The sequence below is a fragment of the Glycine soja genome, chromosome 15, assembly GCF_004193775.1.
Source record: "Glycine soja cultivar W05 chromosome 15, ASM419377v2, whole genome shotgun sequence".
In the NCBI taxonomy this organism is placed as follows: Eukaryota; Viridiplantae; Streptophyta; class Magnoliopsida; order Fabales; family Fabaceae; genus Glycine; species Glycine soja.
The window spans coordinates 14504375-14559421 of record NC_041016.1 but is presented as its reverse complement, the minus strand read 5'-3'; the positions used below and the strand labels follow the sequence as shown (position 1 = coordinate 14559421).

The 55047-nt window shown below is 35.9% G+C and overlaps 4 protein-coding genes across 7 annotated transcripts in view; 2 read left to right on the top strand and 2 right to left on the bottom strand.

The window, feature by feature from the left end:
* Positions 1-8556: 8556 nt before the first annotated feature.
* LOC114388554 (RNA-binding KH domain-containing protein PEPPER-like) lies at positions 8557-29478 on the bottom strand. The gene is made up of 6 exons (XM_028349098.1): positions 29095-29478; positions 27644-27899; positions 25648-25796; positions 11088-11342; positions 10060-10251; positions 8557-9061 (listed from the first exon to the last, which is right to left on the bottom strand). The coding sequence occupies exons 1-6, from the start codon at positions 29386-29388 to the stop codon at positions 8879-8881; spliced, it is 1329 nt and encodes a 442-aa protein (XP_028204899.1). The 5' UTR covers positions 29389-29478; the 3' UTR covers positions 8557-8878.
* LOC114388553 lies at positions 21655-25338 on the top strand. The gene is made up of 3 exons (XM_028349097.1): positions 21655-24166; positions 24259-24377; positions 24490-25338. Exons 1-3 carry the CDS (start codon positions 22381-22383, stop codon positions 25033-25035), a joined length of 2451 nt encoding a protein of 816 aa, XP_028204898.1. The 5' UTR covers positions 21655-22380; the 3' UTR covers positions 25036-25338.
* Positions 29479-45592: 16114 nt separating the features above from the next.
* Positions 45593-48333, top strand: LOC114387324 (protein CHLOROPLAST IMPORT APPARATUS 2-like). Of its 2 annotated transcripts, none has more exons than XM_028347484.1 (3): positions 45593-46680; positions 46796-47219; positions 47987-48333. In XM_028347484.1, the coding sequence occupies exons 1-3, from the start codon at positions 46058-46060 to the stop codon at positions 48041-48043; spliced, it is 1104 nt and encodes a 367-aa protein (XP_028203285.1). In that variant the 5' UTR covers positions 45593-46057; the 3' UTR covers positions 48044-48333. The 2 variants fall into 2 exon arrangements, with proteins under 2 accessions (XP_028203285.1, XP_028203284.1); XM_028347483.1 differs by having other exon boundaries at positions 45598-46680; positions 47982-48332.
* Positions 48334-53538: 5205 nt separating this feature from the next.
* LOC114388232 (pathogenesis-related homeodomain protein-like) overlaps positions 53539-55047 on the bottom strand; it is a 13866-nt gene continuing 12357 nt past the window's right edge. For all 3 annotated transcript variants that reach the window (XM_028348611.1, XM_028348610.1, XM_028348612.1), the window contains 3 exons: positions 54889-54939; positions 54106-54345; positions 53539-53922 (listed from right to left, as the gene is read on the bottom strand). In XM_028348611.1, coding sequence (XP_028204412.1) covers positions 53656-53922; positions 54106-54345; positions 54889-54939 — 558 coding nt within the window. In that variant the 3' untranslated portion in view covers positions 53539-53655. The remainder of the gene's footprint in view (positions 53923-54105; positions 54346-54888; positions 54940-55047) is intronic.

Genomic DNA, 55047 nt, shown 5'->3' with positions numbered 1-55047 from the left:
CACAGTCAGACATTGATATTCTGAGGGGGAACCAAGCTATGGATACAAAATGCATATGAATTTACATGTATAAATGTCATAGCTATGCAATCCCCTGCTGATACATAAAACTTTGTGGTAGATTACTTGACCAGTGATTGAAATGCACTGTGAAATCCTTCTCAAAACCCCTAAGCCAAGACCATAGAAGGAATATGGCTTCTTCAAACAGCTTATTAGCATCAAAATTCGCATTAGAGAAGACTATACTATTTCTAAGTTTCTAGATGGACCAGGTTAAAGCTAGCCACCAACAATGCCATCTATTATTTCTTACACCAGCAGGTTGAACACCCAAGTGATGAAGGAAGTGCTGCTTTGGGCTTAATGGAAAAGCACCCTTAACTTGCAGCCATGACATGGTTTCCCACCATATGGGTTGAACTTTGCTGCAGTGAAAGAAAAGATGGGATGCATCCTCTTGTTGGGTTCTGCAGAGAGGACAAAGTGAATCTGTGAGTTGAATCTGTCTTCTCTGCATGTTTTTTCTTGTCGGCAGCCTATCTCTTAACAATCTCCACGCAAACACCAGAAACCTAGCTGGAACCTTTATCCTCCAAAGCTTCTCAAAACATTCCTCCTGACTGCTATCTCTTGCTTCTTCTCCTATCAAATCATAGGCACTGCGAGTTGAATAGTGTCCCTCTGGATCTGCAGACCACTCCCAATTGTCTGAAACCTGTTGCTGGATTTTAATTTCTGCAATATCTCTGAGAAAGTTAGCCGCTGAGGTGATCTCATTGTCAAACAAGGCTCTTCTCCAAGCAAAGTTCCACTCCCATCCCATGTCTTGATACATTCCCATGGATCTAATGAGTTGATGTTGCTGCAATGAGATTGAATAAAATCTAGGGTACTTCTCTGCTAATGAGTCCTCCTCCCCAGTCCATTTATCCTCCCAAAATTTGATGTGGTTACCACTCCCCACCTTCCACTTGAATCCTTTTTGAATAAGCTGTCCACTATTTGTGCTAAAAAGAACCTTTTGTAAATCCCTCCACCAAATAGATTGATGACCCACCCTATCCACTTCAGCCAAGCCTCGCCAACCTCCATATTTTGAATCCAGCACCTTTACCCACAACTCTCCTTTGTGGTGCATTAAATTCCACTCCCATTTCCCAAGTAATGTCGTATTGAAACTTGTGATGTCCTTTAAACCCAAACCGCCCTTTTCTTTTGGCAAGCACACTGATTTCCAGCTGACCCATGCAATTTTATTTTGATCGGGTCCTCCCCCCCAAAGGAATCTTCGCTGTAAACACACCAACTTGTCTTCCACTAATTTAGGCACCCTGAAAAAGGAGAACAAATAAATAGGAATCGAGGTTAGCACGGATTGAATGAGTGTCACTCTCCCCCCAAAGGATATATTTCTCTGTTTCCACTTAGCTAGCTTTCTCTCGCATTTGTGGATGATAGGATCCCACATAGTACATCTCCTTGGGTTTGCTCCAATGGGTATTCCCAGATAATTGAAAGGAAGAACCAACAACTGGCAATTCAAGTAGGTGGTTGCCTGCTGCTTCCAAAGGTCAGTTTGACCAAAAGCTCCAAAGGAGCTCTTGGAAAAATTAATTTTAAGGCCAGATACAAGTTCAAAGGACCTTAGGACAGCCTTAATTGTTTTGACATTCTCCATGGCCACTTCCCCCAAAAAGATAGTATCATCTGCGAACTGTAAAAGACTGATTTCCACTTTATTGGATCCCACTTGATATGCCTTGTACATATTCTCCTCCTTAGCTTTTCTCATCAGACCATTCAGCCCTTCAGCTACCACATTGAACAAAAATGGTGCAAGTAGGTCCCCTTGGCGTAATCCCCTTTTGGGAAGGAACTCCCCCATAGGGCTGCCATTGACCAAGACTGAAATGGATGCAGAGTTGAGGCATCCCTCAATCCATTTAATCCACTTAGAGCTAAAGCCTGTTCGTTGAAGCATGTAGAGCAAAAATCCCCAGGACACCGAATCATATGCTTTCTCGTAATCAACTTTGAATATAAAGCATGATTTATTACTCCTTTTGGCCTCCTCAATCACCTCATTTACAATTAAGGCACTGTGCAATAGGTGTCTTCCTTCAATAAATCCATATTGAGTTTCATCAACAATAGAAGTCATCACCTTCTTCATTCTATTGGCTAGCACCTTAGCAACAATCTTATACATGCATCCAATTAGAGAGATAGGGCGATAATCATTCAGAATCTGAGGATCAACCACCTTGGGTATCGATGCTATGAAGGATGCATTACCACCTTTTGGGAAAACACCATGGACATAAAATTCATCAAGGAAGCGCAGGATATCAGGTTTAAGAAGCTGCCAGAAATTCTTAATAAATCTGAAATTCAGACCGTCAGGTCCTGGACATTTATCACTCCCACAGTCCTACACGACATTTTTAACTTCCTCCTCTTGGAATCGGGCAGTCAACCTATCATTCTGGTGTTGGTTTAATTTCTGAAAGCAAATGCCCTCTAATGTAGGTCTATGATAATCAGATTCTTGATATCTATTTGAGAAAAATGTTTTGACTTCCTCATTCACCAGAGCTGGCTCATGAACCCAATTGCCATCAACCATAACACCCTTCAAATAGTTATTCCTACGAGTTGCATTCATCATTAAGTGGAAATAGCGGGAGTTGCAATCTCCTTGCTTGAGCCATCTGACACACGCTTTTTGCCTCAACAATGACTCATGGACTTGTGCCGCTGTCCACAAAGCTTCCTACAGTTGTCTCAATTACATCCCTTCTTGAGTAGATAGCTGTCTATGGCTTGTTTCCTCTTCTAGTTTGCTTAACTCCTCTTCAATCCTCTTGACCCTCTTGAAAGTATCACCAAAATGTTCCTTATTCCACTTTTTCAGAGCTTGCTTCAAAGTCTTTATTTTCTCTTTTAGGACATAACCACCCCAACCTGATTGCTGAGAGGAGGTCCAGCAATTCGAAACAATGTCCTTGAAAGATTTATCTAACATCCAGCAGTCTAGGACCCTAAAAGGTTTAGGACCCCAATCCACTGATGAAGATCTAAGCAAGATAGGACAATGATCGGAAAAGTTTCTAGGAAGGGTGGATTGAATGGTTGTAGGCCATCTGTCCAGCCATTCGGGAGAGAGTAAAAATCTGTCAAGCTTTCTCTTAGACGTCCCGTTTGGTCTAAACCAAGTGAATTGCCTTCCCATCCATGGTGGCTCCACCAACTCCAAGTCCTCAATCCAGTCATTGAATTCCTTAATATCATTCATCCCTGAACCCCTTTGACATATCCCAAATCTCTCATCAAGGTCCCTGATGTTATTAAAATCACCAAGGATGCACCAAAGGTCCCCTAATAAAGACTGTTTAAGCTGTTTAACTTAGTCCCACAGCAGCCTCTTGTTTTGAATTTCGCAGTGAGAGTAAATTGTAAGAACACTGACTTGTTGAGCTTCCCTCACCCATTCACCTCTCAAAAAAATAAAACCACTTCCAACAACTTTCATCTGTAATTTAAAGGTTTGTTCACTCCAGAGGCACAATATACCTTATGTTGTATTACTAGCTGGCTGCATCTCCCAGCTAACTCCGTCATCTCCCCATAATGATTGGCACATTATTTTATCAACTGACTCTCTCTTTGTCTCCTGTATGCAGATCATATCAACATGCTCCTGCTTGACCAGCCTACGAATAGCTGCCCATTTGACACCCCTCCCTAATCCCCTGATGTTGTAGGATATGATATTCATGGATAACCGCTACTATTTCCCAACCTATCTGCTTCCTTCTTATTTCTACTCTCCATATCCTTGAGTTTGGGAATGACTGAATGCATACCTTCTTCTTCTGTAACCCCCAGCATCTTGGCTCGATTCCAGACTTCCAAAGCCTCTTGATAATGTAATAGTTCATCAGGTTCCTGGGTACCTTGATGAAGAGATGATTCTTGTTCTATAACATAATTCTTTTCCCGAGTTGCAGACTGATCATGATTCAAGGGATGTGGGTCTTGCTGGGTTTGGGGTTTAAATAAGTTCATGGTTGACTCCTTAGTGAGTGGAGGCTGACCCACTACACTTTTCTTTTGGGACCACCTCTTTCGGGTATACACCTTACAGCTGCTCCCATGTCCTCCATTATTAATTTGCCAATTTGGGTCGAAGACCTGTTTTTGTTGTGGGGGGGGGGGTGCATATAGAAGTGCCTTTAGTCTTAACTGGGCCTCCTAACTTCACGTGGTTGGGTTGGCTGTCCTCATGCATCATTCCTTCACAAACTTCCACCTGGCCTTCATTACTTTTAAAATTAGCTACCCCAGCTTCATAAGTCTCTGCCACGTTATGTAGGTTTGCCACGTCACCATCTACAACATCAAAAGCAGACAGAACAACTTCTTCCTTTCTTATTTCTCTCTCCCCTTTCTTTCCTTTATGATGATTCAAGTGACTTCCTCCTACAGCAGTTGCATCCCCGACGCTCATCACCCATCCCTGTGCAGTACCCATATATTTCGGGTAAGTATCCGTTATTGGTGGCCCCACAAGTTCTGGTGTGGTGTCACTAGTGCTGGTTTTTGAACAGCTGCTAATACCATTACCCAATGGGTAAAAGCAACCCTGGGATCCGCTGGGTAAACGGGTTATCTGTTGGGCTTCGTCGGCGTCGTCTACCCATGATTGAAGCACCACTGTTTCGTCCGTGTGGTGGTCGTCGGAGCCGCCTAACCTCGTCGGACTAGTCCACTGGTCGTGTCGGTGGTTGCAAGGGCTACTGGGCGGAGAAAGATGTCCGAGAGAAGTATCGTTGGAGAAGATTTCGTCAGACGTCCCACTCAAGCTATATCGTCTTCTACGGCATTCATGGCTTCCACCTCCACTTTCCTCAACAGCATACACTTTAAAGCTTTCGCCATTGTCGCCGCTAATATGAACATCGACCATGTGATTGATTGACGGTCTCCATTGAGTCTTTACAAGCACCCTAGCCTTGTCAAGCCTCAGTTTGGCCTCTGTGTCATCATCGACGTCCACCATGTCCCCCAATACCGCTACTATGCTCCTGATGTGCTTCAAGTTCCATGCCTGAAGTGGTATGCCCCAGACTTGGACCCATGTCAGCCTAAAAGTTGTGCGTAAGGTTGGGTTCCATTTTTCCATTGTACAGAACAACGGTCGCCCCCCCTGTTGCCCGTCGTTCATGAGTTGTTTGGCTCCGCTGTCGGTAAGTCCAAGTAGCAAAACTAGATCATCACCTATATACTTAGGTGATATATCCAGTCCCGTTTCCCATAACATCTCGTCCTCAATTCTATCGAACATAGCTGGGTTTGTTAACCGCCCTACCCAGGCGTCCTTCAACCAATTGGTGTCATCGGAACCTAAGGTTATATGGACCGAGGACATGGAACCTTGATATCCTTGGAAATAGCTGTTGGGGGGCACTTGTGGTCTCTCAGTATCCACATTCCTTCTCAGAACCTCAGCGTATGAACCCTGATTTATGTGGTGCTGTCTGTTAATGCGAGCAGCTACCACAGGGTTGCTTTCCTCTCTGTCGGAAATCTTGTTCCTCATGACACGCTGCCTTGGCCCTTCCCTGCTGTACCGCAGTACGTTCAGGTACATCTTCAACCCCCCGATGAGGAGTCCATCCATTTGTTTTGCTAGTTGATGCGTATCGATAACCCCTTTGAACCTAACAAATCCATATCGCCTTCCATTTTTATTCCTTTTGCTAAGAATAAATACTTCTCTCACGTCACCCCACTGCCTGAAATGCCGCCATAGCTCCTTCTTCGTGATCTCATCTGAGAATCGAGTGAAGTAGAAGGAGGATATATCCTTTTTATCCCTCCAGTTCGAAGTGTGAGTTTGCTGGTTTCTTCCTAAATTTCCTGGGTGTATCCATCGTGAGCTCCCCGTAGAGTGTACTTTGTCTCTCACTATTGTTCGGCCTCTAGTCCTAACCCTCTCACACCCATCGTTCCTCTCCCTCTCTGTGTCTCTCTCTCTCAAACCCTCAGAGTCTCTCTCTCTATCTCTCTCTCATCTCTCCTGTAGCAGGATTTGGACAGCAAAATAAATTTGTCTAAGTCTGGAATTGTTTAGCCTCGAATTCATCCTACTCTTCTTCTTGCTCATATGGAGCCTAAGTTTGCTAAGCAAGCCTTGACTGACCCTACATGGTTAGCTGCCATGAAAGCTGAGTATGATGCCTTCATCAACAATGGTACTTGGACTCTTGTTTCTCTGCCTTCTAACAGAGTTCCTATTGGTTGCAAATGGGTTTTCAGAATAAAAGAGAATCCTGATGGTACAATCAGTAAATACAAAGCCAGATTATTGGCCAAAGGGTTCCATCAACAGTATGGAATTAACTATACAGAGACATTCTCACCTTTGATAAAGCCAATAACAGTGAGATTGCTTCTCACCCTTGTTGTCACTTATGGTTGACCATTGCAACAGTTAGATGTAAATAATGTTTTTCTTAATGGGATTTTGGAAGAAGAGGTGTACATGCAACAACCTCCTGGTTTTGAGTCTTCCACTAATCTATGGTCTGCAAGCTTAATAAGGTAATCTATGGTCTTAAACAGGCCCCTAGAGCCTGGTTTGATAAACTTAAGGAGACACTTCTGAAGTTTCAATTTCAGTCCAGCAAGTGTATCCCTCTTTATTTGTCTACTCCAAGGGGTCATTGACAATCTACATGCTTGTTTATGTAGATGATATCATCATAATAGGGAATAATCCTCCCTTAATCAAGCAACTCATCTCTAAGCTGAAAATATATTAAAGACTTGTTGGCCAGAGCCAATATGACAGAAGCAAAACCTATTTCTTCACCTATGGTTACTGGATGTAAGCTAACTAAAAGTGGATCTGATCCCCTCACTGATCCCTACATGTATAGATCTGTTGCAGGTGCACTTCAGTATGCAATTATAACTAGACCAGAAATTAGTTTTTCTACGAATAAAGTCTGTCAGTTCATGAAGGAGCCTCTTGAAGATCACTAGGTTGCAGTTAAAAGGATACTAAGGTATCTTAAGGGTACTCTTACATGGGCTCTTCATCTAAAGCCAACTTTTGCACCTTTCTCCATTAATGCGTTATGTGATGCAGATTGGGCCTCTGATCCTGATGACAGTAGGTCCAGTTCTGTTGCTTGTGTCTACTTTGGTCCAAATTTAATACCCTGGTGGTCAAAGAAACAGTCAGTTGTTGCCCGCTCAAGCATAGAGGCTGAATACAGAAGCTTGGCCTTAGTTACTGCTAAAGTATCCTGGCTTCAATCTCTTCTTTCTGAACTTGTTCCTCGCAAACTTCCTGTTATTCAGTGTGACAACACAAGTACTGCGGTTCTGGCTCATAGCCCAATCATTCATGCTCGTACAAAGCACATGGAGCTAGACCTATTTTTTGTGGGAGAAAAGGTTCTAAATAAACTACTTCAGGTAGTTTATGTTCTTGCTACTAGTCAGTATGCAGATATTCTTACCAAAGCTTTATCTCCAAGTGATTTTGAAGTGTTCAGTGTCAAGCTCACACTGTGTGATCCCTCCAATTCTTCTTGGTCTCACCGACCATGAGCTTGTGTGGGAAGGGGGGTATTAGAGTATTCTTACGCCATTGTATTGACTTTTACTTATTGTTTAGTGAGCTATCAGTTTATTAACAGTGAGTTGTCATCAACTGTAAGGTAGTTACAATGACTAACTGTAGTTAGTTAATAACTGTCAGGGTTAGTTTACAGTTGAGTCTCTCAATATAAAGAGATAACATTGTTGGTTGTGATTTGTCTACTCTTTTCAGATCAATTATAAACACTATTTTACTTTCTCTCAAATTCTATCAGTAGGGGATAACAATTGTGACACTAAATCCTCAAGATTGTTGTCATAGTTATCCAAAATCAACCACAAACCAATACAAACCTAAGAATGACAAAACAAATTCGACCTACCCCTTTTTTTAGGATGAGTTGAGATTTCTAACCCACTAACCTATTTCTAACCTGTCCCGCTTGACCCATCAAAAGAGGGGTTAAGGACAGGTCAAAGTGGGTCAACCTATCAACTTGTTTATTTTTTAAAAAATTATTAATATTTATTTGTATTTGTGTTTATATTTTGAGATAGAACATTTTAGAAATTTTGTTACCCTACACAAACCTATAAACTCAAATAATCACTAGCAAATAGTATAAGACATGTGATTTCACACTATTCTCAAATCTATCTATATGGTACACAAAATCCCCAGAGTTTAATAGGTTACTCTTAACATTGATCAGTGCATCAAACTACCATGAGGTTTTTTTTTATGCGAACTCAACAACTAGGGAAGATAGAGAAAAATGCATTGAGGGAGGGAGAATGGGAAAACGTGTGAAAACAAAAAAGTTGAAAAAGTTGGGTTTAAGAAAATGTAGAAGTTAGGAATAGCTAATGCCCCCACAAAGACTATGTTGAAAACAAAAATATAAAATATCCTATTTAAAAACATGGATTTAAAAATAATTAACAAAATTAATTAATGAAATTTTAACCTTTTAAAGTATCTAACAATTAATACAGTTTGGTATTGCAACCTGCTTCAGAGGCGCACTTAAAAAGCAAACATCATCAAAATGACTAATTAATATTTCATTACATTTTCTATAAAAATTCTCAACTACTGGCCACCTCTAAAATTTTACCCACGATACAAGATGATATCAAATACATGAAAACAAGCTTCTCTGAGGCTTCATGATATATTCAAGCGTTAATCCTCTCCAATCAGACCCAATTAGAAAGAAACTAGTCCAAATGGAGTACCCCTGAATACAGGGGAACCAATTTAAAGCCTGAAAGTACTGTAGTCTCCTAAACCAGAAGCTCCATAACCTGTGTATGGTTGTGAGGACAATGAAGATGGGGGGAGGCGCGATGTAGTGCCCAACTGAGAGTATGAAGACCTTGGACCTGCATCTAGCCTGCCATAACTGCTAGTGATAGGTTCTTTGTGACTGCTTATAACATCCTGCAATGTAAAGGAAAGAATTTCTGTGAGCAAAATCAATCAATTGTTCCAATACGAATTGCACCCTGAAGGTAAAGTACTCTAAGAGCATCTACAGTGCATAGTTGCATAGTTATATAGATGGGTTGTTTATCTTAATTTTGTGGGTCTTATCTTCAATGATAAGGTTACTAAAGTAAGTGCTTAACTTAATTTTGCGGGTCCTACAATGCTTGAAAAATATGTTATCTATGGTATAAATGTTTTAAGCAACGGTTGCTTATAGTGCTTATATAAGCAACTCCAAGTCATCTACTCCACTGCAAAAAAAATGTAAGCAACTCCACTGGAGATGCTCTAATCAAGTGTCAGTCGAGAAAAAGTAAGGTGAAAATTTCACACTTATGCTTAATTTTATCCTGTACATGAGCATATTCCCTTCAGGAATGGATAGTATCTTTGAAAAGTAAGTCCTATCCATCTGCCAAAGCCCAAAATAACTCCCAAGATTGGCCTATTAAGGCAACTAATAACTTTCAACAAAATAGTCACATTGCAAGATGTTCACTTAAAATGTTACAACTTAGTTTATACAGAGATAGCTATGAATCAAAACTATCATGCTTTCATCTGGTTTCTACTCTTACATATATACAAAGAACTAAAGGACACTAGAAATCATCTTTCCTTTCCTACTTCCGTATAAACAAAATTGAATTATTGTCTTTCAATCCTCATATTGCAATATCAAATAACACTTAAGTGATAAAAGACTTCAGCAAAGAAGATGAAGATGAGGAAATCAAGTAATAGTGAGTGTTCCTAAAGCATTCTACCAAGTGAAACATTAACGGCTATAGAATGAGCTACTAGGATAGAAATATGTAAGAAGAAGACCTCCACATGCATAAATACTAATACCACCCCATCCGACCATGCACATATGCTTATGTAAATAACAGAAACAGAAAAATACAACTTATTTTTCCCAGAAGAAAAGGCCCTCTGAAGTCTCCTACCTGAATCAACTGTTGTGCTGTTTGAACCTCGGATGAGGTGCCTTTTATTTCTACAACGATTTCATCAGGAACCCTGCTCTCCTGCACAGTCAATATGGCTCCACTAGTGCGACGAATGTATTCAATATTAGTCCCTTGAATACCAATGATGTCTTCCGCATAAGACAGTGGTATTTGCATTGTTTGTATTACCTAATAAGAAGAAATTATTGGGGGAATGAAGGGTACCATGACTATCAACAATTCAACAGAAGACATAAATAAACAAAATATATAGACTGAAGAATGAGCAAACAAATTTTCTTTTAGCTGACTGCACATGAAGTCAATAGACAGTATAAGCTATGACAAATTTTAAACACCCACATAATTGTTGGGGTGGAATCCCCTTCACACACAATGAAGATCAAAGGTATATGATACAGAATAACAACACAAATATAAATAGCAAAAGACACAAATTTAATGTGGTTTAGAACCTCTTTCCTACGTCCCACAGGAATCTTTCAACAAACGTTCATTATCTCATAACAAATTATAAGTTTTCTGGACAAACATGAGAAATCTCCCAATTACAAGTATAACTTGACAAAATAGATGAAATCACACACACTAGCATATATATATATATATATATATATATGAAGAGGGATTAAGTTATTCCAAGAGTAAGTTTAAGAAGTTACTCACCATTCATTTTCTTAAAATCCAATGGTTCTAATGAGTTACTAATCTTAACCCTTAAATTTCAATAAAATGAATGTGGGGATGGAAAGTAACTATTTACTCTTGGAGTAACTTGATCCCTCTTCTATATATATATATATATATATATATAGACACACACAAAACAGAGGCACACATACATATTCTTTTGCAAAAAACAGGCAATCACACACGCACACATTATTCGGCAACAAGCAGTAAAACTTGACAAAATAGAGGCAATCACAGATATCAGTCCCATTCCCCAGTAAATTTCATGAAGGCAATCAACAGAAAACATGTGAAGGGTTAATATAACTAACCGTAGTAACAATAGGAGCACCAACACGGCCAAGAGCTGAAGAACGAACACCTGAAAGTGAAGAATCCTGCCCATAGAGAGACATAGTGGAGGAAGGGAGAAACGAGTCCAATTGACTCTCACGGTCAGCTAAGACAGAATCTCTTTTTGTTGAATATGGAATATCGGCAAATATGCTAGTGCGTGAAGTAGTATGCAGCAATGACTTGTCAGACCAGGTCTCTGCTTGACGATCTTGTGAGGTAGAGGCATTGTACTTAGACAACACAGAATCACATACAACAGTGTAAATATATAGCATAAATAAGAAATAATATATTTCCCATTTTCTTAGACATTCATCACACTAACAGAATACAGTGGCAGTTCAACACAGAAAATATACATTTTAAGCCAAAATATCATATAACGATTGACCAAAATCTGATTTTGGAAGTTATAATTCCATATTAGGAAGTTAATAGACAGTTATTTTTATAAATTTCAAATTGGTAGTTATAGATTATGAATATGATGTGACAGTTATGGTGATATGGAAGTTGTGTTACAGTCTTACAGACTTGTAAAAGGCAATTAATGTGTCAGGATGTTATTCCTTGTGTTTTGAAGGAGGATACTCTGTTAAGGAGAAAACCTGTGTTTGTCCGCCCTAAAAACTACATTATTCCTATATTTAAAACTCAATGAGTTAGAATGCCATTGAGGAGGATGAAGGATTAGAGAAGCATGTGAAGGAGATGAATGACAAGAAACCAAGATCCAATTTTCACCATGATCTCCCAGACATTCGTAGAGATTTTGGAGAAATGAGATAAGGGTTTAACAGTTTGATTCCATTCTACCATTGTTAAAGGATTTGGCCAAGCAAAAAACAGCAATTAAGGGAGAATACCTAGCAGGAAGTTCCCTACCTTAGTTAGAGCTAGTCAACCACAAGATCCAATTAAGTGGTGCTACTTATAGTAGCACTCTCTTCAAATAGTGAGGTCTGACCTAGTCCTTACGGACTGATACATTATGAGCCTACCCAATGAGAAATTAGAGTCCAACTTATTTCTCTTCAATTAATTTGCTCTATAAATGTAACCTTTAAAGGTTCTCATAACATTAATAGTAATATTCAATTCCACTTAATATTATAAATGAGAGGTATCTAGTAATACATCACTGCTATCCAAATATTGAGAATGCTAGTGATTTGACCCCTTCCGTCATATATGTTTTTGATGGACACTCGCCTTAACCATGGTCACCCCTAGACTACCTTAACTGTAGCCTCTTTGGGTGTTGCCTTAATTGCAGTTTCAAGGGGGTGTATTTAGTCTAACATCAACTAAAGATATAATTTAAATAGAGCTCTTATAAAACTTTGGAAATCCTTACTTTACAAGACATAGAACTTGTCATCACTGTATAGTCCAATTATTTATTCCTTGATATTTGAGCAAACACAATAATAACAAATGAGGTCAATATCTCATATCAACTCATTTCAACATGTCTATGCCTGATTAGTTGTATAACAATTAACTGACTTTATAATCACCTAGTTATAGATGATGTTTGATAACATTAGAATACACGACTCCCAATGCAAGAATTGTAGTGATTTCAAGTTATACATGCATCATTATTGCTTTGAGAAGCACTAATATAACTCACTAATGCTCGCATGACAGGTCAATCCAATACAGTATTACTCTAATTTATACCTATGTTTTTTTTATTGGCAAAAGAGTGTATATATATTATAAAAAAAATAAATCAGTACAAGAGGTACTGTGATATGTACATCCCAAGATTACCCTACTTTGAGCTATGGTAGCCCAATATTAGCAATTGAAAGCAAATATTAAGTAACCATAGATCTATATCTATGCTGGGGTACCCTTCTACAAAGAATTCTAAAGACCAATCCCCCCTATACAAAAAAAAAAAAAAAAGCAGCTCTGATGTTGCTGGACCATAAATAGAAAGGAATGTCAAATCCTTTTTCCAGATTTTTGAGCCATGACCAGCAGAAAGAGAGTATCATCCATCAATTTTTTACCATCAAAACTGTCACCAGAGAAAACAATCCTATTCCTATGGTTCCATGTACACCAAGTCAGAGAGGTCCACCAAATCTGCCATCTATGTTGAGAAATACCATTCAGAATGCATTGAGAATGTTGGAGAAAATGTTCTTTTGGCCTTTCTGGAAAAACAGTGAGCGTATTTATCCATGACAGGGTCTCCCACCACAATGGCATAACTTTGGTGCATCCTCGTTGCGGTTTAGGCAAAACAGGAAGCAGACTTCATCCATACCTACGTTTTGGCTTCTAAGATTCATCCTTGTTGGCAATTTATCCCGAATCAATCTCCAAGCAAAATGAGACACCTTGCTGGGAATTTTTAGTTTCCAGAGAATAGAGAATGCCCTCTCATCATCTTCTTCAATTATAAACTGATTAAGAGCCCGATATGCACTTCCCACTGTGTACTCCCCTCCCACAACCAACTATCTTGATGCTGGACTTGAACTACCATCCCCTCAATATCCTCCAAGAGATTTGCTGCCAAATCCATCTCTCCCTCCATTAGCATTCTCCTCCACTCAAGCTGCCATTCCCACACCCCACTTGACGCCGATCACATCTGCTGAATATAATGTTGCTGCTTTGAAATATAGTACTGTCTAGGATATTTTTCCAGCAATCGGACCCCATCTTCTTTCTAGCCATCTTCCCAAAATTTCACTCTGCTACCGCTTCCAATTGTCCAAGTTACTTGATTTTTGAACCAGCTTTCGTCCTCCGCCGAATTGCAAGCAACACATAAGTCCCGCCACCAGATAGAATCTTTATGATTTCTTCTTGTCAAATCCAGGTTCCTCCAACTTCCATACTTTGATTCCAGCCCTTGAGCCCACAAATCTTCATGTTGGTGGAACAAGTTTCACCACCATTTTCCAAGCAAAGCATAATTGAACTTCAGCAAATCCCGGACTCCCAAACCTCCTCTCTCCTTAGGTAGACAGATGGTCTCCCAACTTACCCATGCTAGCTTCTGATGCTCAGAATCCCCCCCCCCCCCACATAAAAACCTACTCTGCAGCCTAATCATCCTGTCCACCACCTTCTTTGGGACCCTGAAAAAATAAAAGATAGGAATCAAGTTTAGGATTGACTTTATCAAAGTCACCCTACCCCCAAAGGAAAGATGTCTTCGATCCAACTTTGAAAATTTTCTCTCACACTTAAGGACAATTTGATCCCAAGTCTCACTTCGCCTTGGGTTTGCCCCAATGGGTATACCTAGGTGCAAAAAGGGTAACAACGACAATCTACAGTTTAGATAACCCATTGCTCCGTCATCCCAAACGCCCCAAAACAACTTTTAGCAAAATTTATCTTTAGACCCGAAACCAATTCAAAACTCCTTAGCATAACCTTGATGGCTTTCACGTTTGACATTGTTGCTTTCCCGAAAAACACTGTCATCAGCATATTGCAGAATGCTAATGTCCACATTGTTTCTCCCCACCAAAAATCCTTCAAACAGATTCTTCTTCTGAGCCTCTCTCGTTAAGCCCGTCAACCCTTCAGCAACGATGTTAAAAAGGAAAGGGACTAAAGAGTTAGGAAGTCCCACATCACTTGCCTTAATTCTTGGGGTGCAGCTTATATATCTGTTATTTAGTGCCAATTGGTTTTAGGTTGAAATTTAACATGGTATCAGAGCCTATAGCTCATCTTAGTTCTAGCCTATTCTAGTAGGCTCGCCTATATTGGCAGGCATCTGTGGAGGGGGGATGTTAGGAAGTCTCACATCGTCTGCCTCAGTTCTTGGGGTGCAGCTTATATATCTGTTGGACAACTTCACTTAGTGTCAATTGGTTTTAAGTTGAAATCTAACATAAAGGGTCCCCTTGTTTGAGTCCTGTTTGAGAGAAGAACTTGTCAGTGGGGCTGCCATTAACCAACACTGAGATTGAGGATGATTTCAAACATCCCTCAATCCATTTCACCTATTTGTCGCAGAAGCCCATCTGTCTCATCATGTACAGCAGGAAGTCCCAACAAATAGAATCGTATGGCTTTTCGTAGTCAACTTTGAACACTAGACAACTCTTTTTACACCTTCTTGCCTCGTCCACAATCTCATTAGCAATCACCACACTATGCAGCATATGTCTCCCCTCCATAAATGCACTCTGGCGTTCATCTATGACTTTTGACAGCACTTTCTAATTTATACCTATGTGAAGACTTAATATCTCGTATATATGACACATGATGGTCATCAATCTATGCACATACTAGTCTCAATGCATTATGGTCCTCCTTATCAACAGCAATACTTAACTACAATTATCTTAAAACATTGTTCCATTGTCCAAAAGGACTTCGCAACCAAGTCATTTACTTGGAGTCTTATGGTATTAAACTTACCATTCTAAGGTCTTTATTATGCTCGACACAATATCTCATATTATTATCAAATATCATGATACAAATGCAACAAAACTGGTCTAAACACATTGGCATCTAAGGCTTACACCAACATAAAAGGGCAATCCAAAAAGTGGAATTTGATGGCAAGATTCAATTGGATCGTTGGCTAGGACTGAAAAGATTATTGAAATTCAATAGACTTAACCAAGAGTAAAGATGTCCATGATCTTCATTTGAGTGGAATGAATGCTGTACACTTGAGATGACATGGGAAGTTTTCAAAATAAAATTATTGAAGTTTTTTAGTAGTGGAACTGAAAATCCTTCTGAACAATTGGTAGCCTGGCATCAAACTAAATCAGCGGAGTAGTTTGTGTGACAATTTGAAATATTATTGGCCCAATTAGCCAAGATTCCAAAAGAATAGGCTTTAGGATTTTTTATGAATAGTTTGAAAGATGGTATAAAAAGAAAAGTCAAGACTTGTGAGCCACAAACTGAGCCCAAAGCCATTCATTTAGCCAAAAGGATCAAGAATGAATTGTATGTTGATAGTATGATGGGCTTAGAAAGAAATTTGAAATCCTCAATTTCTTAATTGGTGCGGTTTGCCACAAGTGGAGCAATTATAGATCAACAAACAGAAGCAGTTTCACACATGAGAACACAAGGTGCGGCTGTTTTTTAGTATAACCCATTGAATTCAAGTCCTAATCAATCCCCAAGAGTAGCCCACTGCTAGAAGGCTCCTCGCCATGAGAAGGTATGGGAGGTCATTGCACGCAGCCCTTGCATATGCAAAGAGACTATTTCCGAATATGAACACATGACCAACCGGTCACCAAGTTCTGCAGCCAGTAATTCAAAAAATTCATCATTTAAAAACCATGGCACTGGCCACTTACCTTATCAAGAGTATGTTAGAAGAAGGAAAGAGGTTGTTGTTTTCAATGTGACCAACCATTTGGGCCACTTTTTCATAAGTGTTCTGAAAGGAAGTTAAAAGTGCATATTTTGGGGGAAGATGGTGATGGGGGATAAGAATTCAAAGGGGATGAATTGACGGAATCAAATACAAAGGATGTACAAGAGACACCTTATTTCAACCTTGAGGACAAGGCTGAGTCTGGACTGTGAGTCATTGATAGGCCAAAATATGATTTAAGCAGTTATAATTCTGTATTAGGAAATTATTTTTGGGTAGTTATTTTTATATTAACTTCAAATTAGGCAGTTACGGGTTATGATTCAATGCTTATTATGATATAGTATTATATTATATGTTGTGTTCCAAACTTGTAAAAGGCAACTGAGGTGTCAAACTGTTATTCTTTGTGTTTTGAAGGAGGAAACCCTTGTTAGGGGGAAACCCTGTGTGTGTTAGGAAGAAGAAAAACACTTTGTCTGTCCACTGGGCAATGCCACCAGTCTGCGAGTGACAGGTCAGGTCACATCAGAAATCGCAGAGCCAGACTCAACGGCTACATACGATCTCGACACGCTATCCAAACACGGTGCGGTGAAGTGTATTGGGGGCGCAAGTGCTGCAGGAGGGGGAAAGGATTATCACGATAAAGGAAAGAGAGGTGAGGGAGAATCCATAGGGGCAGCAGACGCACTGAAGGAGAAAGCAAAAGCACTTGCTGAGGTGGCAACAACAAGCAACGTGGCAGAAGTTGAAGAAACTAGGACAGCAAATTTTAAAATTGAAAAGGCCCAAGAGGCAGCACGTGAAAAGGCAGTGCATGTGGAACTGGAGACCACTAACGTGAAGGAAGGAGGGCCCAAAAATAAAGAGGGACTTTCTACTTGCACACCCCCAAAGCACAAACACCCTTTGGGCCTTATGTTGCATAGTGTACTCAAGAAAAAGGTGGTACCATAAGAAAACTGCTGTAGGTCAGCCTTCACCTATTATGGTGACACCTATAAGGCTGGATAAATCCCAAACCCAGCACCTCCAGGGAATGGTGCAAGAGGGGCCTGCTGCCAGTAACCAACATGACTCCACAACAGAGAAAGCATCACTCAATGGAGACACAGAGGAAACTACGGAACTACTAAATTCCCAAGAGGCATCCGACAACTGGAATCGGGCCACAAAATTAGGGGCTACAGGAGGAGATGATCTACATCCAATTATTGCCAAACTAAAGGAAATGGAGGATAGAGATAAGAAGGAAGCAGAGAGGTTGGGAAATAATAGTGGTTATCCATGAATATAATATCATACAATGTCAGGGATTTAGGGAGGGGTGTAAAATGGGCAGCCATTCGTAGACTGATCAAGAAGGAGAATGTGGATATGATTTGTATACAGGAGACAGAGAGAGAGTCAATTGATAAAACAATGTGTCAGTCATTGTGGGGGGATGCGGATGTCAGTTGGGAGACGCAACCCACTGTCATACAGCAGGTGGTATTTTATACTTGTGGAGTGAACGAACATTTAAACTGTAAATGAAAGTTGTTGGCAGTGACTTTATTTTCCTGAGAGGAGAATGGTTGAGGGAGGCACAACAAATCAATATACTTACAATTTATTCCCCCTGTGAAATACAAAATAAGAGGATATTGTGGGATCAGGTTAGGCAGCTGAAGCATTCTCTATCAGGAGATTTTTGGTGCATCTTGGGTGACTTTAATAGCATCAGGGACCTTGCTGAGAGATTTGGGATTTGCCAAAGGGGTTTAGGGACAAATGACATCAAGGAGTTCAACGATTGGATAGATGACTTGGAGTTGGTAGAGGCGCCATGGCTGGGGAGAAATTTCACCTGGTTCAGACCAAACGGCACATCCAGGAGTAAGCTTGACAGATACTTGCTTTCTCCTGAGTGGCTCGAGAGATGGCCTACAAGCACTCAATCTACTTTACCTAGGAATTTCTCAGACCACTGCCCAATCGTGCTCAGGTCTACATCAGTCGACTAGGGTCCTAAACCTTTTAGGATCCTAGATTGTTGGTTGTCAGACAAGTCTTTTAAGGAAACAGTCATTAATTGTCGGAACTCCAATCAGCAACCAGGATGGGGAGGATATATCCTCAAAGAAAAAATAAAGAGGCTGAAGCAAAGGCTGAAAACGTGGAATCGGGAGCAGTTTGGAGACACTCCAAGGAGGGTCAAGATGATTGAAGAGGAACTAAACAAACTAGAGGAGGATACAAGCCAAAGACAGTTATCTACTCAAGAAAAGCTGAAATTGAAACAACTGCAGGAAGCTTTGTGGACAGCTGCCCAAGCTCATGAATCATTATTGAGGCAAAAGGCGAGAATTAGGTGGATCAAGCAAGGAGATTGCAATTCTCGATATTTTCACCTGATGCTGAATGCTAATCGTCGGAATAATTATCTGAAGGGTGTCATGGTTAGTGGAACTTGGTTTCACAAGCCATCTAAGGTAAAGGAGGAAGTCAAAGCATTTTTCTCACAAAGATTTCAAGAATCATCTTATCACAGGCTTAGATTGGATGGGATCTGTTTTCAAAAAATAAGTCAGCACCAGAATGATAGGCTGACTGCCTGCTTCCAAGAGGATGAAATTAAACAGGCCATATGGGATTGTGGGAGTGACAAAAGTCCGGGGCCCGATGGTTTGAATTTCAATTTCATCAAGCAGTTTTGGCAGCTACTCAAACTTGATATGCTTCGCTTCCTAGATGAATTTTAGGTTCATGGTGTTTTCCCGAGGGGCTGTAACACATCCTTCATAGCTTTGATACCCAAGGTGGCTGATCCTCAAATTTTGAATGACTATAGACCTATCTCCCTGATTGGATGCATGTATAAGATTGTTGCTAAGTTGTTGGCCAACAGAATGAAGAAGGTGATGGCTTTTATTGTCGACGAAACCCAATCTGCTTTTATTGAGGGAAGACACTTATTACATAGTGTTCTCATTGCAAACGAGGTGATTGAGGAGGCCAAAAGGAGCAGCAAATCATGCCTTATATTCAAAGTTGACTATGAGAAGGCATATGATTCGATCTCCTAGGATTTTTTGTTGTACATGCTGGTCAGAACAAGCTTTAGCTCCAAATGGATTGAAGGGTGCCTGAAATCTGCGTCCATTTTGGTTTTGGTCAATGGTAGCCCCACAGCTGAGTTCTCTCCTAAAAGGGGATCATGGCAAGGAGATCCGCTAGCACCTTTCTTGTTTAATGTGGTAGCTGAAGGGTTGAATGGTTTGATGAGGAGAGCTAAGGAGGAAAATATGTATAAGGCCTTTCAAGTAGGCTCAAATAAAGTGGAGATCAGCATTCTATAGTTCGCTGATGACACAATCTTTTTTGGGGAGACAAATATGGAGAATGTTAAAACATTCAAAGCCATTCTAAGGACATTTGAACTTGCCTCAGGCCTTAAAATCAATTTTGCTAAGAGTTGTTTCGGAGCTTTTGGTGAATCTGATCTTTGGAAGCAGCAGGCAGCTAACTATCTGAATTGTCGTTTGTTGGTTCTTCCTTTTACTTACCTGGGAATACCCATAGGAGCAAACCTGAGGAGGTGTCACATGTGGGATCCTATCATCCACAAATGTGAGAGAAAGTTAGCGAAGTGGAAACAGAGACACATATCCTTTGGGGGGAGAGTGACACTCATACAATCAGTGCTAACATCGATCCCTATTTACTTTTTTTCTTTTTTCAGGGTGCCTAAATCAGTGGTGGATAAGTTGGTGAGGATACAACGTAGATTCCTATGGGGAGGAGGACCCGACCAAAACAAAATTGCATGGATCAGCTGGGAGGCAGTGTGCTTGCCAAAAAAGAAGGGAGGATTGGGCATAAAGGACATCAACAACTTCAATATGGCATTGCTTGGCAAATGGGAGTCGAATCTCAGGCAACACAAAGGGGAATTATGGGCTAAGGTGTTGGAATCAAAATACGGAGGATGGAGAGGCTTGGCTGAAGTGGATAGGGTAGGCCACAAATCCATTTGGTGGAGAGACTTACAAAAGGCTCTTACCAGCTCACATCAAGGACAGCTTATTCAAAAGGGAATGAAGTGGAAGGTGGGTAGCGGTGATCAAATCAAATTTTGGGAGGACAAGTGGACCGGGGAGGAGGAATCATTGGCTGAGAAATATCCTAGACTATATTTAATATCATTACAGCAGCATCAAGTCATAAGATTGATGGGAATGTATAAAGACATAGGGTGGGAGTGGAATTTTACTTGGAGAAGGTCACTGTTTGAAAATGAAATCGACTCAGCGGTTAATTTTCTCAGCGATATTGCAGATAAGTCAATTCAGCAACAAGGACCAGATGCTTGGGTGTGGTCCGAAGACCCAGCGGCCCAATACTCAACACGTAATGCATACAACATGTTAGGGGAAGAAGGAGCAGCTGGTAGGCAGGAGGAGTGTTTTGAGAAATTATGGAGAATAAGGATTCCAGCTAGGATTGCGGTATTTGCATGGAGGTTGATAAGAGACAGATTGCCGACAAGACAAAACTTGCGGAGGAGACAAGTACAAATCACAGATATGCTATGTCCTTTCTGCAGAATTCAAGAGGAGGGCGCATCTCATTTATTCTTCCACTGCAATAAAATACAACCCATCTGGTGGGACACTATGTCATGGCTGCACATTAAAGGTGCTTTCCCATTAAGCCCAAAGCAGCATTTCCTTCAACATTTGGGTGTTCAAGTTGATGGAGTAAGGACTAACAGATGGCAATATTGGTGGTTAGCCTTAACTTGGTCCATTTGGAAGCTTAGAAATAGTATAGTGTTCTCTAATGCAACTTTCAATGCTAATTCACTGTTTGAAGATGCAACATTCCTACTTTGGTCTTGGCTTAGGAGTTTCAAGAAAGATTTCACAGTCCATTTTAATCAATAGGCAAGTAGCTTTACACAAAGTTTTATGTATCAGCAGAGGATTACATAGTTATGAGCCTAACTCATATGAAACCTATATCCATAGATTGGTTCCCTTTCAGAATATGAATGTCTGATTGAGGAACCATTTGTATGGTCCTTTCCTGTATTATCAGTACCTCAGGTACTCCATTCTATATATATATTATATATTATCTTTGCTGATAAAAAAAAAACTTTGTCTGTACTCAAACACGGCCTAAAAACTAGATTATTTCTATCTTTATGCCAGTGTTGTTAAATGGCGGCCATGGCGGCGCCATGGCGGTTTTCCGTGGCGGAATTTCGAAAAAACGCCACCGAATAGCGGTGGCGTTGCGGGTTCGGGATGGCGGCGCCATGGCGGCCGCCATAGCCATGGCGGTCGTGGCGGGGTGGCGGAAATGGCGGATTTCGTGGGTTTTTTGTCCGCGGTAGGAGTTGGGCCGACCCGACCCAACCCTACCCGGCTATTCTTTAAATAAAAAGCTTCACGAGAACCCTACCCGGCTTCCACACGAACGAACGAACGAACGAACCCTACCCGGCTTCCACACGAACGAACGAACCCTACCCAGCCGCACGCACGAGAACCGCCGTGACGAGCCTACCTGCAGCCGCGACGACACCACCCAACAGCCTACCTGCAGCCGCGACACCACCCAGCCGCCGCGACACCACCCAGCCGCCGCCGCGACACCACCCCCTGCAGCACGCACGAACGGCGGCGACGAGCGAAGAAGAAGACCCCGGCAACGCAGTGAACGCACGAAGAAGAAGAAGACAGGAAGAAGACGCGGTCTGCTTCTTTTTTTTTTTAATTTTTTTTGGGCTTTTTGCTGTTTGACACCCCATTTTTCTGTCTACAGCTTTTTTTTTTCCTTTTGCTATTTGACACCCCTTTTTACTGTCAACAGTCTGTTTTTTTTTTTTTTTCGTATTTGACACCACAATTTTTTTTTTCTGTTCAGACCTCTTTTAAATGGCTGAACCATCATCCGATGCTGCTACTGCAAGTGCAACGAGGAAAAATAAGGCAGACCCAGGCTGGAAATATTGCCATTCACTAGTGGAAGGAGATACAAACACCATTGTTTGTAATTTTTGTGGAAAAATCACTAAGGGAGGAATAACCCGAGCCAAACAACACCTGATTGGGAAGTCGGGCAACGTTGCAGCTTGCAAGAAAACTCCCCCAAATGTAATCGAAGAGTTGAAAGAATATATGGCTACAAAAAAAAGTGGGACCACTTACAGTACTTCTGGTAGTGGTAATATGGCAAATATAAGAGATTTTGAATTTGGTGAACCGATTGGATGTGATGGAAGTGAAGAAGATGAGTTTGCGGACTCTTGTAATGCTGCTGCAAGTGCAAAGACAAAGTGTGGGACTAAAAAAGGACCAATGGACAAATTCTGTAAGAATCCAGAAAATGCAATCAATCGGAGAAAAATGGAGATGCTGAGGCAAATGAACATAAGAGAGTCAATGGATAAGAATGAAGTATTGAAGGTGCATCAACATATTGCTCGCTTTTGGTACCAAGCAGGTTTGTCATTCAACCTCATTAAATTGAAAAGCTTTGAGAACATGGTTGCAGCCATTGGTCAATATGGGCCACATTTGCCCATTCCTAGCTATCATGACATCAGAGTTCCACTCTTGAAGAAGGAAGTTGAATATACTGAAAATTTGATGAAAGGCCATAGGGAGCAATGGGTCAAGTATGGTTGTACTATTATGTCCGATGCATGGACTGATCGGAAACAAAGATGCATCATTAATTTTTTGATTAACTCTCAAGCTGGTACCATGTTTTTGAAGTCTGTTGATGGCTCTGATTTTGTGAAGACAGGTGAAAAGCTTTTTGAGTTGCTTGATGCCATTGTGGAGGAAGTTGGAGAAGAGAATGTTGTTCAAGTTGTAACCGATAATGGGAGCAACTATGTTTTAGCGGGTAAGTTGTTGGAGGAGAAAAGGAAACATATTTATTGGACTCCTTGTGCAGCTCATTGTATTGATTTGATGCTTGAAGATATTGGGAAGCTTCCCTTGATAAGGAAGACCATTAGAAGGGCAATTAATCTAGTTGGGTTTATCTATGCCCATTCTAGTACCTTAAGTTTGTTGAGAAATTTTACAAACAAGAGGGAATTGGTGAGACATGCTATTACTAGATTTGCCACTTCTTATCTAACCTTGGAAAGGCTTCACAAAGAGAAAGCCAATATTAGAAAAATGTTTACTTCTGATGAATGGACCTTGAACAAGCTATCTAAGGAGCCTAAGGGAAAAGAAGCTGCAAAGGTAGTGCTCATGCCTTCTTTTTGGAATAGTGTGGTTTACACTCTTAAAGTCATGGCTCCACTTGTGAAAGTGCTTCGTCTTGTGGATGGTGAAAGGAAACCAGCCATGGGCTATATTTATGAAGCAATGGACAAGGCAAAAGAAACAATTATGAAGTCTTTCAACAACAATGAAAGCAAGTACAAAGATGTGTTTGAAATCATTGATAAAAGATGGAATTGTCAGCTTCATAGGCCATTGCATGCAGCTGCCCACTTCTTAAATCCAGAGTTCTTTTATGACAACACTGACTTAGAGTTTGATTTTGAGGTCACCAATGGTTTGTTTGAGTGCATTAAGAAGTTGATTCCACAATTTGATGTGCAACAGAAAATTCTAACCGAGTTGCATCTTTACAAGATTGGTGCTGACCACTTTGGTTCCGACTTTGCAATGGCTCAAAGGAAAACCCATTCTCCTAGTAAGAAACTTTTATCATACTATTTTTTTTATGTATTAGTGTTAGAATTCAGAATTCTAAGTTATGCTCTTGGTTGGTAATTGGTATTGCAGCATATTGGTGGCGAATGTTTGGGTCACAAACTCCAAATTTGCAGAAGCTGGCTATTAAGATTTTGAGTTTGACTTGCAGTGCTTCAGGATGTGAAAGAAATTGGAGTGTGTTTGAGCAAGTAATTGTGACAAAACTCTAACTATACTTTTTAATTTTATTTAATTTTGATGATCAAGTTATATTTGGAGTATATTTGAGATTGAAATCAACATTTATTTGTTATGTTGTAGATTCATTCCAAAAAAAGAAATAGGCTTGAGCACAAGAGGTTGCATGATTTGGTGTTTGTCAAATACAACCAACAATTGAAGCAAAGATATAATGCAAGAGATGAAATTGATCCAATTTCTCTTAATGATATTGATGTATGCAATGAATGGCTCGTGGGAGAGATGGATCAAGATGATGATAATGATGCTGGAAATGATTTGGTATTTGAAGATGATGATGCTCTAAATTGGGCAACTGTGTATCAGGCTTCGGGGGTTGGAGAGTGTAGGATGTATACTAGGCGGAAAAAGCAAAAAACAAGTGTTGCTGCTGCCCAAACTTCTAAAAAACAGGCAATGGTTGTTGGATCTTCATCAAGGAAGCAAAAAGCAGTCCAAGAAAATGATGAGGATCTAGATGTTGAGGAGAATATTGATGTTGAATCTGAAGAAGAAGAAATCATGGTCAATTTTGAGGCGTCTGATGGGGAAGAGGGAGAGGGAGATGCTCCATTACCATATGATAACAACGAAGATGATTATGTTGGGATTGGAGAAGATGATTAGAGCCTCAACCTTCACTTTGCACTTTGCATTATGTTTTTATCATTTTCTTATTTTGAACTCTTTAATGAGTTTATTTGGTGTTGGTACTTGATTATTGTATGAACTCATGAAACTTTTTTAGTTTATTTGAATGCAATCCTTTGTTTTTTTCAATTTCAATGAGTTTATATATATGTTTTTTTTTTTTTTTTTGTGTCCGCCATGACATCCGCCATTTTCCGCTACGCCATCCGCCATATTTTTATGGCGGATTTTTGACTTTCCGCCATGAACCGCCATCCGCCATTAACAACATTGCTTTATGCAGAATTTAGCATGTTTACTTCTTGAGTCCAACATATAGTAAAAGAAAATACTACCAGGAAAAAAAGGCAGCAAGAGTACATTTATAAAAGGGTAAAATATCCTCCAAAACAGAAAAAGCAAAACATATCAGAAAACTAAATATTGAAAACACAGCAAAGCAGAACATCTCCGTGCATATCTTATATGGCAACTTGGCAGAACACCAAAGAAAGAACAAAAAGCTATATTGTAGAAAGTTGAGTGGAAGAGAGATCCCCTAAATATATGTTATTTTCTAATTCAAGATCAGGAAAATTACGAGCTTACAGTTTTCTCAAATAGGGGAAGAACGCTATGATCAACCAAAAATTTCCTCAGATGGCCAACTACTGCTTCAAGAGCTTTAAGGACCTTCAAGGCTTCTCCCTGAATTTCCACAATCCTCTCATCCACGGTAGCATAAGATTGAACCTCATCTTCATGAAAATGATTTGCCATTACAATAATATACTATAGATTAATCATTGCAGGCTAACTGGAATGCCATGCTATGATGAAAGAAGGGAAAGATGCATTCAGATCATTAGTATCATTGCATCCAGATTTAACAGGAAATATGGAATTTAAGAAATGACTAATCTGGAAGAGGTCCTATTTTAATCTGGGAACAATAAAATTGCATTTAAAAGTAAACAGGACAGTGGAACAGGAACTTATGTGAGCATACCAGCATAATCAATTTAACTATTAACTATTTGAATTCACAATACTCATCAACGCACATGCTGATGGATACAAAGAAATTACTGTATATAAGCTTACCAAAAATAGTGAAAGAAAAACAAAAGAATTGAATCGAGCAAGATGCTTTAATCGTCACAAATCAAGATATCAAAGAGAAAAGGGAGAATTATTTTATGATCTTTTCAACTTAGGACAAAGATTGACTATGAATATGGAAGAACTAGAAATCCAAGAGGACAAAGTTCGGCCTATTACTGTAGAATTCGGATTGGATAAGTAAAAGAAGCCCTTAAAAGGATAGATAATGGTAAAGCTATTGGTCCAAATGGTATTCCGATTAAAGTTTGGAAGTGTATAGGAGAATAAGGTATCACATAGCTCACTAAGTTATTTAATGAGATTTTAAGAGCTAAGAAAATGTCAGACGAGGGAAGGAAGAACTTTTGATTCCTATACTTAAGAACAAGGGAGATATTCAAAATTGTTTAGACTTTAAACTGCAGAGGTATAAAACTTATAAGGTGCACTGTAAAATTATGGAAAACATTGATTGAGCATAGTTAAGAGAACAGACAAGGATTGCTGAGAATCAATTTTGTTTTATGCTAGGAAGGTCTACAACAAAAGTCATTTATCTTTTACATAAGATGATGATGGAAAGATACTGAAGCAAAAAGAAAGAGGTTTTCTTTTATTGACTTGAAAAAAACTTTAAATCAAGTGCTAAGAGGAGTGTTTTGAGTTGTGAAAGACTTAAACAAAAAAGTTTTGTCCATGGCATATATCCGGGCTATACAAGACATGTATGATGGACAGATGGAGAAACTCCAAGTGTGAGAACTTCAAGCGGCAAGACTAAGGACTTCCCTATAGGGATAGTTACTAGTTAGATAAGTTTACATCGAAGGTTAGCCTTAAGTCCTTACTTGTTTAATCTAATTTTGGATGTATTTACCTGGGAGGCTTGGATATATAAAAGATTATCCACAAATGATAATAATCTAGATTAAGGAATCAAGGGAAGTTAACTTTAAATTTGAGCTTTGGAGACAGACTTTGAAAACAAAATGTTTTCGCTTAAGTTGAGGTAAGACAAATTACATGCATTGCAATTTTAGCAAGAGATAAGACATAAGAGGAATATTACTTGCATGTATTATGGACAGTGAATATTAAGTGCAAAGCTGATTTTAGTTTATGAAAGAAGCTCAATTCATTTTACCTTCTTATTTTCTTCTCTTATAAGTGTTTATGGAGAAGTTAATCCAAATAAGCCCTAAGCCTACATCAATAATGACTTTTCCTTTTATGTTTGATTTTGAATATGAATGATAAACATATTCTTTTTTTGTTTTCTGTTTTACGTTGCGTGTGTCTATTATGTGTGGATTATTTGCTATGTCGGTAAAGCAAAATTTTATGGTCAGGTGCTCCACACCTCTACCTAGGAGTGACTCCTATAGCATACTTTACATAACATTAGTCCATGAAAGAGAATACACAAAAGATCAATAATTGCTACTAAGAATTAGGGGGATCATCATAGATGCATAATTGCATAACATGACAAGAATCATACCTCCTGACAACACTCTAACTGAAGCACTGGTATTCTCCTGAATAGATTTGATTAACGAGCCTTGCTTTCCAATTAAATTGATAGCTTGTGTCGATGCCACCAATAAACGGATGGAACAAAATGCAAGACCAGCAGCCGATTCTTTATTCTCAGCATCAGTTTCAGATAATCCAGAGACACGCTTGAATATCCTTACTACAGCATCCATTGCCGGGGAAAGGGCTGCCTCTGGCTCTTCCTTCCCGGACACAAGTACCTATGACAAATAAACAAATCTAACCACATTCAGTATATAACAGAAAAAAAATACACAAATAAATAGAGGCCATCATTAAAGGAAAACATTCCAAAGAGTTGACGTGCATGCATACATTTATCATCTGAACAGCAACATACAAAGCAACTGATCTATAGAGTCAACTTCCATTCACTTTCTATAGGAAACTAAATAAAATTCTAAGCACGTACACAGAAGACTATACACCACATGAACAAGAATCAAAAGCAACACTTTGACATGGAATTAAGGACGCACGCCACATAATAATGAAGTTAGGATAAAATTGAAGTTGAACAATGAAAGGAAACGTAAAACCAAAATACAACACCAACTAAAACACACATTTAATGAGAGGAACGCATAAGCAAAACAGAATGTGAAAAACGGAATGAAAAGAAAATTTAGACCTGACAAAAAACTGCTCAGTTATAAGTAGTAACAAAAAATAAATTCCAATTGACAGCTATAGTTTAATGAATTTAATTGAAATCAGTTCACCTTCAACCAACTAAGAATAATCATATAATTAAAAATTATTGGCTTCTACAATATTACTTTAAAATTCCTAACTTTGATGTCTATTTAATTGACGTAAATTTACACTCAGACTGAATAAAAAATAAACTATACTTTAATACCACGGCTTCCTAAACAAGTGAAGTGGAAGCACAGTAGCATAGAATATTTTTTTTGGTAAAATCTACATGCATCTTTCGCTGGAGGCAACCTTGGCGAACTTATGAGAGATAAAAAGTTTACAAAAGTATTTAATGCAGTTACATATCCATAATTCAAATTCGAGACCACTGATTAAGTTAGAACAACCCCACGCAAGCGCTCGATTGTACATTAGCATGTAATATTTTTTAGGTAAAGTCTACATTTGTCTTCTCTGGAGGCAACCTGTTCGAACTTATGAGTGACAAAGTTCTCACTTCGAAAATTCGAGACTAGTGATTAAGTTAGAACAACCTCGATAGTACATTAGCATAGACATCACAGAAAAGAGAACCGGACAAGCAGTGTAGAAAGCAAAAACAAAAAACAAGTGATTTTTGTAGGGTATCAATCAAATTTTTAAATAAAAATATAAAATTAAAAAATCAAAAGAGAAGGGGATAAGAAGGAAACCCTAGAGAGGGGGGCGGGGGTTGATGCAATTGAAACATACAATTCGATCAGGAGTGCCGAGAGGAGCGTCGAGAACGCGAATGCGAGATCGAGTTTCTTCGCACATCTTCTTTATCAGTTCTCCCTTGCGCCCAATGATGCTTCCAACTTTCCCCACCGGCACGATGAGCCGGAACACGCAGTCACCAGGCCACCCCGGCCACCTCTTCTCCGGCGGAGTGGAAGCCGCGGCGGCGGCGTTGGATTCCGTCTCGGTGGGCGGTTGTGCGGCGGAGACATTGTCCGGCAGGAGTGGTTCGGCGGTGCCATTCTGGAGTGGTTCGGCGGTGGCCATAGGAGAGAGAGGGTGGTCAAGCTGAGGTCTTCGATAGTGTAGGGAGGAAAAGAAACACACTGGCGTCTCGCTGTGTAGCTTACCTCATTAGCTTCAGTGTTTTTTATTATAATATTTTTTTTAATAAGATTAAGGAATCGCATTCAATTGGGATTTTAAGATATTATTTTGAGTTAAAAATGGGTTATAAATTTTAGGTTTAACAGTACTTTTTGACAATTAAGTGTTATGGTTGTGCAAATTTTACTACTCAATTTTTAAAATTTTTTGTCCATTTCGAAAAATTAGAGCTCATAATGAGGGCAAAAATATCAAATGGGGTTCTTTTTACAAATTATTTATCTAAATGGGTCTGTTTTAAAATTATTTACCTCGTGGGTCTCTTTTTATACTATAAGGCGCTTCTCTGTTGAGCGCATTTCCCGAAATGGCGACACGTGGCATGGGTTAGGAAGTGATGGTCTGTCAGGCGCGACCACACGTGATGGTCTGCCAGATACTTCCTTTCAAGCTTCCCTATAAAACTCCTCCTCCTCCTTCGTTCCATTTGCACTACGAAATCGTTAAAGTGATTTACGCTCAGTTGAGTCTCACTCCTTGCTATTGTATGTATCATTGTTAAAGTGTTTTATACCGGTTAGAAATTTTGCTCAAAACTAGTAAATGTATTTATCTTCGATATATTATAGCATTATTTAATATTTATTCTATTGATGATAATAATGATTATATTTTGTAGGCGCATAAACAAATTGACACGGACGATAAATTTATTATAACTTTGTTTATATTTTTTGTGTGATAAATAGTAATTTATTGTAACTCAATAATTTAATATTTGGTTATAATTATGTTGTGTTTATATATGTTATATTTGTTTGTTGATGACAATAATTATTTATTGTAGTAGTTTTTATGTCCACCACATTATTATTATTATTATTAGTTAAGCTCATAATTATTGATGTTGTTGGTATATTTTTTTAATAGTCAAAATTTACATAGACGTTACAAATAAATGCCGATTCTTTAACACATTTATGTGTTATTTATTTTTATTTATTTTAAAAGCATTGCACGATAAGATTGAAACGTTAAAGTACCTGGAAGGAAGTGTCTGACAGAGCAGCACTTGTGGTCGCGCCTAGCAGGCCACCACGTGTCGTCGCGCCTGACAAGCCACCACTTCCTAACCCATGCCACGTGTCGCCATTTCGGGGAACGCGCCCAACAGAGAAGTGCCTTGCAGTATAAAAAGAGACCCACAAGGTAAATAATTTCAAAACATACCCATTTAGGTAAATAATTTGTAAAAGGGACCCCATTTGGTATTTTTGCCCATAATGAGAGTCCTTTTGCTTTTGTCATACATCCATTAGAAAACGAAAGGTTTTACAACCCTTCTATGTCCCAGGAATGTCACATACCACTCTCCTGGGAATCAAAGGAGACAAATATTCTTCCTTGTGCAAATAAAGTCTTATTATCTTTTATCATCCTTTGGAGATCAAAGGGTTACTTCCCTTCCCTAAGGAAGTTTTTTCACATCACATACATTTGTTGTCCCATAAAGATTCAAAGGGTTTACTACCCTTCCCTATCCAAAGGAGACTTTTTCTCAAACATATCATATCTCATTGTCATTACTTTGCATGGTTACACAGTCTTGACTTTGTATTTACATAAACATCACATTTCATTCTGCCACAAATTCTCTAAAGTCAAAATATTTTACGTAAGAGTGTGTTTGGATAGAGTAATTTATTTAGGTAATATATTTTTTATAGGGAATTAATTTTTTTTATTAAAAATAACTGTTTGGATATTTTAGTAAAAGGAATTCAAAATTTTATAATTTTAAAAGGAATTTTAGTTAGTTGAAAGAATAGAATTTCAAATTCTATCTTCAAGGGAGTGAATTTCAAATTCTCAGAAGCAAGTTTCTTAGACTCTGGCGGCTACCGCCGCCGTGGACTGCGTCTCCATAATCAAGAACCAACGCGGCAAGATATGCATTCTCGCCATCGACAGCGGCAACATGCGAGGGATTCTCGCTAGAAAAGCCCTCGCCTACCTGAAAGTTGCGCTGAAGAAGAAATTTGGCGACCAGAACACCACCATCGCAAACTACTTCGACGTGGACGTCGGCGTCGAAGTCGACGGCATCTTCACAGCAATGCTCTTCTCCATCAAAGTCCTCGCAAACCTATAAGAGAATAACCATCGCGATTTCCTTCTGTCGTTGCGTCCCAACCTCGATGATCTCCACCAGCACGCTCACCACGTACGTCAACTTGTCCACCATGTTCGACTCGAAGTCCGCCATCAGCTCCACCAGCACCTTCATGATCCCCGCCTTCACCGCCTTGATCTTGTTCTCCTTCACCATGTACAGCGAGTACAGCATCGTCGATGCGTCCCTCTTCGCGCGGAGCCCTCCACTCTCCAGGAGGCTCACCAGTAGTGGAATCGCGTCAAACCGCCTGATCATCGCCTTGCTCTCCTCCACCTGCGAGAGTCTTAACAGCGCGCATGTCGTGTTCTCCTTCATCGTCGGGGTTCTGGCGTGCACATGCGATGCTCTTCTTCACGAGGCTTCAACTTTTAATAAAGAAATCCAAACACAGAATTTTAAAAATAAAGGAATTTAAATTGGAGCATTTGAAATTCTCAAAATTTAAAATTCTTTAGAATTTTAAATTGCCTCATCCAAACACACTCTAAGCGAATTTGTTAGAATTTCAGACCTTACATTTTTCCACGATACTGCCACAAATTCGCTTAAGCTAAAATGTTTTGATTAAGTGAATTGTCATATTTCTAGACCATACATTTTGCCTCAAATTCACTTTACCTAAAATATTTCACTTTAGCTACATAATTTCTTTCTCCCAAAGGTTCCTAAATGTTCCAAGACTCACTCTAAGATCCCCCCCCCCCATAACCCGATAATTACAAAACGAAAAAAAAGACATTTCAACATAATATGATAATCAAATTACATGGATTACAATAATTATGTTCAAATCCTAAAACCCTCATTGGAACCCTATCACGACATATACATTCAATTCTCATATCAAGTAGGTCAATAATTATATGAAAATGAGAAAATGCTTAGAAAACATTGAATGACTATAACATAATTGCGAGGAAAGGAAAACATGCAAGGGGTTGCACTCACCTCTTAGAGTGTTTCCTAGAGGTTTGCACGGTGATATGATTGATGTCTCTTCCTTTCTTCTTCTTCTCTTCTTATTTCTCTTTCCCTTTTTTGCGCCAAGTAGAATGGGTGATAAGTGTTTTTAGGTTTAAACCTATTAATTTCACTCTTTGTTGAGCCCCTAATATTAATGGGCTTTCATCACATTAGATTGTCCCTTTCCACTTGAGCCCATTTAACTATTATTTCAATTACCATCTTCTAATAATTAATTTACTTTGAGTACTACTACTACTATTATTATAAAATTGCAGGATGTTACAAAACACCCAATTTGGTTCACCTTTTCTTTTTTACTTTATTCCATTAATCTCTTTTTTTAAATCAATTTGGGTCACTTTGGACAAAGGAAAAAATGAAATATGTATTTTCTTTAAAAAAGAACAAAGTATATGAAAAAATAAAAAATCAACAAAATACAAAAAGTAAAATATTACAATAGAAGTAATAAAGCACGAAAATAATAAAAACACAAAATAAAAAAATATAAGTAAGATAAAAAAAAAAGTTTTCAATTTTGGCTATGATGAGTATTGCCACCAAACATTTTCCTATTCCTAGTTATACAAACATTTTTCTTGCACTCTAAAAAAATCGAACTTCCAACAACACCTTTTTCTCTTGTCTCCCATATTAAAAAGGGATAGAATGATAATTTCAATTTTCAAAATCACTTTAGTCCTTCATGCACTATCTAAATCACTTTTCAAAGCCAAATCAAACAAATTTAAGGAGCAAAAACAAAATAAAAAATATTAGAGACCAAAAAGTTTTAAAAAATATTATTGGGTATCAAAACAAAAATTTGATAATTTATGAATGACCAAAAACATATTTTAGTCTTTAATAAATAAATATGTTGGGAAGGGTGGTGTGAGTATTAAAATAGGTTTCTGTAATTAAATGTTTTAAAATAATTAATGAGTGGAATATCTAAAGTTGATGTTATGGACTTTTTGGTTATTTGCATTTCTTTTCTAAGTTGGGCCTTGTGTCTATGACCCATCTATATGGTCATAAAATTGTTCATCTTTTCTAAAACCTAGCCTTAAGTCATTATTTCTTGCGCCTCTTGGAATGTTTGTTCTCGCTATAGACCTATTATAAGATCTCTTATGAAAGTTGTTGTTGTCGTAATCATAGGATTGGAGGAGCCACTATCAAGCCCTCTTGCTCTAGGTTCATCTTTTTGAGGTAAGAAAGAGCTAGTTATCTTGCTAACAGGTGTGCTAGTAGCCACGTGTATAAGGATATGCCTTTGACTCCAATTGGTTGTAATTTATGTGAATTATATGAGGAGAAATGATTTTCCCTAACCCTTGTTATATGTTTTGTGATGAATTACATGATTAGATCAATTGTAAGAATTGTCTTTATGTTTGCCTATTTTTGTGTGCTTAAGATTGAATTAAAAAATCGATGGTTTGAATACATTATCGTGTGTGTGGTACATGTGTGTATATGCATCTCTCTGTGTGTGACTTTGTGTTTTTTATAATGTGATACTATGTTTATGTTACTGTGTGAAACTATGTGTGCCTAATTGTCACTACAAGCTCATCATCAACATTACGAGAAGAAACTCAATGCAACCCACTCACGTAGTCACTTCAGTAGCAACATTAATTTGTTATTTGTTCTTTTTTCTTTAGTTCTTCCATTATGGTCTTTATTTCTTTCTTATTTGTTCAATAACTTCTTCCTTATTTTTTTCTCATTTGTTCTGCCTAACATTTATTTTTTGTGATGCAATGCAGGAATTGATTGCCCATTTGTTGTTGCTTGTGATTACTTGATTACATCTCACTTTTTTTCGTAAAGACCAAGTAAGGAAAAGTTCATTTTATGGTTGAGAGTTTATGTATGTTATTATTTATAACAAATGAGTTTTGAATATTAATCAACATAGATCATATATATGGATCCATGCAATAATGGGAAACTAAATTACAAATAGGATGAATGAACATCAAATAAAAAATTTTGAACTTCAGCTTGAAAAACATCATTTTATTTTTGTATATAGTTTAACAAAAGTACAAATGCTTTCTTATTCCTTTTTGTGATAGAGAGCACTTTTTCTTTTAGCTGAGAGTGTTTACTAACTTGTAAGCAATCCTATTTTACAAACAAAAAAGTTTTAGATAATATATAGATGAATAAAGAAATAATCATAATTTCTTTATGTAGTTTCCATCCTGGAAAGAAAAGACATCAAGATAGTATCTAAGCCAGGACCTAATGTTTGTTTGCAGCCAATATAACTCTCCTTAAAGTCACCTTTCTTTTTCCCAATATGTAGTTTGATAATCAATTTAGCTTTTTTGAGCTTCATCTTCATATGATATTTTAAAGTTGCATGATTTATGCTTTTGTTTCTCTTATTAGGAATTACTTTTACTCTTAAATTATGCACTATGATTTAAAAGTGAAAGTAATACCTGATAAGAGGAACAAAAGCATAAGTCGTGCGACTTTAAAATATCATGTGAAGATGAAACTCCAAAATGTTGAATTTATAATCAAACTATACATTGAAAAAAGGCTTTAAAGGGTTACAGTAGATTTTCCTGGAATAGGAAAGCTAGAAGACGCCTCGGAAGATCGAGGTTCTTCTCCTAGAGTTGTTATTGCTTCTATGTCCTGCAAAAAATTTCTAATTATCTCTGCATTTTGTCTCCTGCAAGTAGCATTAATCTCCAAATCTATGGGAATTAAATCACCTGCAATAGATCTCCTTTGCATACAAAAGAAACATAACAACAATTATCCAATTCCAAAGAACAATAAAATGTGTAGTAACTAAAATGTTAGCAAAAAGAATCAATGAATTAAAGAAAACAAAATAAAGCAATGCCTTAAAACTGAACTGAACTCTTCTAATGAATCAAGTTCCCCGGCAACGACGTTATAAATGCTTTGTGTCAGATTTTTGTTTACCCTTCAACACAGTTCCTTTCTCTCAAATTTACAAGTAGTATATTCAAGGGAAATGAAATACCGGAAAGCACACCGGGTCATCAAGCATTTAAAATTAAAACGGAGTAATCCGAGTATCGAACTCAGGGAACTTGTTTATTAGACAGAGTTTTATTCAAAAATAGGGCATTGTGTGAAAAAACATTGATAATTGAGAATATAAACAAAAGTAAACTAGATGTTATGTTAAAAAGCAGTAAATGCAAGTAATTAAAAAGTTGACAGCAATAGGTAAAAAGCGTTGGGTCTTTCTAACAAACGAGTTGATGCATATGAAGATATTTCTCTAATTAATCATGTTCTTGTATTCTATGCTGAAGCCTAAAGTACTAAACCTCGATCCCTCATAAGTTTAGACTAATTTAACCCAAGCTTTGTCCTCAGATCCCTCTTGTTGGACTAGGCTTAACTTAAATAGCATTATCATCATAGCATAATAAGAAAACTAAAACCCCGCAATCCATCCCTGGTAATGCAGTTATTCAGCCCTACTTCTATCATGTTCTAAGGCAACAATACATTTCTCAATGCTAAAGTCACCTAACAGTACACACAAGTGGATGATCAGGCCAAGAGTATGCAGTAATTAAGCATTGAAAGAAGCATTGAACACACAAAACACAATTAATTAGATATGAAAAGTAATTACATCAACTGTTCATTAGAAATCCCCAACTAGGGTTTTTAGCCAACCATACAAGGAATCCTAATATAAATGAGACAGAAAGTACAGAGCAATTGTTGCTTACACAGGAAGGGGGACCCCTCCTCCTCTTCTTGGTACCTCACAATCACTCAAACACTCTCTAATCTCTCAAAGTGATGAACCCTAGCTTCCTTGCTTAGCTCCTGCCTTCAAAGCACTATTCTCAAAGTCTGCAAAAATATGCAGCTTTGGTCTCTCAAAATCGTACCCTAATTCTGATAATTCAGGCTTTAAATAGGCTCTGAAATCACGACGTTGCACTTAGTGCCACCGTCGCGCTTAGCGCGAGTAAGTGGATTTGGGCTTGGCCCCAGTTGTGTGCTGAGTCTGGCAAGAGACAAACGTCTCGCTTAGCAAGTTGATCTCATGCTTAGCGCACGACCTTGATTCTTGTGCTCTTCCATATTCCCTTGTCACGCTAAGCGCCCTGAAGCTGTGCTTAGTGGTGGATGCGCGCTGAGCCCACATGGTCCGCTTAGCGCGACTACTCTTTTTAGCACTTCAAGATTTTAGCCTCTTTTGACCTGAAATTGTGCAGATTTTCTCATTAATTCCAATTAAAGATACTCTAATGACAGATATCAAAATATATCAAGATTTATTTACAAATTCCTACAAAAGAACTATAAATTGGGGAAACTATACATGTTTTGAAAAAGGTTTTTCTATACAATAGTTAGTCATATAAGACGACTAACACATACAGACACTAGATCATGTCCTAAATACTTTTGTGATGTCATTACTTCATAAGTTAGAAACTACAAAAAGAAATTAAGACTATTTCTTAATTCATCTTTATATTTTTCATTTCTAAAACTTTTTCATTTGTCAAATGAGATTGTTTACAAGTTACTAAACTTTCTCGATTAATAGACAAAGTGCACTCTATCATAAAAAGAAAAAAGAAAGTATTTGTAATTTTTTTAAAGTATATAAATAAATGAAAATATGTTTTTCAAACTACTAAAGTTTAAAATGTTTTATTTAATGTACATTGCAAAATCCTATTTTAGATGCTATGAGTATATGTTGCTAAGTTATATGTGTGTGTGTGGTTTGTTAATATATACACTCCTCTTTTTTCAATTGGAATGCATTAGTAAGCTACACCCAAATTTAGGACAAAAAAATCATCCATTCATTGTGTTTCAATTAATTCAAGTTAGGAGTATTATAGTAATTAAATTTTTAACTTTTAAAATAAATAATTTTTTTAATGTTCTCATTTATCACTCGTTTATCTCTATTTTTGCAATCTCTCACTTGAAAGTCAGTGATCTGTTCACAAAATCTCAACATTGTTATGTTCTTCTTCCTTGTAATTGTTATTTTATTTTTTCTTCTATATGTTGTTTACATTTTTTGTTTTGTGAAATTTGCTTCTTTTAATTGTGGGTTTCGCCCTTGCATCATGTGCATAGTACACAATGTTAAAACTTATGCCACTAGAATAAGACATTCTAGTTGTTATAAATGTTAAACAATATGACATTCTCATCTGTGAATAAATTCAGTTTGAAATTAGTTATGCTCAAATTTTATAGAACTTATTCTATCATATTCATTTTATATTAAGGTCTAGGCCTTTGGGGGTATTACTCTAAGGGTAAATAAGAATTATTATTATTTATTTGAAATCCAAAACAAATAGAATGAGAGATGTTCTTCTATTTTATTTTATTTTAAATGCAAAGTAACACACAAATGCTTCTCAAATTGTTAAAGATAGAATATGAAAGAAAAAAGACAAAGACAATTGTATTCATTTTGAAAAAAAAAATAATGTGCACCAATGTAAAGAGAAGAATGCAACAATTTTGAGTATTTGTGAATAGACCACTAAGTTGAGTGAGAGATGGCAGAAGAGACAAAAACCAATAATAAATGAGTATATTCAATTTTTTATTTATTTAAAAAGTAAAAAATTTAATTACTATAATACCCCTAACTTGAATTAATTGAAATACAAGGAATGAATGAATTTTTTGTCCTAAAATTTTGATGTAGTTTGGTAATGAACTCCAATTGAAAAAAGAGGGGTGTGTATATTAGCAAACCTCTCTCTCTCTCTCTCTCTCTCTCTATATATATATATATATATATATATATATGCACGTGTGTGTTTTACAATGTTATACCTCTATCTTTATCTTTTAAATTGTTATCATTGTGTCATAAAGTAAAACTTTGGTGAGTTTAGTCTCTTAAACTCTCATTTTTACACTTGAATTTTATCTCTTTTACCCATCACACCATCCACAACACCAAAATCCATCCAAGCCTCCTTCATTATCTCAATTCCATACAACTTTATCTTCACACCCAACCCAACACCAATTTCTTTTCCATTTCTCCTCTCAAGCTTTCAGTCTCACACCTTCACACCACCATCAATCTAGTTTCTCACTCAAGGCTTCACTATCACTTGTCAAGGCTCGATCAAATTCTCTACCTCGTTTGATCTTGGTAAGCTAAATTCTCCACTTCTCTCTTTGGTTTCTCCCTATCATTTTCTAATTTTAAAAAGAGCAAGTTGTGCATGTTGACATTTTACTCGTCGGATTACAAAAATATGCTTTATGCAACCTTTTGATTATCATATCTAAATCATTTTTTAAAAATTGATCATGTTTCCCTTCATTTCTCCTCTTGGTTGAACCATGTAAAGTCTAGAATATGGAGTTTTATTATTCAAAACTTGCATGCAAAGCTATTTATGTGTTGTACAAATGTTCCTCTTTGATTTGATAAGTCTTAATGTCTTTTGGGGTTTTGTTGTTGTAAATTTTAAATTATATAATGGTTTTTATTGGTTATTGTCATATTGTTCTTGTTACTGTGTTAACAATGTCAAGATATTTATATTAGTCTCTCCTATCCTGACAAATCATATGTCAAAGCAATTGGTTGAATTGCTCAAAGAACATATGATCAATTAATTGTGAATCGTTGATATGGTAATGAATGTGTTTTATGTGCACTATGCATTGGCTTATAAATTTTGTTTCTATATGTTGAATTGATTTAATTGACTTTTAAATTAAAAAATATTTTGCTTAACTAAATATAGACATGTTGGTTGAATGGAATTCTAATTATATGATAAATTATGAAGAGAAAATTAAATTTGGTGTTATGTTGCGTTTACTAGTATTATGTGCAAAATATAATTGAGTGTGTAAATGGATGGAAATGATTTTTAAATCCATATTTTAATTTTGTATCAAACAAAATTTGATTTAGCTTTGAATCAATTAAAGGGATGTGTTACAAAGTGACTTGTTATGAATACTTGTTAAATTTGGCTTCAACATAAGGTTCGAGTTTAAAATTACTATATAGCTAATCTATAATAAAATTAAATTAGTCATTTTACCATTAAAGATCTATATTTTCTCATTTAAGCACAATTGATCTTACTCAATTTGGATATTCTTATGATTTGTAGTGAAATTTTTTCAAGACGAGTTCAATATGTTAATGTATAGTACAACTTGTGATTTTCCTAAGATTGACATGTAATACAATTTGGATATTCTTATGAATTACTGTGAATTTTTTAAAGACGGGTTCAAAGTATGTGATGCTTGAGTGATCTTGAATTCACATTATTCCTTGACTTTGATGTGTCTAAAACATTATTATTTCTAGCCTATAATAAGTCCAAAGTCATGACCACATGTGTGCTATGCATGATGCTTGAGAATAAATCACATATGCTAGCTGAATTTTCTTATTCTGTTATACTTTGTACCATATTTAAACTGAGAAAAATATAGAATATGGTCGAGTTTCTTTTGCTGACATTAAATCCACACTTGTCTTCTTTACAATTCATTTGGTACCATATCATTTAAAATCTTCTATGATTTCATAGTGTAACATGTTTTGTTGATTTGACTATTTGTCTAGTTGTTGTGTTTATTTAATAACTACCTGTTTTGACATTTTAAAGTGATGAAAGAAAGGAAGTTGATGAAATTTTATATTCTTTTCCACGTGGCAAGAGGCATATTAGTTATCTCAATGTCTATCACATCATTTGATAGTGTTTTTAATATGAAAGGTCAAGTCCTTGACTCATTTAAGAGTTCCTCAAGTCCTACTATTGTTGAAACTTTAGTTTTCTCTCAAAATTGGCTAAGCACTACTCCTAAGGTTATTGAGCTATGAGAAGAGATGAATCAAAAGCAAAAGATTGAATAAGGTACAAAGAATTTATTTACTTTAACTCTTAAATTTATTGTTGTATTTGTTTTTATTGATTTGTTGTTCTATGTTTATATAGTTGTGTTTAAATTTGTACTTTATAGATTTTTTTGAAATAGATGTAAGTAATGGTGTAGCTACTAGTGTTAAACCTAACTTCTAACATTTAGTTTCACTTAACATCTTAATTATTGCATGTTGACATTCAAGAATCAATTAGTCAAGGTCGAGAGAAGAAAGCATGAAGACTAAAGTGGTGTATTGTTATGTGTTTGCTAATATTTGGTTTACATGTGTTGTATTGCTGTTGGTTTTTGTTGGACCAGTGTTTGGCTTATTAATGTTGGACTATACTTGAGTGTGAATATTTCTAATATTATGAATTTTTTGTGTCATAATCATGTATGTCAATTAAACAAAAATATGTTGTTTACTCCCTTCTCTTTGTAAAATCATGTGTGATTTTTGGGGTTAAATCATGTATTTTTTTTTTCAAAATAGAATTCTACAATTGTATAAATTGTATAAAGAGAGATTGGATTGAATCGAACTAGTCCTTTCTTGATTGTATTAGTTTAGTTTAGGTTGTGCAAAAAATAAAATTTAAGAAATCCAAACCAAATTGAATCAATAAAAACTGATTGATTTGAATTTGATTTTGGCTTGAAACTGATCCAAATCAAATTGCAAACAACCCTAGTTAAAGTTTTAAAAGTTCAAAATTTTTTGCGTTTCGGCTATCAAAGATCACAATCTACATCTAACTCATGTAACATGAGGTTGTAGTATTACTCAATAAAAAATATTATATATTATTAATTTTTAAACTAGGAAGCATTTGCTTATACATTTTAAATTTTAAAAAAACTAACAGAATTTTCAACCTTCTTAATATTATTGTTAATTATTATATGTATTTCTATATAAATCTCATTAAATAATTTAATTTATTTTTATTTAAGAGACTCATTGATATTCATCGAATAATAACAAATATATTAAAAATAATGCGTAATCTATTTACTAGTTTTGATTTAGAAAAATTTAATGGAATCAATTAAAATAAAATATTAATTAAAAAATTAAAATACAAAATTTGTACCTAATTAATTTAAATTAAGTAGAATCAATAAGTAAAAATAACATTAAAATTTAAAACAAAGAATAAGCATTTTTTTTTAAAAAAATTCTTTCAATTTTAAAATCTAAAATACTCCAACTGACATTTTTAGTGGATGTGTGGAGCTCGATATTGACAAGCATTAAAATATAAACAATAAGTATTTGTATCGAACTAAAACCAAAGATTGTGTAGGTATATAGATTAAAATGCAAAAATAGACTAAAATTTAAAACTTATATATGTCAATATGTTGCGTTAATACCATGTCAATTCATAGTTAATGATGTTAATTGATATTTGACGATAATGACTAAAATAATATTAAAAGTGCTTGGGCAAGTAGGCATGAAAATTAGACATGGATGTGTTGCTTTCCGGCCATGACTCTCTAATAATGCCCCTGCCTTCAACCTAATCTCATACAAGGCTCAAAATTGATGTTTTTCCCTCAACCTAAAATAAGGTCAAGTTTCTTTAGTTATTCGACCCTAATTTTTTATTTTTTAGGGTAAATAACTACTTTTGTTCTTCAATGTGTAATTTGTTGACAAATACGTCCTTGAAAGATTAAAATACAAAATTTAGTTCCTAAAATTGTAAAAAGTGCGACAAATATATTTGATCATTGACTTCTGTCCGTCACCGTTAATAAAATAACCTACGTGACACAGAGGGACAAATTTGTCACTTAAATAATTGTCCACGTGGATTGCCAACATAGGGACATATTTGTCATAATATTTTTTTCACTTTTCGTCTTCCCACTCCGTTGAAAAATGCATCCATGAAAGATGAAAATGCAAAATTTAGTCCCTGAAAATATAAAAAGTATGACAAATATATCCGGATGTTAATAATAGATTGTGACTAATTATTATTATTATTATTATTATTATTATTATTATTATTATGGGTTTGTAATTTACTACTCCTATTTGTTTAGTACTTATGCAATACATTTTTTAAATTATCTTTTAATATATATATATATTTTTATTTTCTTGTCAAAGCTTAATCTTTGCTGTTAATTTTTTTATCTTATATCTTATAATTTCTACTAAATTTCTCACTTTTAATCCTTAAAATTATTCCATATCCCGATTCAAACTTAAGTACCGTTATATTTAGATTGAAAATAATATGCCGAGAGTTTAAGTAGAAAAAACAATAGTGGTTGCGGGACCAAATTTATTTATTTTAAAAAAATAATTTAATCACTATTTTTTTTAAAAAAGTTTCCCAAAATTTAAACTAGATAAAGTTAAAGTGGAATTATAATTCTTTTTCCTTAATCAATAAAATGTATATATATATACACCTAAAATATGGAAGAATTCCTTGGATAAACCTTATGTGTTTCCACTCGAGACAACACTTATTATACATAATATGAATGAAATAAAAATAGTTACTAACAAATAAAGAATCCAAATAAATTTAAATAAAAAAATACAATAATATTCAAACAAATACATAGGTTAACTTCAAAACAAAACAAAAAAAACTAATACAGAGGTTTATTTTTTACCTTTGGGACGTAGAGTTGTATCTCTCGTTGAGTTAGAGGCTGTAGCAACTTTGCGTTCCATTTGACATACTGTGGTAGAGTACGTGATAAAGATTAATAATTAATTGAATAAATAAAAAATTTCAAGAAATAAAATACTTTCATTTTTTAAAAATGGTAACTCAATTTTTTTATATCATAAAACTAAAGAAATTTATTTTATTTTGTAAAATAAGTAGTTATATTGATTAATTAAAAAACTAATTAACAATTTGATAGATGGATAAATAGATAGATAATCAAAGTATAAGAGTTCAAATCTTAAGTTGTATTTTACTGTTTTTTTTAATCAATTGAGTTACCATAAGAGAATGTTCCCTAGCAAATCGCTTGCTAATCTAATTAGTGAGGGATTTGTGAGGACACATTCCTTCGCTATATTGTGATTTTCTTGTAGTGTATTGCAAATATTGAGATATGAGTGATGCATTTTGAGAGAGATAATGTCTAACAATGACACCGGTGAGACTCAAGAGTGATCGATGGATGACAAAGAGAACACAACAACGACTAAGAAATGATTTGTGTTACAGGAAAATAATGCATGAATAGTTGCCCCTAACCTAATGGCATTACAATAATATATTTTATTTATTAAGGTTAATGCAATAATTTTAAGCTATGAGGGCTAATATTGATAACCCCAACCTTGACCTCATTTCAAATAATTGAGGAAAACTCGATCTCAATCTTATACCTAGTCAAACCATTTTAAGCTAATGGCATTACAAACCATTTTTTCTCGATCTTATACTAAATAAATAAATTTGAATTTATAAATAATATTATAATTAAAATTTGTAATAAATAAATATTTTTGAAATTATAAATTATATTTTAAGTTTATGATAACAATTTATATTGTATTATTTTAACTATTGAAGTTTTATTTAGAAAAAATAAAATTTAATTTAGAAGTAAAAATGAAAATTGTAGATTGAAATAGATAAAATATTAAAAAATCCTCTTATTAAAAAAAACTATTTTGAAACACTTATATTGAAATAAAAATAGTCTTAAATTTTTTTTATTCTTATTATTAAAGAATATAACACACTACATTGACACACTCTAAATAAACAGTATGTTTTAGTAATAATATTCATTGCACACATTTTCTTATAACTCATTTCTATCTCCTTTTTTTCTCTCTATAGATCTCTCTCCAACTTTTCCGTATATCTATTGTTAATTTTTTTTTTTCTTCACCTTTTCTTTTTCAGTGTGCCTTTCTCCTCCATCCACTTCAATTCTCTTCAGAATGGGATGAGCTAGTAACATTTCCCTATACTTTATTTACACTGAAAATATCTTAGATGTATGTATAAAAGAAGATAAAATATAGACGATAGAGAAGGAAATTGAGACCGTTACGGTAAAACAACTTGGAATGAAAACAAAAGCAGAGCTAATGCAGTGGTCCCATGAATGAAACCGAGCATTGTCTTTTCCTTTCGTTCTCATCTCGATACAGTCAGTGAGCCTACTACGTTCCTCTGCTGCCATTTTGATTATGCTTATAATATATACAGTACAGAGCCCCCAACGGGTTTGGGGTCTTTTCCTTTATCTACTTCGCCCCGTGAGTCCCGTGACTTTCTCTCTGCTAAAACATTCGTTCTCTCTTCTTATCCCTTAGCCTGTGCTCTTGTCTATTACTATTGCTTCACACTCTCCAATTTCCTTTCAGATATTTACTTAGCCAAACCCAATTTGATATCTGTGCCCTGGCCTTACCTTACCAATACTCCGTTTCTTAATTCTCTACACTTGTGTTTCAGACACCACTTTTTTTGGATTTTGGCTACAATAGGGAGGTGTAGAATGTACTATATCTAATTCAGCGGTGATCTTTCCATATATGGTATTTTTTTAATAAAATGGGAAATTCATGGTATTCTTATCTTCCTCTTTTTCTTTATTTTTTTTAGAATCGTTATAATTATCTATCCATTCTTATGAGTTTTTTTTTTAGGTTAGAGATGATTGGTGTCTCTTAGTCCATTGAGTTAAATTATTCTTACTCACGGTGCATCACTGTTCACTTAAAGTGGAAATCGAATATTAGTTCTTTTGATAAATAGATCATTTTTCAAATGCAATGAAATCTTATACACTATATTAATCCTTTAGTTTAATTTTCATTCGTGTAGTTAATGTAAATTTTTTTATATCATTAATCAATTTTTTTTGGCAAGATAGTCTTTTTTTGGTAAGGCATCAACCAATTATTTAATTTAGTTTTTAAAGTTATAATAGTTAAAAATAATTATTAAAAAAATCAACAAATGATTTATAAATAACTTATAGAATAAAATTATTTTACAAAATTTCAATGCATGACCTATTTCAATTTTCTCTTACACCAACTAAGATTTTTAAATTAATGGACAATGTAAATTTTTTTTACAAGAATACATATCCATTAAACTCTTACTTAATTATCATATCTTCCATTTTTTTTAGAGGATCACATCTACCACTTATTCTCTCTATTTAGTTATTTTTTCTTTTTCTTCCCATCTCCAATTTTCACCACATTTTTGGGCGGCGGAATAAACACTATTCCATTTTCTAACCTAAAAACATAAGCCTACAACTTGTATTCTGTCTACTTATTGGGTTTAGGGTTTTGCACCTTCTAAAAAGTCCTTATCTTCCTCGACAATCCAATTAGGTAGTAGAGTACTTACTACTTGAGAGAGAGCCTTTTCCTGTAACGTGTTTAAGACTGAGACACAAACTCTCAAGATATTTAGTTTCTTTCCATTTTCCAACAAAGTTCAAAAAAACCACTTTTCCCATACTTCAAATACCTTCTTCAACCAAGATTTTTTACTTAATTTTCAGCTGAACCAAATGAGTTCAAGCTGCAGAAGAACCTGTGGATTCAATTTGGACTTCGCCAAATCTTCATCCACATCAACCCTAACTTCACCCACCTCCTCTCCTTCTTCAACAACAACCTCGGAAACCACCAACTCTCCCCAATCAATAATCTTCAGGAAAAAACCTCGAACCCTCCGAAAGCGACCGAATCAAACCTTCAACGAAGCCGCCACACTCCTCTCCACAGCACATCCGAACCTCTTTTCCACTAAAAACCTAAAAAACCCTGAAAAGTTCACGAAACCAATTATAACCGAATATAACGACTCGTCTGAACCTTTATTACTCTTCAGAGATTACGAAAACAACGACAACGACAACGACGCCTTCTCTTTCCTCCTTGAAAGAAAACGTAGTTTCCAAACGGAGCCTAACAAAGCCTTCTTCAGCGTGCGAGAGAATATTAATAAGCCATGCGAACTAAGCACCGAAGTGGTGAATTGCGACAAATTGGATTTGGAGAGTGAAGAGTTCGATTGCGAATCGATGCTCGACGAGGAAATCGAGGAAGGAATCGATGGCATCATGCGGGGAAGAACAGTTCAAAAAGATGATACTAATTGCACTGAGGGTCACATAGGACTGAAACAAAGGTAAAACCACTAAAACTCAAGTTTAGGCTCACAAAACAAAAATATTTTCTGTGAGATTTTATAAAATAAAAAGTTCTCGTTTAAAGTAAAATATTTTTCTTAAAATTTGTTTTAGGTCTCAGTCACCGTTGTATCATCCCTCGTGTCACTGCGGTGATGGAGGAAAGTTCGGTTGGGTGAGGACTCTCCGGCGAGTGGGTGAGGATGATGATACGAAGTGGTGGAATTTTTGTGTGGTTGATATGCTTCAAATCTCGCCGCGGATGAAGCACGCTGCGGCGGAGGATTTGGTTCCGGCAACCACCACGACGACAACGAAGAAGAAGGCAAAGAATAAGAAAAACAAGAAGGATTTGGTGAAGGAATTATTACCGGAGGAGGTGGCAGTGAGTCAGGGCTTGCTGTTGAAATTGAATTACGACGACGTTCGGAATGCTTGGTCGGACCGGGGGTCGCCGTTCGCCGATGGTTCGCCGGGAAATGACGTCACCCTAAGCTGCTCGTCTCTCGCCCGCGATTTGAAATCTAAAAGAAAAAAGGTTTGAACCTTTAATTTCGTTTTTCACAGTGAAATGAACACTGAACGCTTTATGCTCCTTCTCCTTCTTATGGTTCCTACATGTAATTTGCTTTTGGAAGAAAATTTGAAAAGATAAATAGCTTATGGATGAAAAAAATGCTTTATTTAATGTAAACTTCTTATGCTAATAATAATGCATATACAAGTTAAAACACAAATTTAAAATATAATAATATATTTAATGCTTTTTAGTTAGACCTGCATATTTTATTATTTTATGTACAAAGTTAAACTAGTGTTTTGTTCTGGGCTAATTATGTTTTTATATCAATATTAATATTTAATTATTTACTATTTAAATCGAGGGATTTTTTTTAAAAGAACGACCCTTGCATTTGGAAAATATTGTTTTTTTTAATCATAGTATTTACGTAATTATTTTTATTAAGTTCGATGACATTGTACTATTTATATAACGATCTCTTTCACTATTTTGCTCTTGTATAACGAATTAACGATCTCTCTTACTGATAAAAGCTGTTTTTGTTGTTGTTGTTATTATACTACGTAATTTTACAACAATTTTTATTAGTTATTGTATTTTCTTTTATATATAGTATTACCGTTTATCAACATTTGACATGTGTTAGCGTAGTTTATGAAATCTGAACTCAAAATGTTGGTGGAGTGTTCATGTTATGCTAGTGCCTAGTGCAGGGTGCATGGTGCAAAAGCACTGAACCTTTATTTTATTTTGGTTTTTGTGTTGGTGTGGTTGCAGGACAGGTCTATTTCTTCGTGGATGGAGGGAGGAGTAAGAAAAAAAAGTGGGCTACGCTATAAAGAAAAGAAGCAGATCAGGCATCAGTTTTGGGTAGTCAACGCACATCAACGGCCCAGAATGAAGGCACGATTGAGTTGAATTGACCATATTAGAAAAATTTTGATTTGTTAGAAAAACAAGAAAATTGTAGTATTCTCTTTTGTTTCTTTTCTTTTCTTTTCTTTTTCTTTCCTCGAGTTATTACATTCACCTATGTATATATTTGAGTAATTAATTACAGGATCCATGAGATTTTTACTTGTTATATTCGACATCTCTTTGTTTTGTAACCTTTCAATAAAAATTCTTAATTCTTTTCTTTGTATAACATCGGAACCCCTCCTCTCCACTCAACTCCCTACGTTTTCTGCCAATTGTACCTGATATACTTCGCTATTTTTTTTTTGTCTAGTACATGAAATTGAGTAATAAATTAACTATGACATAATAATAATGTTAATAATATTTCATTAATTTGTCAGGGCAACAATGAGTCTGACGGGATAGTTATATGAAATTTTTTTATTAATTGTATTTTTTCTTCTTCTTAATTTTCCAGTTCATCAAAGAGAAAGTGATTCTGATTAATCTAAAGTTTGGACGAGATGTAAGTAAAGTTTGATCAAGAATTATTTCTTCTAAGGATCGAACTCGAGTATTATCCGAACTGTTCAATTTTAACGTTAGTACATTAATCATTTGTATCCAATCATTTGGTTAATTATGTTTTTAATCATTTTTCAATTTGTCTGACATCATTAGTTGTTCTTAACAAATAAAAAAAATTAAAACATAGTATACTAAAAAAGATTACACGGAACTATCCCGTCAAACTCCTTGATAACACAATATGTCACTAGATTGTCAACATTATTGTTACATAATTACATAACATTATTATTTGACAACAGATACTAGAAACAAAAATAACAAAGTAGTATTAGTTATGTAGCTAGCTTGTGGCATTCTATATACCTTTTTTTGCTTCACCATTGACATAGATAGCAATATCCTTGACATTCTTAAAACTCTAAAAATTGAACTAAATAAACCCTTGCAAGCTTTGTAAAGGAGAAATGTTTGGTATGAGATTTGCATGCCCATGAGACTTAGGAACTAAATGGACTTTTACTGTTTTAGGGACTAAAATAACTTGTGTTACAATTTTAAAGACTCAAATGACATTGTGATATAGTTTCACATACATATGTGAAAATTTTAAAGACTCAAGTTTATTGGCTCAAAGATGGTGATATCAATCCTAGGTTCTTTCACTCTTTTGCAACTACAAGAATGAAAATGAATACCATTGCTTCCCTAACTCGTGATGATGGCATGGTGGTGACCGAGCATAGGGACATTTGTAATGTTGCAAATTCTTGTTTTAATAATATGTATTGTGGTGCTATTATTGAAATTGATGAAGTTTGGTGATAACAATTCTCTTGCACTTTTCACCATTGATGAATTCAAAAATACTCTTTTTCAAATGGACTCTAACAAATCTCTAAGTCCATATGGATTGAACCTTGCCTTCTACAAAAAAAATTTGGAACTTGTGTGGCCTAGATATTTTTACAGTTGCATTATCTTGGCTTGATACAAGTCTCTTCCCCCCCCCCCCCCCCTCAAATAAACCAAACCTCTATTGTCCTTATCCCAAAAATTTCCAACCCCACATCCATGAAAGACTTAAAACCTATTTCTCTATGCAATGTCCTTTATAAAATTATTTCCCAAACCTTAGCCAACCATCTTAATCCTTTGCTCCACAAATGCATTTCCCTAAAGCAATTTTTTTTTTGTTGAGAGACGTTCTATCTTTGACAATGTCCTTATTGTCTTTGAAATTATTCACCACATGAAATGTAAGTCAAAAGGAAAAATGAGAGTGTTGGCTCTCAAAATTGGTATCGACAAAGACTTTGACAGAGTTTACTAAAGTTATTGCTAATGACTAAGATGGGATTCAATGCAAAAATGGATATGATGAATGAAAATTTGTTTGGAAACTATTCAATAGAGTGTTGGGAAACTATTTACACCAATTGACCATGAGCAATCATATAAGTGAACTTAACACCACACTTTAACCCAAAACTTTAAGGCTTAGGTTTATGTGTCTTCTCCTCACTTATATGGTGTTCAACTTTTTCATTTCTACCCGAGGTGAGACTTCACCTCACACTTGTACTTCAATAATCTCCCCCTCAAGTGTGAGTGTCTTCCACATGGTAGCCTCCCCCTTGAGTGGAAACCATTTTCAGTCCAGGAGTATCCAATAGTGACCTTTAGAGCTTAACTGTGGTTGTCTCAACTCGTCTAACCATTGCTGCAACATACTCTAGTACCTTGTACCGTCACAACACCTATAGGACCCACTACTTGGCCTTTATGCATGGACTCACCCACCAGAAAGACTTTTGATACAAGAGATCTCAATGTCCATGGATCTATCATTGTCATCATACTTGTCTGAGCCGGTCATCAAGTTGAACCATAAACTTTGATACCAATTATCGTGCAATCGTGGGGGATAAACACTAAGAAGATTTACACTAATGGGCTTTTTAAGGATAGACTTTGGAGATGTATCAACCACTAGTCTGACAAGCACTTATCCAAGGTAGGCAAGGAAGTTCACCTTAAATCTGGTGCACAGGTCATTTCCTCTTACTGCATGAGTGTCTACCTTCTACCTTCAACTTTGGAGGACGATCTTCAAAAAATGATGAATTCTTTCTGGTGGGGGTTCAAGGAATGGCTTAACAAAAGGTATTCATTGGCTCAACTAGGAAAAGTGACTATCAAGAAGGAATTTGGTGGCTTGGGATGTCATCATCTTCATGGTTTTAACCTATCAGTGCTAGGGAAGTCAGGTTGAAAATTCACAACCAACCCTAATGCTATTGTGACAAAGAGATTCAAATCTAAATATTTTTCCAATTGTGTGTTTCTGGATGCCCCTCTAAGGCACAATTCGAGTAATACATGGCATAGTATCCACATTTCACAGGCTTTGGTAAAGGAAGGCATGAGATGGAGATTAGGCAATGACAACTCAATCAACATATGAACCCAACCATGGCTGTGAAATTCAGATAAGTTATTTGTATCATCTTCTCCTCCACTCGAATTTATGAATGTTAATTCTTTAATTAACCACAACTGAAAGTGTTGGAGATATTGAATATTATAGAGCAGAATTTCAAAGATGATGATGCGAGAGACATTCGAACCCTTTGCTTGACACTCAAGCCAATGATCTTCTCATTTGGAAACAAAATGCGGATGACAACTACTCTTTCAAATCAGCCTACCATTTACTTATGGAGAAAATGATATGTAACAATGACCATAGAGTGCAAGGTGACTGGTCTTTAATCTGGAACCTCCAAATTCTGCCAAAGGCAAAGCATTTCCTATGGCTTACTCTCCGAGGCTGTTTACCAACAAGAACTAGGCTCAAGCAGAAGAAGGTCTCTTGTCCATGCTTAATTGCTTATATGCCTATTGTGAGACAAATTTGGAGAACGAATGACACTTATTCGTTGGCTGCCATCAAGTCAAAACAGTATGGGAAGTTGCAGGACTTCAGGAAAAAATCAACTACCACATGAACTTGATCTTTAATCTGCTCGATTCTCTTCCTGTAGACAATAGATGCGTATTTGCAATCACACTGTGGTGCATCTGGAAATGTAAGAACGATAAAATCTGGAAGGAGCGCAACCCTTCACCATCTGTCTCATTCTCGCAAGCTATGCAATTCTTATTTGAATGGTCTAAAGCTCGAGGTTTTAATGACAATGAAACTCAACCAGTTCGCACAAATGGCAGCAACACATGCACTTGGAAGAAATCGGATCACAACTTTGTCAAATTAAATTTGGATGTTGCAATCTTCAAACAACAATATGTTCATGGAGCTGGAATCATTCAATGGCTGAAGCTTGGGCTCTTGTGCAAGCCATTCAATGGGTGACCGAACTACAGATTGACAACTTTATCTTGGAGATTGATTGCAAGCCTATGTTTGATGGCTTAATCTCTTAAGAACTCAGGGGTATCTGAATTTCACAAAACAATGGAAAGTTGTCAATCTATTTTATGTAATTTTCCAAACTCAAGGGTGACTTTAATTAGGAGGCAAGCCAACCAAGTAGCTTATACTATTGCTAGGACTTCTAGGTTAGATGCTAGTAACAATATTTTTTAGCATATTCCCACTTGTATTTATGCTACTATTCTAAATGAAATACAATAAGTTCTTTTCCTGTAAAAAAAATTTAGCAACATGAAGTGTATAGGGACTGATATATTAGCAAACAAGATCATAAGTAATTATTCTAAAAAAATATCCACCTGAAAATATATCATACTTTAATCAAAATTTCATAATTTTTATGTTAAACTAATCTGTAGATCCTTGTACTATTTGATCATTTTTAATTAGATTTCTAAACTATTTTTTTTTTCTAATTGAATACTTATACTTTTTTTTATTAGGTCCTTGTTGTTAACGCCAAGTCAATATTCTCTCTTCTTTAGGCTAGTATAGTATTCTCATATTTGCAAGTTCTAAGTTCAGTATTCTCAACTTCTACAGATTTTTCAACTAGAATTCTCAAACTCCATAAGCATTGGTCCCCTTAATGTTCTTCTAGTTTTCCCTTAAGTTTTGTTTGGACAAACCTAATGCACTCATTTTGAATACACTCTTCAATTAAAGTGATATTTTTGTATGTTTTTTTAATTTATTTTAAAATTATTTAGTAGGCCCCTAAACTATGTAAAAAAATTAATTATGCCGCTAAACAATTTTTTCAATTACGTTCTTGAACTTCTATTTCTTTTTTAATTAGGTTTCTATTATAAAAAAGTAGTTTATAAACCTAATTAAAAATTGTCAAATAGTTCAGGGACCTACAAATTAATTTAACTTTTAAATATTTTATTTACATATCTATTAAGTCTAAATTGGATTTGATATTCTATTCATTAATATTTATTTAAATATTTGTTAAGTCCTAGTTTTTAATTAAATATTTAATTTAGTTAAAATTATATTTATTTAGATTTTGGTATTCTATTCAGTAATGTATTAATTAAATATTTATTAAGTCCTAATTTTTAATTAAATACTAAAATTAATTAAATATGGTATTCTGTTCCATTAATAGTTTATTTAAATATTTAGTCCTAATTTTTAATCAAATGCTAAAATTAGTTAAATACTACTATTTATTAACGTTGCAATGGTCAATTTCAATGTTAGTAACAAGTTTAACGTTGCTGGCAGTGGAGTGGAGGTACTTCACGTTGAGTACAAAATTTCCTATTGATTTGTGTTAAAAAAAATGTTGTAAAAAATTATATAATTAATATAGTAAGTGATGAACCCTGTAAAACCAAAAGGCTCTCTCCTCCAACTACCAAAAAGATTTTTTAGTTACTCTCTTAATTGATCTTCCAAGTTCCAAGAGCTTCTAGCAATGGACATGTACTAATATTATAAACTTTATAAAAGATTGTTGCATTTTCATTTATAGTATAAGGTAGGTACATCAAACTTACAACATATATCATGTATTACTCTGCTGTGCAAAAATGTAATAAAAAAATATAATTATTATTCAATCTTTTCCCTTAATTGGGCTGTGGGTACATATATAATAGAGGGTTCATTTAAATAGAGTTCATTTGAACCCTTTGCTCTGCAATTTTGAACTTCATTTAATTTTTGCTTCATGCTATCTAGTTTCATCTTTACTTTGCCGAGTCTTTCAAATTCCAACTCTGCTGCCTGAGAGTCTCCTTCAAATATAATATTTACCCCTCTTTTCCTTTTTTTCAACAGTTTCTTCAACTTAACATCATTACTGATCTCCATAGAGTCCTGAAAATACAGCATTAAAGTGCAACCAATTGTTAATAAAACTTCCAATAACATAGGCTACCTTTTCTCAAGTGATCTGCAAGAAAAAATCTGTGTTCTTGGAAATAGTTTACACAGCATTGCCGCTTCTCAAGCGAGCAAAAGCGCAAACAGAACACGACATTTAGATTAGTAGAAAAGCACCTTGTTGCCATTTTCTCTTGCTAAAGGTGGAGATATTTTTTGTTGCCTTTTCTTCAAAAGAATGTTAGATAATTTATTTTTCTCTTTGCCTGTGATGTTTTTACCATCCTTCTTGGAATGAATCACAGTAATTTTGGAGACCTTTGATTTCAAAAGCTCATCTTTCTCCTCGTTTTGAGATATAGAATCCTTTGTGATCTTAGAAGTGAAACTCTGAAGCTGTTCTCCTTCTGATTGATACTGAAACAACACTCACTTATGTCAGACTTCATTGCAAATTCCAAGAACAAAACAATTTCTTAATTCCTGACACAAAAAGATGCCACATTATTAACAAATTAATAAGAATAATGAGTTGAGTGATATTGTAAAGCATTTTCTTTAGTTTTTGTGAGGGCAAACCACATTAAAGAATAACTAATGGTTTTTTTTTTTTTGTCTTCTCAAGCTTCAGCACAAAAAAAATATGAATCATTTATTCAAGGTCTGGTACTAAGGAAAATCCTATCTGCAGATGAATCCTTATTTCCATCATATAGTCTCCAATTCACTATCTTGTTCCTAACTGCCTATGAACTGACCTAGTTATTATATATCTTATTCACGAACTGATTATAAATATATCAACACTAAAGGATGTCTAGATGGGATGATGGTCATTCAGAAGAGACATATGGCAGATTTCTGAAAAATTATGAATAAGAGGAAGAATGGAATAAAAGAAACAATATTACTCATATAAAGTGAAAAAGGAGAGAGAAAAAGCATAACAGTAAAGCTTACCCTTCTGGTTTTAAGTGCTAAGTAACGTGCATTTTTGAACCATTTGCTAACCTGCATTTTCTAACACATTAGTAACAGAGTTTGAACCGATCAAGAGCTGACTGACTTGAATAAAGACCAAAAGCAACGCAAGTAACTTGCAGATGGGGATAGTACAAA

What these genes read in the sequence shown, in the direction of transcription:
- LOC114387324 (XM_028347483.1), top strand. Translation starts at nt 46,058, where the DNA reads ATGAGTTCAAGCTGCAGAAGAACCTGTGGATTCAATTTGGACTTCGCC. An exon ending in CACATAGGACTGAAACAAAG is followed by an intron (nt 46,681 to 46,795) that starts GTAAAACCACTA and finishes AATTTGTTTTAG; the next exon opens with GTCTCAGTCACCGTTGTATC. An exon ending in TGAAATCTAAAAGAAAAAAG is followed by an intron (nt 47,220 to 47,981) that starts GTTTGAACCTTT and finishes GTGTGGTTGCAG; the next exon opens with GACAGGTCTATTTCTTCGTG.
- LOC114388554 (XM_028349098.1), bottom strand. Translation starts at nt 29,388, where the DNA reads ATGGCCACCGCCGAACCACTCCAGAATGGCACCGCCGAACCACTCCTG. An exon ending in GTGCTCCTATTGTTACTACG is followed by an intron (nt 10,252 to 11,087) that starts GTTAGTTATATT and finishes TCTTCTTATTAG; the next exon opens with GTAATACAAACAATGCAAAT. An exon ending in CAGCACAACAGTTGATTCAG is followed by an intron (nt 9,062 to 10,059) that starts GTAGGAGACTTC and finishes TTTACATTGCAG; the next exon opens with GATGTTATAAGCAGTCACAA.
- LOC114388553 (XM_028349097.1), top strand. Translation starts at nt 22,381, where the DNA reads ATGGCTGAACCATCATCCGATGCTGCTACTGCAAGTGCAACGAGGAAA. An exon ending in AAGGAAAACCCATTCTCCTA is followed by an intron (nt 24,167 to 24,258) that starts GTAAGAAACTTT and finishes TTGGTATTGCAG; the next exon opens with CATATTGGTGGCGAATGTTT. An exon ending in ATTGGAGTGTGTTTGAGCAA is followed by an intron (nt 24,378 to 24,489) that starts GTAATTGTGACA and finishes GTTATGTTGTAG; the next exon opens with ATTCATTCCAAAAAAAGAAA.